This window comes from Chelonia mydas, chromosome 9 (assembly GCF_015237465.2).
Source record: "Chelonia mydas isolate rCheMyd1 chromosome 9, rCheMyd1.pri.v2, whole genome shotgun sequence".
Lineage (NCBI taxonomy): Eukaryota > Metazoa > Chordata > Testudines > Cheloniidae > Chelonia > Chelonia mydas.
The window spans coordinates 27618993-27679940 of NC_057855.1; the positions used below are offsets into that span (position 1 = coordinate 27618993).

Here is a 60948-nt window from a genome sequence, read left to right on the forward strand (position 1 = left end):
TATCTTCATAAATGATCTGGAGGATGGTGTGGATTGCACTCTCAGCAAATTTGCGGATGATACTAAACTGGGAGGAGTGGTAGATACGCTGGAGGGAAGGGATAGGATACAGAAGGACCTAGACAAATTGGAGGATTGGGCCAAAAGAAATCTGATGAGGTTCAATAAGGATAAGTGCAGGGTCCTGCACTTAGGATGGAAGAATCCAATGCACCGCTACAGACTAGGGACCGAATGGCTAGGCAGCAGTTCTGCGGAAAAGGACCTAGGGGTGACAGTGGACGAGAAGCTGGATATGAGTCAGCAGTGTGCCCTTGTTGCCAAGAAGGCCAATGGCATTTTGGGATGTATAAGTAGGGGCATAGCGAGCAGATCGAGGGACGTGATCGTTCCCCTCTATTCGACAATGGTGAGGCCTCATCTGGAGTACTGTGTCCAGTTTTGGGCCCCACACTACAAGAAGGATGTGGATAAATTGGAAAGAGTCCAGCGAAGGGCAACAAAAATGATTAGGGGTCTAGAGCACATGACTTATGAGGAGAGGCTGAGGGAGCTGGGATTGTTTAGTCTGCAGAAGAGAAGAACGAGGGGGGATTTGATAGCTGCTTTCAACTACCTGAAAGGGGGTTCCAAAGAGGATGACTCTAGACTGTTCTCAATGGTAGCAGATGACAGAACGAGGAGTAATGGTCTCAAGTTGCAATGGGGGAGGTTTAGATTGGATATTAGGAAAAACTTTTTCACTAAGAGGGTGGTGAAACACTGGAATGCGTTACCTAGGGAGGTGGTAGAATCTCCTTCCTTACAGGTTTTTAAGGTCAGGCTTGATAAAGCCCTGGCTGGGATGATTTAACTGGGACTTGGTCCTGCTTTGAGCAGGGGGTTGGACTAGATGACCTTCTGGGGTCCCTTCCAACCCTGATATTCTATGATTCTATGATTCTATGATTCTAGAGTAATATCCAGTGCAATGCTATAGAAAAACTGAAGCTTTGTTACTTATAAAAATGTAGGGTTACATATTGTACTTTGCTTTTATGAACAAGTTGGTTACATGTTGAGCCTGATTTTCATTTACACTAAGGTCCCTGCAGTGCAGAGGGGCTTCAAACTGGGCATACATGACACTTACCTTTACACTACCAGAGTGGTGTTAAGGGACCTCAGTGTAAATAAGAATCAGGCCACTTGCCTGTTTAAACAAAAGGAGGGGAAGGGCTAGGCAGATAAGGGCTAGATTGAGCAATAAGATTGGCTGTAATGTTATTAATGCAAATCGTATCATTTTGGACATAAGAACTGTACAAAAATATCCTTAGGAAGTTAAATGGGTAGAAAAAGAAGCCCCCTCTTACGTTTATTCATGCTACATTATATGTACCTCTTACGAGCGTGGGGTCAGAATATTCTATATGTCCTTTTATCTAAGAGACTGTAATGTGGTATATGGAGAAAATTGTCCAGCCTATGTCTGCAAATCTTAATCCTGGTGTGACTTGCCTTAAGGGTAATATAAAATATGGCAGTAGATTTTATAGTATATCACTTTTTTTTGGTCGATATGTTTTATGTACAGAGTGACCACAGAATGGCTCATGGTATGTTAATGTATTGATTCTCACACAAAGCTGTTGGCAACTAACATATTGTCCGCAATGACAGTGATGAATGAAACAGACTAAAATAACTATTGAATGTTGCATCAGACTGTGTGATGTTAGAAATCCTTATTTCAAGACATGGCTTTGCCCCCCTAAGAAGATTCAGAACTGGTTAGTGGAGGAAAATGAAATCGTATTTAATTGGTTTTGTTTTAGGGTGACCAAACAGCAAATGTGAAAAATTGGGACATGGGGTGGAGGGTAATAGGAGCCTATATAAGAAAAAGTCCCAAAAATCTGGACTGTCCCTGTAAAATCGGGATGTCTGGTCACCCTGTTTTGTTTGGTTTTCCTCATATAAAAGGTAGGTTGTTTTCATTAGTCTGGGTCGAGAGCACTAATTTGTCTTTGTAGGTTGCCCGACACCCCAGAATCTTATCAGGCTTAGTTTAGTGAATCAGAAATTGGTGGGATGTACAACATGGTTCATGCATGACACATTGCAAGAATGTGGTTTGAGAGCCTTGTGCTCTTGCTTGGTTGCAGAAATGAACAGCAATGTGATCTGGCTCAGTTGTGCATTATGGGCCAAAATTCAGACTTAGGAGTAAGCCAGTGGAACCCACTGATGTTAATGAAGTTGCATCTACTTACTCTAGGTCTAAATATTGTCCTAAATTTTTGCTATTTTGCATCTGTCTGTGTGTCACAACCCAAGGTCATCCTACAGTATATGAAGAAAAAGAAACTCAGCGGGATTCACTTTTATGTAAATTAAGTTCTGGTGCTCTGTAACCCATTACAGAGGTGTGAAACAAAGTGGTTTCACTTTGCATGGGTTTTTGCAAAATGTTTTCTTCAGTTTTGATCTGTGCTGTTTCACAATTCTTGATTTGTGCTTTAAGGCACAGGTTCAAATGAACTCAAAGCTTAAAGCAAAACTTGGTCTGCTTTGTCATGATTAAGGCTTTAGTCATGGGTATTTTTAGTAAAAGTTATGGATCTGACCCGTGACCTGACCATGACTACTTCTATATACTCCTGACTATATCTTGGGAGTGGCCCAGGGGTGCCGCGGGTGCTTGGGGGAGGGCGGCCCGGGACCCACGCTGGTGCCGGGGGGGGTGCGGATGGTGGCGCACGGCCTAGGACTCCCTCTGGTGCCTGGGAGGAGAGGGTGGCGAGGCTGGCAGGCTCCCTGCCTGGCTCCACGCCTCCCCAGAAATGGGGACATCCCCCTTGCTCAGCTCCTAGGCCGAGGTGTGGCAGGCAGCTCTGCCCACTGCCCCCGCCCCAAGCACTGGCTTTGCAGCTCCCGTTGGCTGGGAACCGTGGCCAATGGGAGCTGCAGAGATGGTGCCTGCAGGCAGAGGCAGCACACAGAGCTGAGCAAGGGGGGTGTTGCCGCTTCTGGGGAGCCCCACGAGGTAAGCACCGCCCAGAGCCCACCTCATCCCATCCCATGCCCCAACCCCTTGCCCCCTCCCACACTCAAACTCCTGCTGCTGCTGTGGGAGGGGAGAGCAGTGGCCCAAGACTGCCCCAGCAGCAGCCGGTGCGACTGGCGCAGGGACTGCCTGAGCGGTCCCCGGGCCAGCCACACCGGCTGCTGCAGGAGTCACAGAGCCCACGGAAAGTCAAGGAATCCATGACTTCTGTGACCTCCATGAAAACTCGCAGCCTTAGTCATAATTATTTTGTAAAAAAATTAATCATCCAAGGTTCACTACCATATTTTAAATACCTCAAATGGCAGGGTTGTTTATTTTTTGGGGTCTCAGATTGGGCCCATCGTAACCACTGTTTCTTGTTGCTATTTGTATTTTTTTCTATGTTCTTCCTAAACTGTGGAACCAATACTGCAATATTTTAGGTGTGTTTACATCCAGGTTAAGTACTGTACCATTAATACTATGTATTTCATGTGATCCTCTTACCAGAATATATGCCTCATGTGTCATAGAAGTTGGATGATGTGTAGCAAATGAGGCAGGGGATTGCAGGAGGAGAAATCCCAGTTCCCTCAGCCTCTCCTCATTGTTACGGCAGTTGAGTGCTGTCCTGGAGAATTGCATTCTATGTCTGCTTTTGCCACAGAATTCCTATGCGATGCTGGGCAGGTCACTTAAACCAAACTTTTCAGAGGTGGCCACTAATTGTGTGTTCCTCATTTTCTGGATTCCCAGTTTGAGACTCTGGGGTCTGGTTTGCAAAAGCGCTGAGAACTCATGCCTCCAGCTGAAGTCAGTGAGAGCTGTACTTGAATGTATAAAGCTAAATATTCTGAAAAATAAGGTTGTAGGTGTCTCAAATCAGGCACCCAAAATTAGTGGATAGTCTTGGCCTTAATCTCTCTGCCTCCTCAGCTACCTATCTACAAAGTGGCGATAATACCACCCCCTCACCTCATAGGGGTTTTGTGAAGATAAATTAATATTTGTGAAGCACTCAGCTACTATAGTGATAAGTTCCATAGAAAAGCCCATGAGAAAATTTAATGATTGTCTTCAGAGCAGGTTTGAATACTGTGAGGTAAATAAGGCTTGGGGCCACACATTGACCAATGTGGCTAAAACAAAATACTGAATAGCTTTTCATTCACTGAGCACTATCAATCCTGTTCACTGAACGAGGCAGGGAAAAAACAGTATGTGGTCACGTAACTAAAGAGTGCGTCACAGTGCTTATACACAAAGGGGCTAAATGAAGGTAGCCTTCATTCTGACATTTCTTCACTTTTGAGTGCTTGACTTCAACATTTTTTTAACATAACGTTGTGTGTGTTAGGTATGTATCTATCTAATAACAGCAGTAGCTTTTCATACCAACTCTGTTACTGTATACAAGTCTGCTAACAGTGCTGTGCAAATTCTTTCCTTAAGAATAATATCAAGATCAAGTGAAACTTTGCTTTATCATCGCTGTTTACCTTATTTTGTAAATGGATCTGCATGACACAGCCTGGTGTCTTGAATAATTTTTCTTTGTCCTTTTTTATTTACATAATGAAACCAACACCAGAAGTCTTCACTGGCAATTTGACGTTGTTTTTTTATCTGAGGGCGGGCACTCAGAGTGATAAATATTAGGCAGAATTGAAAAGGACTAAAATGCAGAGAAAATTGTTCTGCTTCCCAAACATGCAAGAAAAGACCCTTTTCATCAATTGAGAAGCCTAATTTTAAGGCAGTACAAGCAAATGACTTAGCCTATGATATAATCAGAGGCATGGCTAGAGTGAGACCACAAGATAAGTATTGTACTAAGTTAAATGCATTTTAACTTGACTTCAAGAAGCTTTGTAGCTAAAGCCTGATGAAGGAAATGCCTTGAACTTAAGCAGCCACAGCACCTAAAATCAGTAAAAAGGTCAAGACTATTGAGTGTTTTATGAAACGACAAGAGTATCATCCTCTAGTGCCAGTGGTGAGCTGGAGCCGGTTCGCACTGGTTCACCTGAACCGGTTGTTAAATTTAGAAGCCCTTTTAGAACCGGTTGTTCCGTGAGGGACAACCGGTTCTAAAAGGGCTTCTAAATTTAACCGGCCAAAAGTGGCGCCTTAGGCGCCAACTCCACGGGTGCTCCAGCCCTGGAGCACCCAAGGGGAAAATTTGGTAGGTGCAGAGCACCCACTGGCAGCTCCCTGCCCCACCCCCGGCCCCAGCTCACCTCCGCTCCGCCTCCTCCCCTGAACGTGCCGCCCCGCCCTGCTTCTCCGCCCCCACCCCACCCCGCTTCCCGCGAATCAGCTGTTCGCGCGGGAAGCCGGGGCAGGCTGAGGAGCAAGCAGTGGCTTCCTACTCAGGCCCAGGGAGGCAGAGGTGAGGTGGGACGGGGGGGCGCGAGGAGGGCCGCCCACGCCGCAGCAGGTAACCGGGGGGGGGGGGGGCGCAGGGGAACCGCTTCCCGCCCCAGCTCCCACCTCTGCCACCCTCGGCCTGAGTGGAAGCCACGGCCTGCTTCTCAGCCCTCCCCGGCTTCCCACCGAACAGCTGATTCGGGGGGGTGCAGAGAAGCAGGGCGGGGCTGTGCGTTCAGGGGAGGAGGCGGAGAGGAGGTGAGCTGGTGCTCTGCACCCACCAAATTTTCCCCATGGGTGCTCCAGCCCTGGAATACCCTGGGAGTCGGCACCTAAGGCGCCACTTTTGATGTGATCAGTGGGGGAGTGGCCGCTCCCCCTGCTCCCCCCTAGCTATGCTCCCCTGCCCCTAGAAGCCAGAGGGACCTGCTGGATGCTTCCTGGGAGCTGCCCCAGGTAAGCACCGCTGGGACTCCCCACCTCGCCCCCCGGCAGGTGCCTCTGGCTCTTAGGGGTGGGGTGGGCGCCCACTACGGTGGCCCACAAGACCCTCCTGCCCAGTTCGGGGGCAGTCAGGGGACAGGGGAGGGGGTTGGATGGGGCAGGAGTTCTGGAGGGCGGGGGTGGGCAACGACCCCCTCGTGGGGTGAGGAGGGAACCTGTTGTTAAGATTTTGGTAGCTCATCGCTGCCTAGTGCTACTACTGGAGGGTAGCTAAAGCTGATAGAATGCCTTGGCATGCTGGCTCCACAGCCCTGTTTGTTCCTCAGTCCCTAGGATCCGATGGAAGACCCACTGTATGAGTTGTGTAGACCATGCAGAAATTTGAGGATGGGCCTAGGGATGGGAGGGAGTGAAATGAGAGCAGTTGCATTCCACAGCCTACTGCCCTCAGGTCAGGACACCACATAACTCTGAGCGAGTGAATATCTCCAAGCAGCGTTCACTCCCTCCAAAACCCTCCACAGCTGCCGTGTGTCAGATCTCCTATCCTACTCCATCCACTGCTGTCTTCCTACTAAGTTATTCCAGATCAGTGTCCTATCTTCTTCCCGCCTTCCCAACAGCAGGAGTTAAATCCCATTCCCGCAACATCCTCCCAGCAGCCAAGAGGAGGAGGGATGGAAATCAATACTAGATTCTGCGGCAACCTGGAAATATGACAGCAATCAGTCACAGAGGCTTTTATTGAATTAAATATTGACACAGCTGATAAAGCTGTGTCAATCAATCATTTAGTTTTAAATAACCCTGATTTTCAAAGTGTTTCTTGCTGTATCTCATACTGCTGCAAAGCTTACAATTTGCTACAGAATTCAGCTGCATTGTGCCCCAGAGACCAGGGATTCTTGGATTTGTGGAACCTTTAAAAATGAATATTTATAAAGCATCTAACCAGAGTTAGAATCATAGAATTGTAGAATATCAGGGTTGGAAGGGACCTCAGGAGGTCATCTAGTCCAGCCCCCTGCTCAAAGCCGGACCAATCCCTAACTAAATCATCCCAGCCAGGGCTTTGTCAAGCCTGACCTTAAAAACCTCAAAGGAAGGAGATGCCACCACCTCCCTAGGTAACACATTCCAGTGTTTCACTACCCTCCTAGTGAAAAAGTTTTTCCTAATATCCGACCTAAATCTCCCCCGCTGCAACTTGAGACCATTACTCCTTGTTCTGTCATCTGGTACCACTGAGAACAGTCTAGAGCCATCCTCTTTGGAACCCCCTTTCAGGTTGAAAGCAGCTATCAAATCCCTTCTCATTCTTCTTTTCTGCAGACTAAACAATCCTAGTTCCCTCAGCCTATCCTCATAAGTCATGTGTTCCAGTCCCCTAATCATTTTTGTTGCCCTCCGCTGGATGCTTTCCAATTTTTCCACATTCTTCTTGTAGTGTGAGGCCCAAAACTGGACACAGTACTCCAGATGAGGCCTCACCAACGTCGAATAGTGGGGAACGATCACATCCCTCGATCTACAGGCAATGCCCCTACTTATACAGCCCAAAATGTCGTTAGCCTTCTTGGCAACAAGGACACACTGTTGACTCATATCCAGCTTCTCATCCACTGTAACCCCTAGGTCCTTTTCTGCAGAACTGCTGCCTAGCCATTCGGTCCCTAGTCTGTAGCGGTGCATGGGATTCTTCCATCCTAAGTGCAGGACTCTGCACTTGTCCTTGTTGAACCTCATCAGATTTCTTTTGGCCCAATCCTCTAATTTGTCTAGGTCCCTCTGTAACCTATCCCTACCCTCCAGTGTATCTACCTCTCCTCCCAGTTTAGTGTCATCTGAAAACTTGCTGAGGGTGTGTCACGGAGTGTGGGGGAGTCCAGGCCCTGCACCCCTCTTCCTGGGATTCACTGAGACTCTCAGCCAGCCAGTAAAACAGAAGGTTTATTGGACAGCAGGAACACAGTCCAAAACAGAGCTTGTGGGTACACCCAGGACCCCTCTGTCAAGTCCTTCTGGGGGAGCAGGGAGCTTAGACCCCAGCCCTGGGGTTCCCTGTGTTCCTCCACCCAGCCCCAAACTGAAACTAAACCCACCCAGCAGGTTCCCTGCTGCAGCCTCTGTTCACATTCCTGGGCAGAGGTGTTACCTCCCCCTCCCCCTCCTGGCTCAGGTAACAGGCTCTCAGGTCTCCCGTCCCCAGGGCACATTCCCAGGTCAACACTCCCCCCTCCCTGCTGCGTCACATCGTCACATCGTGCAATCCACACCATCCTCCAGATCATTAATGAAGATATTGAACAAAACCAGTCCCAGGACCAACCCTTGGGGCACTCCTCTTGATACCGGCTGCCAACTAGACATGGAGCCATTGATCACTACCTGTTGAGCCCGACGATCTAGCCAGCTTTCCAGTTCTGGGTGCTGTATGAATAAAATGAATACCAGAACCGCCCAGAAGGTCAAAAGATCACAAACGGACATTCCCATGCCACTTCAGCGCTCCCACTTCTGACTGTAAATACAGAAAGGGTTCTGCTTCACACCCCAACGCTCAACAATGCTTCTCATCCCAGCACACTCCAAGTACCTCTACTCCTTTCGTAGCCTGGTGTGTCATAACATCTCGTATAGTGTCCGGAAAGTTGTCAAATTCAGGCTGTGGTGTATGTGTATTTTGTATGTGTACTGATGTAGGCAGGTACTGAGTGTAGATGTGTATGCAAGGATTATGTACAGGTGTGCACAGGTATTGGGTGCAGATGTACATAAGTATTGCTCCTAAGGATATTTCCTTTACCTTTCTTAATGCTTGGGCTTTCCTTCAGCCAGAGCCTTAGCTCAGAAATGAGAAGTAAAAAGAATTAATTGTCCTTGGGTACCTTTTTCATTTGGCAATTTCCTTCTCTGTGTCTTGTTATAAGAAACAAGAATCAGTTTCAAATTGTGATTGTATTTCTGCTGCTGAATTGGCCCATTCAAGTAAGTGGGCCAAATTCTGCCCTAGGATACATATGTCCATCTCCCACTGAAATCAATAGCCCCACACACAAATCTGGTAGCAGAATTTGGTCCAATCAGTGGAAGAGTCACTAACACAGGTAAATTTAAAATAAAAACTTCTGTGTTTTGAAAAACTAAATTCAGCAGTTCTGTGAAAACTCCTTTCTGTGCGTCCCTTCCCATCGTGCTCATTGCCAGGATGGCTTGTGTAAGCAGAAGTACCCTCCTTTTCTAATCAAACCACTCCAGTCTCCTGCCTGATTGGTTCAATGGCATCTTTAATCCCGTGTTTCTGAATGACACTGCCTTCACTTCCATGAAATGGACCGGCCATGAGGGTCGAGCAGAACAAGAGAACAAGATTACATATAAGGATCTTGGTAATCAACAAGCAAGAGGGAAAAAAAAAAAACAACAGAAAATAAACATGTCTCGAATTAATGGGCCTTTAAAGATATTTCAGCACTTGTCTGGGTGTGTCACTGACTCCTAGAGCCACTGAAGTCTTATGGAAAATTTTAAAACAGGATCTATTTTGAGGCAATTCTGCTGACATGACAAGAAAGCAAAGTGAAGAAGCATTTGTTTTTGGGTTTTTGTTTGTTTTTTTCACACTGCTGTTTTCCTTAATTGCTGGTGAAAGAACACCCTAGAAAGAAGGTAGAGGTGTGGGGAAGAATTCATAAACAAGCATCCATTTAATGTAAACAGATGTTATAAAAAAAGGAGAGAGAGAGAGAAATATATGCAGTGGACCAGCTTCATTGCTACATTATAGGTGCTTTTTTCAGTTATGCAAAATAGCCATAAACCCAGTTTAACTGGCCAGTTACCAATTGCATTGTTGGAGATTCACAAGGTAGCTGGAGTGTACTCATGAATCTGGTCCTATATTTGCCGGACACTGATCTCACTTACATCAGTTTAATCAGGAGTAACTCCCAAGTTTTTCTTGCAAGTGTTTTCCAACAGGTCGTGGTCTGTTCTTATTTTCTTTACCTATTGCTAAAGAAAGATGATGAACAAGTACTAACTCAAAATTAGGGAAGATATTGAAGGACTTCTGTACACTCAGAAGCAGCATAGTTTAACTCAAATTGATTTAAAATTGACTTTGTGCAATTGCTGTTTAAACCCCTGTATGGGCACACTTTTATCAGTTTAAGACTAGTTGTATCAGTTTACCTTGTGTGCTAAACCAAGTCAGATTTAAACAGACTTAAGAGTGCCTGGACACAAAGTTGCACCAGTTTAACTAAATCATTTTAAAACCACATTTCTCTTTTAAGCAACATAACATTGTGTGTAGACAAGGCCAGAAAGCAAGAGAGAGTGAGAAAGAGAGAAGGAGAGGTATGGTCTAGTGACCTGAGCAGAGGACAAGTAACAGGTACTATTTACACTTGATGAGCCATTGTCTTCCACAGTCATGCAAATGTGCACACAGTGAGTGTGACGTGGGTGTAAAATGTTACCAGATCAGACTAGTAGCGTTTTACACTCGTTTTGTACAGGTGTAAATACCTACCCAAGATGCAAGGAGCAGAGAACCAGGCTCCTCAGTGCTAATATTATCTAACATGGACACTGACTCCCTCTGAGCTTGCATAAATCACAGAGGCTGAAATTTTCAAAAGGTGTTAGGCACCCTAATCCTTTTGAAACTCAGTGGGAATCGGCAAAAAGAATGAGGAGTACTTGTGGCACCTTAGAGACTAACAAATTTATTTGGGCATAAGCTTTCTTGGGCTAAAACCCACTTCATCAGATGCATGGAGTGGAAAATACAGTAGGAAGATATATATATATACACAGAACATGAAAAGATGGGGGTTGCCTAACCAACTCTAACGAGACAAATCAATTAAAGTGGGCTATTATCAGCAGGAGGAAAAATCACTTTTATAGTGATAATCAGGATGGCTCATTTCAAACAGTTGACCAGAAGGTATGAGTAAGAGTAGGGGGGGAAATTAGCATGGGGAAATAGTTTTTAGTTTGTGTAATGACCTATCCACTCCCAGTCTTTATTCAGGCCTAATTTGATGGTGTCCAGTTTGCAAATTAATTCCAGTCCGCAGTTTCTCGTTGGAGTCTGTTTTTGAAGTTTTTTGTTGAAGAATTGCCAATTTTAATGTCCAGGGGGGTTGAAGTGTTCTCTTACTAGTTTTCGAATGTTATGATTCTAGACGTCTGATTTGTGTCCATATATTCTTTTGCATAGACACTGTCCAATTTGGCCAATGTACATGGGAGAGGGGCATTGCTGGCACATGATGGCATATGTCACATTGGTAGATTTGCAGTTGAACGAGCCCCTGATGGTGTATAATTCCCTTTGGTCCATTTGAAAATCCCAGCCTTGACCTTTTTGCCTCAATTGCTGCCTCAGTGCAATGGGGATTCTCAGAACTCTTGCCTGTGTCAAGTTTGTAAAGATTTTTGCAGTTGGTTGTGTGTTCTGTGGTATTTTTTATTTTTGTGAAACTAATTCTTCATCACCTTTATTCACTTGAATGAAAGACTGGAGTGCAGAATCCTAGCTATTATCTTTGAATTCCACTCCCCCCCACCTAGGCCATTGTCATATTTGATCTCTCAGTAACCTGGAAAGATTCCCTACCTCTTTTACTTTTGTCTTAAAAATTTCTTTAAAACAATTTTTAAAACTAAGTACCTTTTTCAACACTGATAAACCACGAAGGAACATACTGGATGCACAAGAATATTTGTCACGTTTATCTAAATTTTATCCATTACATAGTAGGATGCTCTCATTCCTCTCTAATACCAAGTTGCACTGACAATAAACATGAGAATCATAAATTCCGTATTGTGGAAAAAGATCTAAAGATTTGCTGCTCTAGTGTACAAATTTTCCACTGAGCCTACTATTCTTATTGAAATTGTCACTGGCATCTTTTCTGGTACAAACAGGGAATATGGTAATTGCTCTGCAACTAGTAACACCTGAGCTGGTTTTATATACAATGTCTGCAGCCACTATTGCAACCAGCAGAGTAATTTAAAAATATAATAACGAATGATGACTAAGACATTAACGTATTTCTCCCTTAGGAATATTAGCCCTTTGTGTTTTGCTTCTACTTCAGAACTTTTGTTGTTAGGTGCCTGGCAAAAAGATAAAAGTTCCTTTATGCTACAAAAACTAGGAATAGATCCAGTGTTTAGGGGGGGAAAAAGAGCAGGGACTGTAGCTATTTTCTAGTATCTGTGACGTGCCCCAAAGTGAAGTGAAAGGCACATCACATGGCAGCCTCTTTCAGTGTCAGGACACAGCCCTTATTATCATTTTAATGGTCACCTCTACATAACCTTTTTAACCCTTTTTTTTTTAAAGGCAAGACATTAATTTCTTAAAACCAAAACACATTTTTTTTTTCTTATTTCAGGCTCAAACCCTTGAGAAGGACATTACTTTTGATGGTTTTTCCTGCCCTTATAATAATATTATCAAACCCACTGAAATGACAGGCATACCAGATACAGTAGAACCTCAGAGTTACAAACACCAGAATTATGAACTGACTGGTCAACCACGCACCTCACATTTGGAACCGGAAGTACGCAATCAGGCAGCAGCAGAGACCAAAAAAAAAAATTTTTAAAATGCAAATACAGTACAGTACTGTGTTCAAAATAAACTACTAAAAAAATAAAGGGAAAGTTTACAAAAACATTTGACAAGGTAAGGAAACTGTTTCTGTGCTTGTTTTGTTTAAATTAAGATGGTTAAAAGCAGCATTTTTCTTCTGCATAGTGAAGTCTCAAAGCTGTATTAAATCAAGATTCAGCTGTAAACTTTAGAAAGAACAACTATAATGTTTTATTCAGAGTTACGAACATTTCAGAGTTACGAACAACCTCCATTCCGGAGGTGTTTGTAACTCTGAGGTTTTACGGTACTGGCTTCTTGGGGACAAATATTCAGCAATGACTTAATGAAATTGCTAAGATACAATAGCAGAAATGACTGTGAAAAAGAAAATCACAGAATGAGAGTGTTAGAGCAATAGTTTTTAATTTTTTTAATATTCTGTATCACTTCTTAAAATAGAGCCTAATTCAAAACACATTTAAATCAATTGGGTAATTTGCTAAAAGTCCACCAGTCTACTCAATCCAGATGTTCCTCCAGGGCTTGGTTACATTATTTATGATTAGGACAGTATTCAGGAGACCAGATAAAATTAACTCACTTTAATATATTTTTTAAGTGTCCAAGTTTTGTTCTAAATTTAGACTGAATGTATTTCAAATGGGGTCTACATTTGAACAAACAGGTTTGTCCCTTCCCATTCTGCATTAATCATGCCATTTTAAAACAGTTTTGTAAAAAGGAGCCAGGAAATCTATTTGGTCATGAGCAACTGCAACAGAAACAGATTGATTGCATTAGTGTAACCCATTTTTCAAAAAAACAACCCTCAGAGAAATCACCTGTTAGAAGGATTCTGCACTTGCTAACATGGACTAACAAAGTTCAGATTTTAAGTTTGTGTTAGTGATTTCTGCAAGCCCCTTGGTATTCTGTTTGTCCCTAATGGGGAGGTCACATAGGGCATTATTAAAATACCGTCTGTTACTAGTGTGCCCCTGAAACACTACTGCCTGTCAAAGATGAGTCACTAGATTGCTACAAGAATGCTAATATGCTGCTATACCTACAATAATGACCATTCACAGCTCATCTGCATTTAACAGTATGGGTCACATTTTTCATATGGAAAAAAAGAAAAGGAGTACTTGTGGCACCTTAGAGACTAACCAATTTATTTGAGCATGAGCTTTCGTGAGCTACAGCTCACTTCATCGGATGCATACTGTGGAAACTGCAGAAGACATTATATACACAGAGACCATGACACAATACCTCCTCCCACCCCACTCTCCTGCTGGTAATAGCTTATCTAAAGTGATCATCAAGTTGGGCCATTTCCAGCACAAATCCAGGTTTTCTCACCCTCCGCCCCCCCCCCCCACACAAACTCACTCTCCTGCTGGTAATAGCCCATCCAAAGTGACCACTCTCTTCACAATGTATATGATAATCAAGGTGGGCCATTTCCTGCACAAATCCAGGTTCTCTCACCCCCTCACCCCCCCCCCCAAAAACCACACACACAAACTCACTCTCCTGCTGGTAATAGCCTATCCAAAGTGACCACTCTCCTTACAACGTGCATGAAAATCAAGGTGGGCCATTTCCAGCACAAATACAGGTTTTCTCACCCCCCCCCCCTTTTTTTCCAAAAAAACCCACACACACACAAACTCACTCTCCTGCTGGTAAAGCTTATCCAAAGTGACCACTCTCCCTACAATGTGCATGATAATCAAGGTGGGCCATTTCCAGCACAAATCCAGGTTTTCTCACCCCCCACCCCCATACACACACAAACTCACTCTCCTGCTGGTAATAGCTCATCCAAAGTGACCACTCTCCCTACAATGTTCATGATAATCAAGGTGGGCCATTTCCAGCACAAATCCAGGTTTTCTCACCCCCCCCCAACACAAACTCCCTCTCCTGCTGGCAATAGCTCATCCAAACTGACCACTCTCCCCACAATGTGCATGACAATCAAGGTGGGCCATTTCCAGCATAAATCCAAGTTTAACCAGAACGTCTGGGGGGGCGGGGGTAGGAAAAAACAAGGGGAAATAGGCTACCTTGCATAATGACTTAGCCACTCCCAGTCTCTAGAGTCTTTAGAGTCTTTAGAGACTGGGAGTGGCTAAGTCATTATGCAAGGTAGCCTATTTCCCCTTGTTTTTTCGTCCCGTCCCCCCCCCAGACGTTCTGGTTAAACTTGGATTTATGCTGGAAATGGCCCACCTTGATTGTCATGCACATTGTAGGGAGAGTGGTCACTTTGGATAAGCTATTACCAGCAGGAGAGTGAGTTTGTGTGTGTGGTTTTTGGAGGGGGGTGAGGGGGTGAGAGAACCTGGATTTGTGCAGGAAATGGCCCACCTTGATTATCATACACATTGTGAAGAGAGTGGTCACTTTGGATGGGCTATTACCAGCAGGAGAGTGAGTTTGTGGGGGGGGGCGGCGGAGGGTGAGAAAACCTGGATTTGTGCTGGAAATGGCCCAACTTGATGATCACTTTAGATAAGCTATTACCAGCAGGAGAGTGGGGTGGGAGGAGGTATTGTGTCATGGTTTCTGTGTATATAATGTCTTCTGCAGTTTCCACAGTATGCATCCGATGAAGTGAGCTGTAGCTCACGAAAGTTCATGCTCAAATAAATTGGTTAGTCTCTAAGGTGCCACAAGTACTCCTTTTCTTTTTGCGAATACAGACTAACACGGCTGTTACTCTGAAACCTGTCATTTTTCATATGGGACTCTGAGTTTCCTCTTGGCTTTGGTCACCCAAATTCTTGTGTGCCCCCAAATTCTGCTCTGCTTGCACAAACTATCGTTTCTGCAAATCTGAATATCTGAATTCACAAAATGTGAGCAAAAACTGGGGCACTGTAAACAAGGGCAGTAGAAGAAGCCAGCATGTGGTAGGGCTTTCACAGAAGGAAAAGACATAAAAAATACTGCATATTCGGTTGTGAAAACCTTAACTCCTTGATCACGGTATTGACTTTAAATAGCCTCTTTCCTCACTAGTTCCCTTCATGCTAAAGAACTAGAGGGCCTGACACTCTTTCCTCCTTCCCCAGTTTCAGACTTAAAATTCCCACTAATGCCCCTAGTTGTGCAATACTACTACAATTGTGATCTGAAGTGTGGAGAAAATTTTCACAGTGTCTTCCAGCCGCTGGTGGGGGGGAGGGAGAGGAAATGATACCTATGGACTCCATTAGAGTTTACATACCAGTTGGAGGACAAATTCATACAGTAGCTGAAGGACAAATCAAAAGAAAAGAACAGGTGACCCAGAGAGAGTTGCCCATTGTCATTTTTTCCAAACCTGATTTCCCTTGTGCCAGATAAATGCACTATGTGCCTCTTATTTTAAGAAAGATGACTTCAAAGTTTGAAACCAGATCTGAACTCCCCCAAAGCTTGGGGGTTTTGGATCTAGGGTTTTCATTCAGGTCCATTATAGAGAAGAGTTATCCCTAAGTTTGGATTCAGAGCTATCCCTAAATTCAGGGGTGCGTTAGCCCGCCTTTGATTTTAATAAACAAAAATTATTTTTCTTTCAAAGCAAAATTTCAAAATTTAAAGCACTTGACCAGCAATCAGGTTTACAGTCTCTCCACTTCCTCTTTTTTCAAGCATTTGGTAATATGAGTAAAGTATATGCCTCTATAAATAGGCTTGTAGCTTTGTTAGAACAGTAGTAAGGGGTCTTTAACTGGCACTCAGACAGTCATCAGTGATGGGCAGAAAGGAAGCCAGTTTCATGTCTCATCCAAATGAAATTCTCATCCAAAGGAGCATTTTGTCAGCAGAATGGGAAGCACATTCCTCCTCCTTCACATAGCCACAGCTATTAATCTGCACACTTGGCACGTGGTACAGAGGAACACACTGTGACAGCATATAGCACAAACCATTCATTCTAATGACTCACAATATTGAAATAATATTTATTAAATGTCCAGAAATAACTTTTAACAAAGTTTTCACCAGCAGCATCAGGCATAAAAATGAAGCCCTTGGCACGTGTCCAGTGTAAGTGGGAACTTCATGGGCCAAATTCAGAATGTGTCCCCTTCTGTCATTTGGTTGTCAGAGCCCCTGTCATGTCTCTCATCCCCAGAAAGTAAGGGGTGAGGAATGTGGACCATTCTTGCTTGTGCTTTCCATGTACTTTGCATAGGGGTCTCAGCAATTCTCACTGAAGAGGTGACCACTGCTGGTCTTCTTTTCAAGGGGCCTTTGTTGTTCCTATCACAAGATCAAATAGATCATCAGTTTTCAGTAACACTAAATGGGAGTTGAAAAAGAAGACGATAACCATAGCCCCAGAAGAGAGAGTTTCCTTCCCTAAATGATAGGATTAAACTGCTCCCACTGAAGTGTTCATAGAATATCAGGGTTGGAAAGGACCTCGGGAGGTCATCTAGTCCAACCCCCTGCTCAAAGCAGGACCAATCCCCAATTTTTGCCCCAGATCCCTAAATGGCCCCTTCAAGGATTGAACTCACAACCCTGGGTTTAGCAGGCCAATGCTCAAACCACTGAGCTATCCCTCCCCCTTTAATTTTTGACAGTGACGACTCCCTTTGCGGGGCGGGGCCGGGGGCCAGAAACCCACCTGCCTGGTCTTGGGCGGGTCTGTCACCCCTCGCGGTCTGGGAGCCTCCCCCGTGGCCCCCCAGCTTCTGCCTCCCCACTAAATCCCCTGACTAGCGCTGATCATAGAATCATAGACTATCAGGGTTGGAAGGGACCTCAGGAGGTCATCTAGTCTAGCCCCCGGCAGGACCAATCCCCAATTTTTGCCCCGATCCCTAAATCGCCCCCTCAAGGATTGAACTCAGAACCCTGGGTTTAGCCGGCCAGTGCTCAAACCACTGAGCTATCCCTCTCTCCCCCTTCAGTGTTACATCCTGAAGCACTGAGTCTCTGTTTTCACAAAAGAACATGCTGTGAAGGAGGTGAGGTGAGATGATGGTTGTAGGCTCATTCCAGTCAAGGCACGTGACTTCTCCGGTAAGGCAGACTGTCCTCTCAGTAGAGCAATTTCAAGTGACTCATTTCACAGTTGCCAACATATCCCAAAATGTTATTGGGATAATTCAGAGAAGAAGCCACGGTTCTGGGGCTCCCCAGGGAGGGGGATGTCATGCGTGCATATTAGGGAGTTTTAGGTGATTGTTACTGTGAATATCTCAGTTCCTTTGCAAGGTTTCATAACACTGGAAGTTCAGCTAAGCAGCCAGAGTCCATGGAGGCCACCATCTCTCCTCAAAAAACCTTCTACATCTTTACCAGAAATTAGAAGGAGGCCCACTGGCTTGCAAATCAGGCATCCTCTCATCCAGTTCTTTAGAGAGTCATAACAGAGTTGTTCACCTCTCTGGCATCTTTGAGGTTATCTCACACTCTCTTTACACTGGATGGGTAAAGACGGGTAGGGTGTGGGGCCTCTGGGCGGTGGGAAGTGGTATATCAACCCACTTTCTCAATTGGGGGACTTGCAGGCTTATGCCCTGTTAAATTTGTTAGTCTCTAAGGTGCCACAAGTACTCCTTTTCTTTTTATCTGCCTTAGGATTTATAGAGTTTCCCTTCATCCCTTAGGGTCTCTCCTGCATTTCTCCATCTCCCATTTAAAAAAAGATTGTGAGCAGTGCAAGACGGCACAGGCAGGCTCCAGCTTCCTCCGGGTCCCGGGAGTGCTCAATCCACCGCTCCGCTCCAGGCCTCCCACCCCCACCCCTTCTCCCAAGCCCCCACCACCTCTTCCTGCCCAATTCCGCCCCTCCCCCGAGCACGCCCTGTCCCCGCTCTGCCCCCTCCCCCAGCTTCTCCTGCAAGCCACGGAATAGCTGATCGCAGCGGGTGGAAGACACTGGGAGGGAGGAGGAGGAGTTGATCGGCAGGGCCGTCAGCAGATGGGAGGAGCTGGGGGAATGTGGGGGAGCTGGCTACCAGTGGGTGTTCGGCTACCAGTGGGTGCTCAGCACCCACTAATTTTTTCTGTGGGTGCTCCAGCCCAAGTGCCAGCTCGCCCTGCTGCAGGGCTATGTGTGACCCACGACTGATAGACTCACCCCTGATAGAAAAAAGTTTCCCCATCCCTGCTCTAGTGAGTGCTCAGAGACATCCTCAAAATAACCACTTATGTAAATGTCAGGTCTGATTTTATGCAGGAGTTTTCAATCTCAGTCGCTCTCTTTAGAGGGCAGGAAGAGATAGTGTTCTCTGCAGTTCTCCCATCTCTACTTATTTGCTGTGCCAGCATGACTCTCTCTCCCTTTGACCCTAGGAAGCCTGGACACTGTTCCCTCTAAAGGTCATCATTGATGCTCCATGAATTAGCAGTAGAGTTGGTGATCACTCAAGAGTAATGTGTGAGGTATTCCCCACCCTCTGGAGCAGAGGTGGGCAAACTACGGCCCGCGAGCCACATCCAGCCCACAGGACCCTCCTGCCCAGCCCCTGAGCTCCTGGCCCAGGAGGCTAGCCCCCAGCCCTTCCCCTGCTGTTCCCCCTCCCCCACAGCCTCAGCTCACTGCTCTGCTGGCACAGTGCTCTGGGCGGCGGGGCTGTGAGCTCTTGCTGGGAGGTGGGGGGACAGTCAGGAATGAGAGGAGGGGTTGGATGGGGTGGCGGGGGGCAGTCAGGAGACAGGGACGGGTGAATGGGGCAGGGGTCTTGGGGGGACCATCAGGGGACAGGGGAGGTTGGATGGGGCAGGAGTCCCGGGGGGCTGTCGGGGGCAAGAAGCAGGGGGGGTCGGATAGGGGTCGGGGGCCGGGCCACGCCTGGCTGTCTGGGGAGGCACAGCCTCCCCTAACCAGCCCTCCATACAATTTTGGAAACCAATGTGGCCCTCAGGCCAAAAAGTTTGCCCGCCCCTGCTCTGGAGACTCATGCACACAGCTTCTGACAGTGCTCCCAGCTGCCTCCAGTGCAGCACTCTTGGGAATGCTTACACAGCCACGAGTCCATAAATATCTCTGTACTCCTCCACTGCCTAGAAGACTCAGCAAGAGAAAAAGAAAAAAAATAAGTGCCCACATTTCAGAGGATTCTTGGGGAGAAAGAAAATGTGGGTTGATGGTCCAGTTGAGCTATTCACTGATACTAGATTTTAAAGTACAAAATTCCAGGTCTTTATTATCCAAAAGGTAATAGCTTTGAGAAGTCCTGAAAATGTGAAAGAGATCGAAGTGGAGGGATTGATTATGCATTTCTAATATCAAGCCAGTGTAACAAAGAAGCTGAATAGGCTGTTAAAAAAAAACAAACCTAGGAGACAGACTGCTGAAGAGACATGACTCATTGTTGATTCAGAAGCACTGTCATTAGCCTGGAGCGAAAAGAAATAAAATGAGGCTGTACAGCACGTGGCGGAAAGAATATCCTCATTTGTTTAATTTGATATTTAAAAGATATTGCCACCAGCTAGTCTAATCTGTAGCAGCCTGGAGAATGTAAAGAATTCTGCTTTGAAAATATGGTTCAGTATGTTTTTATTCCTGGGTGTGTCATGGTCACTGCTTCAACTGATGTAAAACAAAGAGTTACAACCAGTTTTCTCATTAGGTAAGTGTAGATGAGTTACACTCGAGGATACACATTGTTGACATATGTGATATCATAGCTGAGGAAGGTCAGTGCTGCTAGCAGAATAAAGAGACATCTGTCACGTTTACATCTGGAAATGTTGGACGTACTATTATTATTCTCAGGTCTGCGTACAAGACCCTTTAACAAACAGGCAAGCAGAAAATCTTTAAAATTTTTAAAGAAATTTTTCAATGAAGCAAATTCAGGAGATATTCTTTAAAAGTTGCTCTTTAAGGCCTGATTCTGCAAACACTTACACATTGGCATATTTTTTCTCGTATGAGTAGTCTATTGATTTCATGGGAATAAATGTTTGCAGCATCAGGCCTCAGTTATAACACAGCATTTAAAATAAACCAAACACCTGGGCCATTAAAAGAACAAACTCTCACGTTGACCCTTTAAATATATTAGAACCTCCCTAATCTGCAATTCACTAATTTGCATACTACTCGGTGAAGATTTAATAGCAAATGCTATGGTAAAATCTTTTGTCATTAAAACATCATTATTTTCACAGAAATATGTTATAGTAAATTAACCAGCACATTATTAATTATTATAAATAATTAAAACTAACCTGCAAGTGTCAAAATCAGTGAAGCAAGAACATTTTGTAATCCATTATCCTTCTTATCCTACTTGCTAATTAGAGTAAAATATTGACTCAGAATCTGTTTAAATACAGTATGGAATTTGTGTATATTTTATTAATTTGGATAGCACCTCAACTGCAAAAATTTAAAACACAAATTACATACAGCACTCAAACAGTCAAATTTAAAACAAAACAATGACAGTCATTCAAATAGTACACAAAATTAATGGGTCTGACATCATCCCCTGCAGATCTCAAAGGTGGAGACCCTTAAATGAGAATGTTCTGTTGCCAGTCATGGAATGTTCAGTCCTAAGAACTGAGAGTAAGAGCTTCCCAGCCACTCCTAACTGCTGCAACAAAATAAGGGGGTGAAGGGTGGTCTCTCAAGTAACCACACCCAAGACTCCTCAGTGCTTTAAGGTTTAAAAGTGTATCACAGGTGAATGGGACCTTAGGCATGAAAATGTCTGCTTTAAAGCACTTTAGATGAGATACAGTGGCCAAGTGCAGAGTAAGGAGAACTAATTTATGTTCTCGAATCTACCACTAATTTGCTGTGTGAACTTGGGCAAGTCACTTGGTCTCTCTGTGCCTCACTTACTCCATCTGTAAATTGGGGATAGTAATGGACGCCTGTTCTTTAAAAACATGTTAAGTCAAGATTTACCATCGTGACTAGCAATTTGGGGTGTCTCAATTTCTGGGTGTCCAATTTCACATACCTTAAAGGGGTCTGATTTTCAAAAAATTCTAAGCACCCACCCTCTAAAAATCAGGCCCCAAATCACTAGTGATTTTGGAATATCTTGACATTTGAGACTTACAGACGAAAAGAGATGTTCAGGTGAAACGTATTATGATTAATATCAACCAGCAACATAAATATTTAGGGGGTTTTTTAAAACATACCAAAGATGCAACCCATACTCCAGGTGTCCCTAAACCTACAACGCCAGAAGTTGGGATTGGGCATGACATGATCACTCAAAATTCCCCTGGTCTGTTCATTCCCTCAGAAACATCTGGCATTGGCCACTGTTGGAAGACAGGATATTGGGCTAGATCAGTGGCCCTCAACCTTTCCAGACTACTGAACCCCTTTCAGGGGTCCGATTTGTCTTGTGTACCCTCAAGTTTCACCTCACTTAAAAACTACTTGCTTACAAAATCAGACATAAAAATACAAAAGTGTCACAGCACATTATTATTGAAAAATTGCTTACTTTCTCATTTTTGCCATATAATTATAAAATCAATTGGAATATAAATGTTGTACTTACATTTAAGTGTGTAGTATATAGAGCAGTATAAGCAAGTCATTGTCTATGAAATTTTAGTTTGCACTGACTTCACTAGTGCTTTTTATGTAGCCTGTTGTAAAACTAGGCAAAGATCTAGATGAGTTGATGTACCCCCTGGAAGATCTCTGTGTACCCCCAGAGGTACATGTACCCCTGGTTGAGAACCACTGGGCTGTATGGACCATTGGTCTGACCTAGTATGGCTGTTCTTATGGTTTTTTATGCAGCCATTGTAAAGTCTGTTTGCTGTATTACTTCAATCAATAGTGTCAAATTGTTTTTGCAAGGTTGTTTTTTTTTTTTTAATATCTTCAGGTTCATTGGAAAAGCAGATTTTCTTTGTTTAGATAGATGTAATAAAGCATGATAAAAACTGCTGCTTCGTTATCTGCTAGGCTAATTCTGTATTCTGCTGCCTCACTTCTCTTATCTTTCTGGTCAGTCTTGTTGTAAGTGCCACTTCGTGCTTTTTACCTGCAATTCTTTTTTTCTTTTTCCTTTTTTTCTCCTTTGTAGGATTTTTATTTCCAGGAGGAAAAGCTCCAGCTACACTATAATGTTTTGTGATCCATCCCTCCCCTGTGGGAGGAGAGCACGTCCCACTGCCAAGTTAGGGTCAAATGCTGCGCTCCTTATTTCTAGTGAAGCTACAAGGTAGTGAATTTCATTGCCTAGAATCAGTGGTTCTCAAACTTTTCGGCATCACGCCCCCTTTTTAATATTTGAGAAATCCTTACGCCCCCCCCACCTCTCCTTTACCATCATCCAACACCCCCCCCCCCATCCTTGTTCCCTGACTGCCCCTTCCTGGAACCCCCTGCCTCTAACCGCCCCTCACCCCCGGGATCCCACTCCCTATCCAACCCGCCCTGCTCCTTGTCCCCTGATCGCCCCCTCCTGGGATCCCACCCCCTATCCAACCCCCCCGCTACCTGTCTCCTGACTGCCCCGACCCCTATCCACACCCCCACCCCCTGACAGGCCCCCCAGGACTCCCATGCCTATCCAACCCCCCTTGCTCCCTGTCTCCTGACTGCCCCCTCAGGACCTCCTGCCCCTTATCCAACCCCTCTCCCCGCCCCCTTACTCAGAGCAGCAGGACTGGCTTATTGGAAAGCCTGGGAAGTGGGCAGGTGCAAGCCATGCTGTCCGCGCAGCGGCGTAACTGCAGAGGAGGGTGAACAGGAGGGGAGGGGCCGGGGGCTAGCCTCCCTGGCTGGGAGCTCAAGGGCCGGCAGCCTCGTACCCCCCTTGGAATTTCTTCACGACCCCCCAGGGGGGTGCACCCCCCCCTCCCCCCAGTTTGGGAACCAATGGCCTAGATCATCCCCTCTGTCACCCTGCCTCTGTGGGTCACAACTGAGAATACCAAATTCAGGACCAACCGCTGAGGAATAGGGCAGATACACCCCAAAGCTGGTGGTTATTCTCCCTTAAGACAGAGGTTCTCAATCTTTTTCTTTCTGAGGCCCCCGAACATGCTATAAAAACTCCGTGGCCCACCTGTGCCACAGTAACTGGTTTTTTGCAAAAGCCAGGGTCTGCATTAGGGGATAGCAAGCAGGGCAATGCACAGGGGCCCCCAAGAAGCTACATTGTTCAGGCTTCAGCTTCAGCCTTGGGTAGCGGGGCTCAAGGACCTGGGCTTCAACCCCATGCAGTGAGGCTTTGGCTTTCTGCTCTGGGCCCCGGTGAGTCTAATGCTGGCAGTGCTTGGAGGCCCCACTGAAACCTGCTTGAGGCCCTCTAGGGGGCCATAGACTCCTGGTTGAGAATCACTGCCTTAAGATATACCAAACCAGCAACAAAAGTAAACTTCTGTTTCATCACACTGGCTAACAAGAAGTCAGGAAAGCAAAAAGAACAGGAGTACTTGTGGCACTTTAGAGACTAACAAATTTGTTAGAGCATAAGCTTTGTATCACCACCAAAAACACCAGACTTAAAGATGAGTGGTTCTTTAAAAACAGTCTCATTAAACAAAATATTCTTCTGATCCCAAAGGACCAGCCACACACCCAGGTCAATATATAACTCAGATCTTACCCAATAATCATGCTGTTGCCAATCCTTTAGTATCTAAAATCTAAAGGTTTATTTAAAGAAAGAAAGAAAGAAAGAAAGAAAGAAAGAAAGAGAAAGAAAGAAAGAAAGGTGAGAGCTGAAATTGGTTAAAGGAAACAAATACACACAATAAATGCAAAGTTCTTGAATCAGGCTTGTAGCAGTGATTGAATAAACTGTTGACTTGTTAAGTCTCTGGTTGCTTCCAAATCATTGGAAGGTCCTCAGTCCGTTGGTTAGGATGCTCCCATTAGTATAAGTTCATAGTCCAGAGGTTTGAGTAGGAAAGAGGCAAAATGGAGATGTTTCCATGGCCTTTTAGAGCTTCTGCCGTGTGGAGGGAAATCCATTGTTTGAAACAAAACCCTCAGTCAAATGTCCATGAATGACTTTGCTTACTCATAGCAGGAAGTCCATTAAGAGTAGGTAGGCGTCTTCCATTGTAAGTTAAGTGTCCTTTAATGGGCCATTCTACTTGAATAGGTTTCAGAGTAGCAGCCGTGTTAGTCTGTATTCGCAAAAAGAAAAGGAGGACTTGTGGCACCTTAGAGACTAACAAATTTATTTGAGCATAAGCTTTCGTTCCTTCACAATGTGCTGACTAAACACCTTGTTGGTGCTACCCAGAAGCAAACACCTTAGAAATACAGGTACATAGTTAATATTCCTAACTTCAGCTAAAAAAATGATACATGCATACAAATAGCATAATCATATCCTTTCCATAGATATCTTACATGCCACATCTTGTGCAAGATTTATTGCCATTATATAACAGTGGTAGCAACAATGATCTATATCGTCATAGTTTAATCAGATAATGCCACATCCTCCCACTGAAAAACCAACAGAGGCGGATTCCTGGGGCAGGAAGTCTCTGAGAGAATTCCCTTGAAGAGATTCCCCCACATTGTCTGGTTATGGAGTTGGCTTTGACTCCCCACCTTCTCCAGAAAGGCCTGTGGACTTTATTCCCAAATATGGTAGATCCCCACAGTTCTGTGTGAGGCCAGAGCCATCGGCACAGAGCCCTCTACACTAGCTCTGGCTCCTGGTGGGCCCTCAAGCTCACCTGGGTTCTTGGCAGCATAGCAGCCACACTAGTATGGCCCCTCCCTGGCCATGTTGGTGCCTATGAGTCCAAGGGGGAGCTATGTGGAGAAGAGAAAAGGATTAAACATTTCTATGGACAATTGAACAGTTACATTAGATTGAACAGAAATTACATGAGATGCAAACCCTCTCGTTTCATAGCATAAGCCAGCCACCAGCTGATGGGGGTTAGGGCATGAGCAGTGATAGAGAATGGCCTATGGGCAGGCTATGCCATAACTGTCTGATGCAGGATTTCTGGCACATTCCTCTGAAGCATTAGATGCTAGCCATTGTCAGAGACAGGATATTGGACTAGAAAGGCCACTGCTCTGATCTGGTACAGCAATGCCGATGCTTCCCTAATAGTGCCTTTAGTTGGAAGGGAAGATGACTTGCATTCTCCCTCCCCCACAGCCTGCCCACAACCCCTCTCACAGCACAGACCCCAGACTGCGTGAAGAGATTTCTGTTATCTGGCTAAGGACAAGGATGATGCGGGGAGGGGAGAGGCAGGGCTAAGCCCTTCTGGAAGTGAGGAGATCTGTACATGACTGGTCCCCTCCATGACTAAGTCACAGTCTGGGTCCACAGATGGGGGCCCTTCAGTGAGAAAGCCTGGCCAGGGAGTGTTCAACTTCAGGAACTGACTGTAGAAGCATCCCACACCATCTGTGCCATCATGGGGTGAGAAGTCAGTGGAGCTGCAGAGGAGATAAGCCAGGTCAGCTTTTGGCACTCAACTGCTTATAATACTATTTGTTATTTCTTCAAAGGACAGGATTTATTGCTGAGTTAATTGCAGCTGGCTTGCTAAGATTCCTTCCCACCAAGCAACTGTACCCATCAGGAATTGTTAATCACATTAACTCCCTTGGAATGGTTTGCCCAGGGAACAGATTAAAAAAAGGAAGTGAGACCTACCTGCTATTTTAAAAATGTATTGTCATCAATTTAAAATGACTAAAGAAACAGTGGAATCCTTGGGGCCTTAAATCTCCAATCACTGCTGAACTGAACGTGATCATTCAGCCCCAGTCCAACCCACCATGGTGTCTTCTAAGTGAGGCCTTCAAAAAACCATAGCTACAGCTGAATTAGGTCAGATTTATCTAAACAGAGAAACAAAGACTTTTCAAAAAGGAGATAGATTCATAGATTCCAAGGCCAGAAGGGACCTTTGTGATAAGATATTTTAAATTGCAAAGAGGGCGGCTAAATTCTAATGGTATGTCCTTTATCTATATCTAAGTGTTGCCAGCTGTGTACAGATGTTAGAGCCAGATTCTTTCCTGTTTGTCTAATGGTTAAAGCAGAAGACCGGGAGTAAGACATCGGAGGATTACAGTTGAAATAAGTCTACTGAGAAGAGGGTGAGGCTTGTTGTCTCAGATCCAAGGGCATGGCCATGTAGGGGAGACCCATTTCTTCTTCCCACACCCCTAAAATGTAGTGCCGGCTGTGTTTTGGTTGGGTCTCTTCAGATGTTTGACTCCAAAATTCCAGCTGTGATCATTAAACCACGGTCTTTCCTAGGACCAGGAATAGAAAACAGTCCTCGGAGTTAACCTCTAGTTCACTCTCCCCTGAGTCCCCTCCCAAAACCCACCTGGACTAGACTGCACAGGCCATACTCTGCTCTAGTTGCTAGAGAACACACTCTCTCAGAGCCAGGAATAGAACCCACAAGTCCTCAGTCCCAGTTCCCTTCGCTAATCACTTGTCTCTAGTTACTGTGTCACAACCTTAACAAGCAGCTGATGTGGTAAATCATTTATGCCCTGATTCATGTGTCAGTGCAGCAACAGAGGAGAGGCAGATTGCACCTCCCCAAGTCAGGTCTGTAGGGGCCATGCAGGTTAGGATTACCTAATTTATATCCCTGCTCTCGTGGTCTCTGCAGGAGTACAGAATTGCTGAGATATGGGTGTATCTTGGCCACACCCAATCCCACCTACACACTGAATTATCCCTCGGCCTCTCTGCCATGCTGCCTGCCCCATGGGCTCCTGAGGCACAAACATTCCCTGTGCTGAGGGCTATTCCCCAGTATGGGGGAGTTATGCCTGTCTTACACCTAGGCTAGCACAAGGAAACATACAGGGGTGAAAGTAACTCTGAAGAACTTACCGGAACGGGGGCCGGGGCCAGCTCCGGCTCCCAGAAGGGGCGGGGCCTCAGGTGGAAGGGGCAGGCCTGGAGGGGTCAGTGGTGATTTAAAGGGCCCGGGGCTCTGGCCGCTGCTGTAGTAGCAGCAGCGGTGGCCAGAGCCCTGGGCCCTTTTAAATCGCCGGCCCCAGAGCAGCTGCTCTCTTTGCTCCCACTGTCCCCCGTCAGTGACCACTGACGGGGGGCACAGCAATGTTAAAGCGCTGCCATGGCAAAGGAGCCTCCTTAAAGCACTGCCACGGCAGCGCTTTAACATCCCTGCCCCTTTTGCCTCCCCTGCCAGAAAGGTCCCTACTGGCAGGGCCCCCGATGGGGAAGGGGCAGCGAAGTTAAAGCTGCCCCTTTAAAGCAGCGCTTTAAGGACAGTCCTTTGCCAGGGCAGCACGTTAACATCGCTGCCCCTTCCCCTTTCTGTTGGTGGCCCTGCTGGTACGGACCCTACCGGCAGGGCCGCCGATGGGGGAGGCAAAAGGAGCAGCGATGTTAAAGCGCTGCCATGGCAGCGCTTTAATGTGGGCTGCGTACAGGCCGTTACCGGTTTCTTACTGGTATGCCGTACCGGCCTATACCAGCTCACTTTTGCCCCTGGAAACATAGGGCAATAATGCATTGAGCCCTTTCAGCCTGGCAGTTATGCTAAAGCCCTGCCTACAGTAGATTCTGGTTAGCTGTTAGCTATACTGAATGAAAGACCGGTTTGACTCAACACAGCTTTAAGGCATTTTTCTGAAAGCATGGTAGACCACTGTAGGAAACCTAACCTTACAGTTTTTCATACTGAGCAGGCTCCATGTCCTAAACCTGTGCTATACAGAACTCATTTTCAAAAGTGGGATAGACTAATACAGGTTTCTTCTAGTGTAGATGGGACTTCAGATGCTTGGCTGTATGATAATGTAAAGGACCTGCCTTACTCAGGCAGATCTCCCACTGTCGATGGCCCTGGTTATCCTCACACCACTTTTATTCTGATATAGTTCCCCTGGTATCTGTGTAATGATTCCTGACTTACAGTGAATGGAGTGAGAAGAAAATATGGAGTGAGAAGAAAGGCCTCGTGGGAGTTTTGCCTTATAAGAAAGGAATAAGTAGTTCTCAGCTGGGCCCTAAAAGGGGAAACAGAAAAGTCATAAAGAACTACTTGCACTTGTCTCACAAGAAGCAGCTTTGCTTCCTGAGCAAACAGCAGCTCTAAATAAGCCGCCTTGAGTAATTAACTGAATGTTCTTTGGACCACGCTTCCAAAAGGAGCTTAGACACATTAAACCAAAAAAAGAAAGATCTACTGTCTGTAACTTGCACTTTACTAAGGAACAAAAAGCTTGGACTGAATCCATTTTAGGGCAAACTTTACAAGGGCTTACACTAAGTTATTCAATGGAAAGAGAGTTGAGCAGAGCCTTGGAGTGTCTGCTGGAGATTGATTACAAAAAGCAAGGAATTAAAAAAAAAACAGGAAAAATAATCAAATACTCTCTCTTTGGCTTTGGCAGGAGGACAGGAAATAAGGCAATAAAAGGGCTGTTTCTGAAGGTCCAGCAGCAGCACTGTGCTATCCTACAGGAAACCTCTGGAGCTACAGATCCCTGGGCCTGGTGGGCTGCTGGGGGTGAGTGCGATAGCAGCTATGGAAAGGGCTGGAATTGAAGGGGAGAAGAGGAGAATTTCTTATGAATAGACAGGAGGACAAAGGGAGTTTGTTCTTTTAAGGGCTTGATCCTGTGGTGCTGAGTGTTGGAGTTGAGATAGCTCAGCACCCCACAAGATTCGCTCAGCGCCTTGCAAGATTGGGCCATACACACACATACCTCTGATTATTGGGGTAATACTTTTTTTTCCTAGGGAAAGGTAAAAGCTACCCTATGAAGCAGGAATTATTATTAATAATAAACAATATATAGCACATTTCCTTCCAAAGGAAACCACAGTCATTGCTTTACAGTCTGAACAGGGGTAATCAAACAAGCCACTGAACTGCAGCCACCTCTGGGGTGGAAACATAGCAACCATTCAGCACTTACAGCACTACAAAATAGTCAGACCCTCTGTCCCTGTACTGACAACTACACCGGTGCAGGAATGAATCTGTCCCTAGGCATGTGGGGGATTGAAAGGAGAGACGGTAAGGGTCAAATCCTATAAATGCACAGTGTAGGCAGAAAACTTGCTTCCACTGAATTCAATAGGAAAACTCCCATTGATTTCACCAGGAACAGTATTTTGGCCCTTTAACTTGTCATATGGTCTTTATAAAAAGCCCCAGACAAAACCCTAGCCCTCCTGTTGCCTTTGCCCTGGATCTGATATTTCATTTATGCAGAGGTGAAGCCAAAGGGAGAGTCAGATGGCAGCATGTAGGATAGGGACGCTGCAGGCTGCAAGTGCTGTCAGTGGCCACAAATAAAAAAGGCAGCCTCACGCCTACAGAGAACAGAGGAGTACTGTTACACGGCACTGCCAGTACTCCGGACATGTGCTGAACACTACTTGGTTGGTTAGTTCCTAACCACTTCAAAAAGCTGTTGCATTCTCCTGATAGCCATAGGAAGCTTTGATGGTGTGACACTTTGGCTGAGTATAAAAGGTCAGACTGAGATTTATCCAGGACATATTCCATATTCCTGACAGCTTGTTTCATGCCAGTTTTTTTGAAAGCAAGTTCAGTCAGAATGACCTGGTGATACAGACATTTTCACTAACAGGTTGTGAGAAACAGGAAGGTCCAGGGGCTTGAGCAGACCCTGGGGGAGACATGAGTTCAATTCCTGCTACAAATACCCTGGGTGACCCCGGGCTAATTGCTCCATTGTTCTGTGCCTCAGTTCCCCTTCTGTCCAATGGGACAATGGTTTCCCTGTCTCACAGGGGTGGTGTGAGGATAAATACATTAGAAATTGTGAAGTACTTGGATGATGCAGTGATGGGAGCTGTATAAGTACTTAAGACAGATACAATTTAAGGCCCTGATCCTGCATATACTTATGTACCTGCTTAACTTTACACACTGTGGGCTTGATCCTGCTCCTATTGAAGTCAGGAGCAGAACTCACTTTGATGTCGATAGGGCCCTAGTCCAGCAGTTCTCAAACTTCATTGCACCGCGACCCCCTTCTGACAACAAATTACTACATGACCCTGAGGGTGGGAGAGGAGGAGCCCCACTTCCCTGGGTGTGGGGGAGAGGGGCCCAGAGCCTGAGGCCCGCCGCTCCAGATAGGGGTGAAGCTTGTGCTTCTGCTTCAGCCCTGGGTCCCAGCATATCTAGTGCTGGCCCTGGCGACCCCATTAAAATGGGGTTGCAGCCCACTTTGGGGTCCTGACCCACAGTTTGAGAACGGCTGCCCTTGTCTCACTAAAACACCATTGGGTGTGACTCCAGATTTATACTGGTGTAAGTAAGATTAAAATACAGCTCCTACTTCATTATTATTAATATTTCAAATAATAATAGCAGCAATCTTTCTGTTTAATCAGGAGATAGCAGATCTTGTTTTAAAATCATGGATGTATTAATAACTATTATAAGCAACAAGGGCATGATCCTGTGAGTTTTTGAATGTGTTCAATCCCGTATTACTTACAATGAAAATCATTAAAAAGAGAGGTGAGTAAAGGACAATATCATAAGGTCTTTCTGCAATTTTTGCTGTGGAACCCAATCTTTTATTAAAATAAAAATAAATTTCTTGCAGTCTTTCCTGTGGAGAAGAAATTGTAGCATGTAAATGGATGAGTTGATGCTCTGGTAAACCTGGCATGCAGAAAACTGTCTATTACAGAAAAGAGCAGTACTGAGAACTCCCTCAATGTGCTGTTAAAGGTGACCTGCAAAGGAAACAAAGTTTCAGAGTAGCAGCCGTGTTAGTCTGTATTCGCAAAAAGAAAAGGAGTACTTGTAGCACCTTAGAGACTAACAAATTTATTTGAGCATAAGCTTTCGTGAGCTAAAGCTCACCTGTAGCTCACGAAAGCTTATGATCAAATAAATTTGTTAGTCTCAAAGGAAACAAAGTAATTAGACTTGTGTCCTTATTTACTTCTTTGTGGTGCATAAAGATGGACTGAAGGGGCCATATACTTTCTTTTCAAAATTAAAAAGCCTTTTTCCCCGCTTACTTTTACATTAGAAATTGAAGTCTTGTTTAGGTTGGAAGACTCTATAATGGCTGGAGAACTAGTGAAATGGTGAAAGATTCAACTAAAGTGGGACAGCTCATGTGTGAGACCCTAAAAAGCCCTCCCCTAAATCTCAGATCAGACTTGACATTCCAGATATTTCTGAGAAAAATAAAAACAGACTTATTTTATTTAAAAAAAATCTTGTATGTCTTCTGTAACTGGGCGGTCTTCCCCTTTAAGGGCCAGAGACCTGGGGCCAGCTATCTTTAGTCAATTATCAGACCCAGCTGGGAAGGGATCAAGTGATTATAAAAGCCAGCAAGTGGCTGGCTCAAGGAGGAGTTGTAGGAGAGAGATGGGTTTCTGTAGTAGGCAGGGGATTGAAGAGCGAGGAAGTGTACATCCTCTTTTTAGCACTGAGAGAAACTAGGGAAAAAGCCTCTGGACAGAATTGCTTTGTTTTGCCTAAAGTTTTATGTTCAAAAAATAGAACTGTGCCTTGGAGGAGGGGCAGTTTTTTAAAATTTGCGCCAAGGCTGAGCCCCGGCACCTCTAGGTTTGGTTGCCCAGAGTCCCAGTACCTCTGGGCTTGCTGCATCAGTTATGAGTGTAAAAAAATTAATTGAGCACTGGCACCTCTTTCATATTAAGCACTGAGGAGGGGGGTTTGAAAAGAATCTGGGTGCTGTTATACATTTTTTTTTTTTTTTTTTTTTTTTTTAAAGCCACACAGCCATTTGTAAAAATAGCTTGCTGGTCACCGGTAACTCCATACTCTAGGTGGGCCTATGAGTAAGCTGGTATTATTAATAATACTGCGAAAGTGGTGTGTTTCATGCATCTGTGACTGTCATTTTATGGTGGGGGGGAGGGGTTGCTTTGAAATGGCTCACTTAAGAAGCATTTTCATAAACCTTACTGCCGTTTGATTTAACTGCTTTGAGCACAGCTTCTCTTCTGCTAGATGTTGATACAACTACTAATGTTTGCCAGTGCAAAAAAGGTATTTCGCTGGAAGATTACCACTTACCACTTGTTCTCAGGCAAAGCCCAGTGAAAAGAAATGGGTGGCACACCGGACTCTAAAGGTCAAGACTCAAGGCCACTTGAAGAAAAACATTTTTACTTATATTAATTCAAAATGGAGCATAAAAATTTGATAACACTTCATCGGAATAAGTTCCCTTTTCTTAAACTACTTAAACCACACCAGGGGTTTTTTTATGCATGTGTTTGTTTTTAAAGCCTAGAATCACTGTAATGATAGAACAAAAAGTTTTTCTTCCTTGCCATTTAATTGTAACTTAGCTGGAAAGAGAACTGAAACACTAATATTCAAGGGAGCAAACTCAGTTTTCAGTTATGAGCTTCTTGCTGTGGCCTTTTGTTGTGGTTACTTTAGGCCCAATTCTACTCTGTCACACTGATGTGAATTTGGGGTACCTCTGCTGAAGTTAATGGAGTTACCTCAGTGTTAAACTGGTGCAAGATTAGAATTAGGCCCTAATTGTATGAGTAATACAGTAATAATAATGAGTAATTGATCTTAATACATTTTTTCTGTTTCCATATTTCATCCATAACAGGGTCTTTATGCCAGACTGACAAAAAGCACCAATGAAAGGATTTAAGGGAAACATCTCCAGAAGTGTGGCTACCTAAGAAGTTCTATGTACCTCAGCTCTTTGAAGTGGCGGGTCAAGAAATGTCCAGTAAAAATGGTAAATAAAATATTACAAGGCTCAGTTCTTAAGCCAGCACTCAGGAAAAACGTGGCAGTCAAAGATAACTCAATGTTTTCTGTCACTTCTATCTTCGGATATAATAATTCATTATGTTTAAGAATCCCAGTAAGAGAGTTAGAGCTTTCCCTATGAGAAAGGGTGCTAACATATACGCCTGTCCAGTTACTCTATTCAGGTTAATGGATTATTTTGGATTTATACCAACATAACAGCAGAGTTTAACACAGTCACTTCTGCTACATTCCCCACTTGCTTGATCTCATTCTCCTGATGATAAAGACTAGTGTGAATTATTCTGAATTAGATGAAACTCTGTAGTTTATTTTAACTTCTCTGGGTGGCCAGTTTAAATGTGTAAGATTATGTTTGAGTGATTTGTGCATGGTGACATGTTTTATATTTATGGAAGGATGGTAACATCCTTTAAAGCGAATCTTGACAGTTACACAGAAGTGCTCCCCGAAGTATTATGTGGAGAAAGATGGATTAACTGCTCTTCTAATCACTGATTTCATTTCAAACTTGTATAAGGAGGCATTTGGGCTCTTCAATTTAAGAGTTCTGTGGGGCAAACGGGAAACACTGTGGCCCCATTTTATCAAGGGCAGTGGAGCTGCACCTGCTTCCACTATGGGTGAATTTGACCCTATGGTTCTCCTGCAGTTAGCTGAACTCCTTATCTCCATAAACACATCTGCACTACAGTTACAGCCTCAAAAGGAGAACCTCAGTACAATATTGTTCCAGTGTGTAGTGCACCCCAGAACTTAACTATACACCTGAACCAGGTTAGATTTGGTTGTCTAAACTTTTAACATGATGCAAGAATACCAATACACAGTTAAATCAGATGTACACTGCAAAATGGATCTCTGACGTAAGTGGGTCAACAGTACTGTAGGTGAGTCCTTAGCCATCGTTGTTAACATTATAGAGCCCAGTTCAAAGTCTCTTGAAGTCAACAGGAGTCCTTCCATTGACTTCAATGGGCTTTGACTCACCCACAGAGTGTATTGTGAAGCAGCGGGGCTGGCTGGCTAGGGAGCTGGACTGGGTTTTAGGAGACATGGGTGCTGTTCTACTACTTGCTTTTTGATCTTTGGCAAGTCTTTTAATCTCTCTGTCTTGGTTTCCCCAATTATGAAATGGCTTTTGATTTACTCATCTTTGTAAAGTGCTTTGAGATCGACAAAGGATAACTGCCAAATATTATTAGATCAAAGAAATGTAGGACTGGAAGGGACCTCAATACATCATCTTATCCAGTCCCCTGCACTGAGGCAGGACGAAATACTATCTAAAGGGGACACTTTATTTTGAATACAAACACATCTTGAGTGTATTACCAATATATTTTTATCTCGAAATATCTTGCATGCTTTAACGTAGTTGAGATTACATTTAGATGGGACTGAGGGTAATTTGACACGAGGAAAAATACTGAGTCCTAGCATCTGGTGCAGAGGTTAGAAAACTTATTTTAATCAAGTCATTGTATAAACACATGTAATTTTCCAACACAATACTGATCCTGTGCCCATGAAGCCAATGGGAATTTTGCCATGCTTCAAGGGGAGAATTTATCCTTCACACAAAGATCCCAGGAAAAAGCACCTCTTGCACTCTACGTACAGTAGCTTCTGTTTTGTTTTGTTGGTCGTTCCAAGATCACAAAACAAAATTAGATGGCTCCCAAATATGTGTTGTGGACATGTCTATAGCCAAAATGTTTACAAAGCTAAGGACAGGTCAAATATATTCTGCAGTGTGCCTGTCCTTAGTTCCTCTTTTCAGAATGATCCCCTCTCCTGACAGAGAGTTAGATGACCCTTAGCAGCAGTGGTATAACAGAGCACCTAAGATGTCACACCCCCTGGCTTAAAGTGGTTTCCATTATATGCAGGGTTTTCAGTTTGGTTCACGGCTCTCAGCTCCCTCATTATAAAAATTGTTCCAGGACCCCTGGATGTGGGGTTGTGCAGCAGGACTTCTCTTTGTTAAATACTGAGCTCTTCTGTTATGCCTTCTTCACTGGGCTAGATTATGGCACTAGCCACAGCGCGCAGAATGTGGCAACGAGGCTCAGGAGGTACAATACAGTCTTCAGCTACTCAGCACGCAGGGGGAGTGTGTAAGCTGCACTGTCCTTTCAGATGGTGCCTCTTGCTCCCCAAATCACATGCAGACATGATCATCTCTACTGTCCAGGATGAAGCAGATGCAAGTTGTACTCGTAGGAACAATTTGTGCTCATTGGCTGCACTGAGGGAGCTGTCTCTCTGGTTCCCCCAGGCCAGGGACTGCATTTGTCCCTGGCTCACCAGCAGGGTGTGCGAAGCAAGGAGGGAACAATGCTCCTTATGTTCTCCCCCATGACTAGTGCCCCCCAACCTATAGGCACTTGCACTAAATCCAGGGACAGGCTAGCTCACAGTCCCTTCTGTCAGACATTCCATGTGTGTCATGGTCATTGAAGCTTTACAATATTCAGGTATCCTAGTGGACAAGAATCTTAATATGAGCTCCCACTACGATGCTGAGGCAGACAGTACTACTGAGATCCTTGGATGTATAAACAAGGGAGTAGTGAGTAGGAATAGGGAGTGATTTTTCTCCCTATGGATACAGCACTGGCGAAACTGATACTGAAATGCTTCATCCACTTCTGATGTCCACATTTTAGAAGGGATGTTAAAGAATTAACAAGGGTGTAGAAAAGAGCCACAAAAATTATTTGAGGGCTGGAGAAAATGCCTTATAGTGAGAGAATTAAAGAGTTCCAATGGCTTAGCTTATTAATAAAAAAAATAAAATAAAAATAAAAGCGGTGACTTGATTACAATGTATAAGGACCTTCACGGACAGAAAATAGCAGGTAGAAAGGGCCCTCTTGTCCAGTGGAGAAAGGCAGAACAAGAATCAGTGTCTGGAAGCTGAAGCCAGACAAATTCAAATTAGACACAAATTCCTAATTGTAAGGGTGAGTAACCATTGGAACAAAACTGCCAAGGGAAGAGGTAGAGTCTCCATCTCTTGGTGTCTTCACATCAAGACTGGAGGCCTTTCTGGAAGATCTGCTATAGAAAAACACACATTATTGGACTTAATACAGGGATAGCTGGGTAAAGTTTAATTGCTCTTGATATACAGGTCAGTCTAGGTGATCTAATCAACAAGGAGTCCGGTGGCACCTTAAAGACTAACAGATTTATTTGGGCATAAGCTTTCGTGGGTAAAAAACCACTTCAGATGCAATTAGGTGACCTAATGTTCCCTTCCGGCCTTAAACTCTGAGTATGCTACACAGCAAAAAACAAACTATGGCTGAGAGTCTCGGAGCCTGAGTCAACTAAATATTTTTAGGTCTGTACTGTGAGACTGAATCAGGTGACCTAGGCTCCGAGGGGTTTGCTGCTGTGGGGTTTTGTGTGTGTGTTTTTGCAGTGTAGCTGTACCCTCTGAATCTATAAATCCTAATAGGGTAGGTAAATATTATCCTCGTGTCACAGATTGGAAAACTAAGGCACAGAGGGTTAGATTCAGATCTGACATAACCAGGGGCAACTCCAGTAGAATCTCACACACTTATATCAATACTCTGAATTGGGCCCTGAGCGGTTACAAGCCTAACCCAACTTTTACTTCAGTCAAAAGGTGTCTTTCCATTGTCTTCAATGGTGCTAGATTGGGCCCTAAGTGGACTTGCCTTGATCCTTCAATGTATGCTGTGAAAGCAGACTGGACTTGCATGGCACCCCACTGAAGTCAAGAGGGCCTAACTGTAATCTGTTGCCGGGTTAGCGTCAGTGCTAGGATTAGAATCCAGTTTACATTCTGTCACCACAAATCCATGCTCCCTCCCTATATTATTTTTTAAAATAGCTTTACTGTTGCATGTAAAATACATTAGCACAAGACAGTAATTCTTATGTAAGCACAGGACCAAATTCTATCCCCATTGAAGTCAGTGGGAACAGAAAGGGACCCTATTGTCACTATATTCTAAATTTCTGATTATGGTCTCGAGAGTTTTAAATATTCTGATAAACATATCAAACAACAAAATAATAAACAACCATGGTATTAGGTATCCTTTGATCCTTCTCTTTCCCTTATCAAAGAAATATTTAAACTTTTCAAAACTTTATTTTATGCACTAGAAAATAAAACCTGTATGTTTAGGATTTTTTAAGAGTTTTATTTGTGTATAGTAACTTGAATACATAAGTATTTCCAGTAACACTCTGTAGAATTGGATACAGCAACTTACAACAGCCAGCCAGACCTAATGCTATAGGAAAATGACCTGAAGTGAAAGAATATAAAACTCAAACAGAAATGCTAAAAGGGTTGCTTTTAATTGTATTGTTTTAGACTAACATTGGAGGGTGGGAGATGGTAGAGTAAAAACAAGCCTTTTTTTCCCTTTGAGGTTGCTAAACTACTCCAGCTTTGCCCTTTTAAAGAGCAGGAAATGGAAGTGGGCAGTAGGGGAGAATTTCCCTGTGTAAAAATTTTGGGGAATGGTTGGTCTTGCATTATATTCTAAAGAATTAAGGGTCTGATCCTATTTTAAACACTGATTATAAATGAACGAACAATGGCAGCTGGAACCACTACTCAGTAACAGTATCAAATAGATCAGAATAAAATGAAGACCATTAACCATGTGTAAATAGCTTATAAAAGTGAATCCGTATCTGCAATTGTTAAATTAGCTCTTCCCTTTGGCAGGACTCATGCCCTCCCACCCAAAATTGTCCTTAGCCCTTCTCCCACCCAATCTAATTGCCTCACTTTAGCACCTCTACTGCGCGCTCAAATTCAGAAAAAATTTCTACTCCATACAAATATCTCCCATCTCCATTACCTTGATGAGAGTGGCCCAAGGTAGTTTAGTTAGGGGCATGCAATGAAATTAAGCAAAAGCAAAGGACGAATATCAGAAAAAAATTCATACCTAAGATCTAGTAGATTAGAGTAGTTTCTCAGGTGAAATGGTGGAAACCACATACTTTGGGCAAAACAATGGAGAATACAGAACTATATTTCAATATCCGGTGTTGGTCCCTGAGTCCCTGTACTAAATGACCTAATACTTTTTTGTGCGTTAAACTTTTTTGTGATTGAAACTCCTGATCCCATTTATCTTCTCCTACCAGTAAGGGTACTGATTAGTGATGGGCATACCTCAAAGGCCTCAACTGCTCATTTGAATGTTAAAATTAACTTGAATCCTAACCTCCACATTTAGAAAGAGTAAATTTTCAACTTTCTGTGGTCAGTGGGAATTATGTGGCTCTCTTTGAAAATGTCAGGTAAGTATCTTCTGGTCCATTTGCTAGATGAGAGGAAGTGTAGTCCAGCCACGTTAATTGGTATATGAGACCATAAGAGAACCTAAAAGAGAAAAGTAAAAGAAAAGTTAGTTCACCCATTTACTGTACCATCATTTACTGTACCATCATTTAAGTCTGAGTTGTTTGTTATGTGGTATTTATGTAAGAATGTAAATTTTAAAGGGCAGATTATCAGATGGTGTAAAAGAGAGTAGCCCCATTAATTTCAATGGAGTGATGCCCACGTACCTCAGAAGAGGATTTGTTCCAAGTGCTCAAGAGATGCTCAATGCATTGCATTTGTGCTTAATAACTTCATAATATCTTTATAAATAGAAAAATATATAAATAAACAAAAATATACCCTTACTATATACCTTGTAGGTGGGGCATCTCCAAGTAGCCATAATGTCCTTACTGCCTCCCCCAAATCAAGCTGAGGATTTGAATCATGGCCCATTTCCATTTGCTTATTGCTTCTCACCACTCGAATGTGCGAGGGTGACATTTTAATTTGTTTGGAAGGGGAGACAAGATGCTTCTTTTGAAGCCAGTGCTAATGTCACTCATGGATAGCAGATAGGCAATATTCTCAAAATGGCCATGAAACTTTGGCCAAGGTTCCAAAGAAACCATGCTAGCATCTTTCTAGAATACAGTTCTGAAACAATCCTTCCTAGAAAGTTGCTTACACTGGTTCCTGAGATGGTACTGCCAACTCCTAACCATGCTATAAAACTGGTGTACAAATGATGCTTTCTGCAGTATTGTTTATGCATTTTCTATACAATAACATGGTTTCTGGAAAAGTTTCACAACACAGTAAAATCCTGCCTGTATGAGACAAAGAAACCATGATAGTACCTTTCTAGCAAGACCTGCATTTATGCGGTTTTCTAAAGAGATGCCTCATCCCGCAAGATGCTGAGTGGTCTCACCACCTGGTAAATTCAGTAGGGGCTGAGGATGCTCTGCACAGCAGAGATCTAACGTGATCTTTGTTGTTATGATCTGCTTTGCACTGACTGCAGGATAATATGCCTTGTGGCTTCTCCCAAGTATAGATTTCCTGACTTACTATATTTAACTATTTAATAAAATGGTACAGAAGCACTATATGGAAGCAAATTAAACATTTCAATATCTCAGCGAGTGGACAGTGGTTTTGGCTAGACTACCTTCTATGTGCCTCAAGGAAACATAAGCAACAAAACACATCTTGTGACAAAAGGGTATGTCTACACTGCAGTGTAAGCCCAGGGTTTGAGCCCAGGCTCAATCCTAACCCCCCTTCCATCTACATGCAAATTGTCCTAACTCAGGGCTTGGTTCCCAGCACCCCACAGGGGTGGAAGATCTAAGCCTTAGTCGAGGTGGGACCCCAGGTCCAAGCCCTCTTGCTTTGAAATGTAGACACAGCCCCACTGGACTCATGCTCTGGGAGTACAGCAAAAGTATCCCACAATTCTATGGGTCAACTTTTTGTCCTCTGGACAGTCAAGATTTCCCACATTGCCCCATGAACAAAGGGCTAGAGCCAGCCGCGTAGCCAGGTGGAGGGAACAGGGGGAGCTATCCAAAAAAAAAAAAAAGGCGCCACCCGCTGCGGCGCTTTTACTCACCCAGCTGTGCTCTGGCAGCCGGCCCTCACTCACTCCGGGCGTCTTCGGCGGCACTGCAGGTCCCGCTGCCGAAGACCCGGAGCGAGTGAAGGTCCCACCGCAGACCCGGAGTGCCGCCGGGTGAGTAGAAATGCCGCAGCAGGTGGCGCCTTCTTTTCGGATCACTCCCCCCGTTCCCTCAATAGGGAAAAATGTAAAAGGCGCCCAAGAAATTGACAAGGCGCCACTTGTGCTCAGTGAGGGAGCGGCCGCTGCCCTGGTCCCCCCCCCTAGCTACGCCACTGGCTAGAGAGGTCACAGTTTGGGAGGGTGCTAGGAAGTCTGGGATATGGGTGGTTGGACTCAGAAGCATATAATACAGTGTAGTACCTAGAGTCCCAGGTTGGGACCTAGGGTTCGACAATTCCTAACCTAGAGTTCATGCCCCTGATGTACAGCCTGTCAAAGGATGCTGGCAAAGTGAAGAGTACAAAAACTATAAGCAGCTATAAAATTATGGCTTTTATCTATTGATCCATTTTTCTAAGGCTAATGTACTCAAAGAAAATTAAATGACTGAGAGGCTAAGGCCAACGTTTTCAATGTTAATTTTAGGTGTCACACATGAGACATCTTAAGCCTCATTTTGAACACCTACAATTCCTACTGAAGTCAGTAAGAGCTAGACGTACTCTTAAAAATCAGGCTCTAGGTGTCTCCAGTTGAGCATCCAAAAATTTAAAATTAGTAGATACTTTTGGAACTTTGGGCTTGAGTGATTTGCCTAAAGTCACCATAGAAGACCAAAGCAAACAAAAGGGCGACACCCACAGAGTCTTTACCCCAACAAAACTTCCTTTGCCACAAGTTAGCATAGCAACTCCACACAGTGGTTTACCATACAGTCTTATCCCAAATCAAAATGAGAGGAATGTCTGTAAATAAACAAAGTATTTTAAGACCAAAGTATGTGAACATGTAATTAAAGCCTGTGTGATAGCTTGCGTATAATAAAGGTTGCACAGGCAACATTATTTCTTTAATTTCCTAACTTTTGAGTGTTGACTTTGCAATTTTAAACACTCAACAATTTTTTGTTGTTGTTTGTTTTTAATGCAGTAGTCTATAGAATACCAACGTGGCAACGATAAGGATTTCCCCCCCTGCAATTTGTGCTAGCTAAACCATCCCATCAATGCTCTAAGGCAGTGGTTCCAAACTTGTTCCCCTGCTTGTGCAGGGAAAGCCCCTGGCGGGTTGGGCCAGTTTGTTTACCTGCTGCATCCGCGGGTTCGCAGGGGAAAAATGCCAGAATTCTGCTAGAAATATCCTGGTTTTATCACAATTCTAGCTAGTGTGGTTCTGATCCCAATGCTGGCAGGACCTCTGTTTGGTCCTCAATTCCTCTCATACACCTCTAGTGATGTCAGCTGAGGTTGCAAGGGAAGAAATGAGAACAGGATCTGGCTCAAATCAAAGAACTCAGCACGATGAACGAATACACACGTGCACGTGTGCACACACACCCCTCTTCACATCCTTTGGTTAAAAATCCAAAGGTTTGGATACAATTATCTGTGCACTTCGTTATTTTCCCTTCTCTTTTAATGGAAAGTATTTCAAGCTGCTAATTACAAAAAAATTAAAATGACTATTTTAGTTTTGAAAGGGCTCTTGCCATTTTAAGTGTTTTATAATACATGCCTGCTGCCAAGCAAAAGGTATTGTGTTGACTACTACTGAAAATATTTCAATGGTAGACTTAATCATAGTTTTCAAAAATATAATTAAAAACATTATCTGGAAATGATCTTTGCACACTTCATAACACATTCCACATTTTTCTATACAAAGCCTTTGTTCTTTGAGATTTATTAAATAAAAAAAATTGGCAAAGAAGATAGCTTGGATCAGTTAATCTTAGTTAAAGCTCAAGCTGTTACTTACGTATAATAAGTTAATCATTTATACAATGGTTAACTCAGTTCGGGCATGGCTACGCTTGCAGATGTAGAGCGCTTTGAGTTAAACCAGCCTTCATAGAGCGCAGTAGGGAGGGCGCTGCAGTCTGTCCAACCTGACAGCTTCAAGCGCACTGGCATGGTCACATCTGCGGCACTTCCAGCGGCATTGGGAGCGGTGCATTATGGGCAGCTATCCCAGCATGCAAGTGGCTGCAACATGCTTTTCAAAGGGGGGGGGAATGGGGTGAAGTGTGACAGGGAGTGTGTTGTGTGTATGTGGGGGGGGAGAGCATGTCAGCATGCTGTCTTGTAAGTTCAGACAGCAGCAGACCCCCCTCACCTCCCTCTCTCACACACTGCATTCCAAACTAATGGCTTGCTTTGTCTCAGAGCAGATAAGCAGCTGGCTGTCAGAAATGGAGCTTTCAAAGGGCATTTCTGCATTCCTACAGCTGATTCCAAACAATGACAAGAGTGGCCACTTGACTTAAGGGGATTATGGGATGTTTCTGGAGGCTGATCAGAGCGCAGTAAAGCAACACCTCGTTCACACTGGCGGCGCTCCAGCGAGGGCACAGCAAACGTTATTCCACTCGCCGAGGTGGAGTACCAGCAGTGCTGTAGCTGCAGAGTCAGAGCGCTCTACGTGCCTTCCCAGTGTGGACGGGTAGTGAGCTAGTGCGCCTGGGCCTCCTTTATTGTGCTGTAACTCACAAGTGTAGCCACGCCCTTAGTTATTAAAAATGAAATACCTCAAAAATGTGGAAATACCTCAAAAAGTACTATATATAGGTTTATTTATACCAAACAGTTTCCTAAAATAATAGATTTCATAAAAGTTTGTACATTACTATTTTAAGTGGAAAAATGTTTTCCCAGACAGCACTTAATGGATGTCATTATTCTTTGACACCACTGTAAATCAGGAGTGACTACCAAGGCCCATGGAGTTAAAAATCTTGCACCAGCTTGGAGAATGGGGTCCTATATGTTAATGATTCACACAACTAAATAACTTTTCCTTTAAAAATGTCTTACTTAATTGGAAGGTCACAGAAACACAAAAGAAGAGCAAAATTCCATGTTTGGGAGACAGGGAGATGTTATGGACAGAAGAAATAACATGAGTGTGAAATGTGGTATTTCCTCAAATAAAACGGGATGAGGAGGGAATAGCTTTATAATTGACTAACATCTCAGAAAATCCCATGCCAATGTTTGATTTTGAGATACACCCCCGCATTTGCCTACATGGTGCCTCCAGGCTATAGAATGTCAGTACAACACTTCAATTGTCTTTCAGATCAAATGCTCGGGCAGTGCACACTCCAACCCACTCAACCAGTCTACACCTAGAAAATAGAATGTCAATTGTTTTTAAAGGATTAGGCCCTTGCTGTTTGCAACATTGCTCTATCCTGATTTCTATACAGTACAATTATCACTAAGATGGATATACTAGAATATATTTTAAAAGGAAAACTTAGCTTAATGTTACAATGTAAGCCAATGTGCACAAAGCTAGGAGTTGCTTTCCTTATACTTCTAGTAACATTTGACTCAGATTATAAACAGTCAATAGAGTTTACCACTATTTTGCTTGATGGATGGCTATGGAAACTAGTGTACACAGAAACATCCAACTAGTGTTTTTGCTTCCCTCCCCCTCGAAGTTCTTCCAGTCCTAATCACTAAAAGTGTACCTGTTAGTGGCTTTACCACAGGAGACATGTTAGACATCACAGCCACCACAGCTCGAGTCTTCCGTTGCAGTAATGATAAAATTTGTATAACAGAAAACAGTTAAGATTCTAGTGGAAAAATAATATGTATATGTCAGATATTCTCAAATAGACAAAAAAATGTGGACCCCATGCTCTACTCTGCGACTGAGTTCCTCTGGATTCTTTCAGCTCTGCACTGTTGAAACCCCATTTACAAGGACTTTCAAGGACAGCTGCAATAATGGGAATCCTAATAGCTGAGTTCAACAGGTGCACCCCTGTTCAAATTGTGCAGGAGCTGATGGAGTTAGGAAACACTGTGAAGGTAAATGATATCTGTACAGATACCCCTTACTGCCTGAATTCCCCCCAAAATCAAAGGGGGCCTTGGGAAATTGGTGTGAAGAAGTGGAATCAGAACCTTCTTTCACAGGAGAGGCAAACTATGCCCTAATGAAAGAATGAGTAGGAAACTCCATTAGTTGAACCTAATGGTGTTTGCTTTGTTCCTTTTTTTTTTTTTTAAAGCAGTGCTGCAACAACAATGTAGAAAGCTGAAATTTAGCACAGAGATGGCCCTCATCAAGGAGAAATGCCTTTGAGCATTTCAATGACATTTGGTTTTGATATAAAGGAGTCAGGAGCTTTTGGTGTGTGTTTTAGCATTATTCAGAGCGAAGATAGGCTGCTGCAGATCCCTCCCTCATTCTCTGCACATCCAAACATGCACTGGAAAATACATGCTCTAGAAAGCGTATATTAGTTCAAATCACAAAAGTGCAAATGGACAGATGCACACTTTATAAAGTGTGCAATGAAGGAGAAAGGATCCATAGGATCATTTAGATCTAAATAAAATCTGGTCACTCAGTGCACCTCAAATTTCTGGATGAAGAATTTAGGAGGAGGGATGGGAGTGTGAAGAGAGCCATAACTAAATGATTATTCTTATCATACAATAGTGCCCTGACAAGAGACCCCCAACCAGGACCATACCAGGTGGTACAAACAGAAGTAAACATGGTCCCTGCTTTGAGGGGTATACAACCTCAGGCCAGATCTACACTCCAGACCTATATCAGTCTAACTACGTTGCTCGGGGGTGTAAAAATCCAGACCGCTGAGCAATGTAATTATACCGACCTAACCTCCCGTGTAGACAATGCTACCGCCTTTCAGGGAGGTGGATTAACTACACTGATGGGAGAAGCTCTCCCGTTGGCATAGTATTGTCCTCATTAAAGCGGCTACAGCACTTCTTCTTTACGTGAAGACAAAGGCTAAGACTGTAAAAATCTCAGATTCTGCTAACCCTTGTTCATGTTGATTAATAATGTACTCTGTGATTAATGGGACAATCTGTGGGGGAAGGTACTACTAAAATAAGTATCCGAGTACCTGAATCTGGGTCTAAGAAGAAATGTCTGTGAACAATAGGTACCAAGGTAGAATTACTTGATTAATCAATTATACTGTGTTGAAATACTTATCCATACATTTTTCTGTATGCTATTTTTTCATTATGGATAATAGTTTTGTGAGGTTTAAATACGATAGAGAAAGGTCTTCTGTTTCCTGAGTTTCAGTGGGACAGTACAAATAAAAATAACTAGAAAATATTATAAAAGAAATGGACACTTGTCATTATGCCATTTTTTCCTCTTTTCTTCCATTCATCTTTTCCCTGTTGCTCTGTTTGTGTTTTCTTACTGTTTCCTTTCATCCTCACCATTGTTGCTGCTACACTTCAATTCAGTAGTAGTAGAATTTAAAACGGACGCCTTTTCTAACGAGCATTCATTGTCTAATTTAATTTTTCTTTGTCCTTCTTTGGTGATTGTATGCAGATGATTCTAGACAGAACTGTTTTTCACTAATTGGTTCATCCCTCTTCTTAAGAGACCCTGCATTTGGCAGTGGTGGTAGAAATCATTCTTCCAGACTAAGTAGCCTTTTCAGTGTACCAAAATTTTGTTTGATATTAACTGCTGTACCAATCATGCTTTGCAGAGTGGGGCAGGCCATTCCACTACTAGTCAGAGCTAGAACTTGATATTTTGGGACTAGAGAGTAATTTACTACTAAATGCCAAAAACTGACAGACTAAACATAGAAAAGAAAAGTGTGCAATATTTTCTGCTTCATTCTGAGAATACCATATGCTTGCAGCTGTATGGAGCAGAATTAAAGTTATGGTTGTTATTTGAGTTCAAGTTAGTGCTTTTGTTTGGGAATTAAATTTCCTGGATTTCTAAAATGCAAACTTAAATCCATCGTAACAAAGACTTTTGCTTGGCAATTTTATAAAAAGAGATAAATATTGATACGGTTCTATAATCCAAAAATCCTATAACAATTTAACAAGTATTAAGAAGTGGCAGGACTAACAGCAGAATATTTTACTATCAGCAAAGGAAATGACCAAGACAGTCAGATTTATAGATATTTTGGCTAAGATATTTATATAGAAAATAAAATGCAATAAAGTTCTAACAAAACTAAGTTCACTGGCAGGCTATCCAGCAGACGGTAAAAGAAATGAGCAGCAGCAAACAGTCTAATAATGATTACATAAAGTAAATGTCAGAAAGAAAAACATAAAGCCCTGCCAACTTAATAATAGGAACATGACATGACTCAGAAGACCAAAGCTGGACATAGACTATGACAAGCGTATGATCTGCCAGAAAGATGCTGCTGATATTTTGATCAGCATTAAACCTGGAAGAGTGACACAGTCGCCTGATGACAGAGCACGGCACTCAGAATGTGATACTGTTTCCATTTACATATACCAAAGGGGCACAAAAACTGCAAAACATAATGGACCATTAGAAAGCTCCATTTAAAATGCCAGTGGACTTTCATAGAAAATGGAAATGAAGCCTTAGACAAGTCAAAAACAGTTCTCTTTAAGTTCTCACTGATGTCAATGGGAGGCTTACACAAATAACAGAACTGTTAGTTATCAGTTAAGTCATGCTGAGCAACACTCCATGGAAAAATATGCTTCCATGGAAGACCCCTGGTCTGTCTGCCCTTCTGCATCTTCTTCTGTGTTCCATCCTCCTTCTCTATCTGTGTGTGTGTGTATCCTCGCTTCTTTCTCTGCATTTCCTTACCTGCAGCAGCTCACTTTTTACCCCAGAGATTCACTCTCACTGACTTCCCCATTCCATCCACTAAAATAATCTGTGATGAAATAGTGATGAGATGTAAAGTCTCCCACAGATGGCTGATCAGAGTGGGGAAGTTCATACCTCAAAGTCATTGTTTCAGGCTCTCTATAGTCTCAGGAAGACATCTCTGCAGCGACTTACCATTCCTTTGTATTTGGAAGGTTAAATTCATAACCAAGAGGGCTAGAAATTTAGGGTTTGGTGGTGGCGGTGGGAAGGGAGGTTAAACAAAAGCTTAGGGTTTATCTACATGGTGGGGTAATCTATACTATGGGGTGTGATTTCTAAAGTGCACCAATATGTTGTACGTTAATTGGTCCGTAGTGCACATTGCTACACTGTATAGACAAGCCCTTAGAATCTGGTGGCGTTTTTCTTGCTCCTGGGGTTTTATTCACCACAACTGAAACTGTTAATTCATAGAAGCGCTAAATCAGTTTCACCCTCTCTACTTCCGAAAGCACTTGTGGTAAAGCACACAGATTGTCACAGGAAACACGATGTGGTTTACAAAGGAAGTATCAAAAGTAACACATGAAATGACTAAGTTTAATTGCCAACTGGAAGAGAATAATGCATCAAACAAGATTTGTTGGTTTAAATGTGTTAAAATGAATAGCAATAGTCAAGGCACTAGAAATCCACAAGTGTGGGATTTCCCGCTTTCTGTAGTTTCAGGGTATCCCCATAGACTTCTTGTATCTGTGGTTTCTACAGAGTTTACGCTTTCCTTTGCGAAATATAGGGGCACCATCAATTTGAAAATCATATTTCTATGTGAAAATTCTGTACCTACTACAATTACCTTAGATTACAAAAACTGAAAGAAACTGGGGGAAGGGGAAGCATTAGTTTTGTTTCCTATTAATTTACTTTGTATATTTGACTGCACTTTGTGTATAGTCAGTGTCATTGTTTTGTTGATGTTCAGTTGCGCTCCCTCCTCATACACTGATATGTGATGATACCACACTTGACTGTGATGACAACTGTTACAGGGCTTTGGACAGCTCAGGTTCACGCTCTTCCCTGGACCTCCGTCACCCTGGTATCTGAGCATCACTGTGGAATGTGGTGCTTTGAAAATATGAAGTGCTACATAAACAATAAGTAGTAGCCAAATTCTGCACTCGTTTACATCCCTATGTAACCCCACTGAAATAGTATTTGGTCCATCAATGAAGAAATACATGAAATTACAAACAGCTAGTTTCAGTGACAAGATTGTTAAAATTCCAGTGACAATTAGAATATTACCATTCTCATGGTGGTCCAGTTCTTATGGACATTAGGGGATGAGACAGACTGAGCTGTCAGTCACCAGGAGCCCCTTTGGACCTCAGCCACCGTGCGTCATTGAGCCAATATGTCATGCCTCTGAGAGGAAGGGCAGTGAAGACAAAGTGCTTTTAGTGAGAGTCTCCTTCATGGACACACCAGCAGGGATTATTCTTCTCGAATACCTCAAAAAATATAATGCCCTTTGAGAAAATACCATATGTAGCCTTTTAGAGCAAAAATGTCAGTGTGGCTGAATTTCCCCATCTCTGGCCAAAGAGGCACCAAGATGGCTGCCAAAGTAGCAGTGGCTCCCTTGAGCCCAACCTGTCTCCTAGCTGGCAATGACAGCTGAACCACAAGAGGATGTTAGGTGCCACTGCTCTGGTTCAGACCACTGTGGAGATAAATTCAACTGATAGAGTTCTTGGTCTTCCTGTTCAAGAGAAGACCCTCTTAAACATATCTGGCCCTAATAAAGTGAGGGAGTTCCAGGTAGGAGGTTCATTCTGTAGTTCTTTACTAACACCCTTGGAATCTGAGGTTTCTCTTCATACTACAGCCACCCCAGTGTGTGCACCAGGCAGCCCTCTATCCATGTGAAGCCCACCTCTAACCACTCAAAGGATGATGATGACGTGTATCCCATTGAGAAGGTAAGTCGAAGCTTAGCCAATCTGGCCCTTTCCTGAAGGGTAAGAAAATGCCCACTTCTGTGTTTAAATTGCTAAAAGGAAGCAATCTGGAATCTCATCTGCTTCTAGTCACCTGGGCTGCAGAAAACCACACCTTGGTCCAGCTCCAGAAAATGAGCCCAACAGCCCTAACATCAAGCACGAAAGACTTCAGTCTGGACAGGATGGGGCTCTGTTCCTGAATGCTTCCAACTCTCAAAACTGAAGGATTCTATCAAACAGAAAAGACACAGACCTTTCCCCTTCCTCCTTCCCCCAGGATGGACTCAGGAATAAAAATCCAAACACCAACAAATAGCATAAATAAATTTAAAAAATCCAAAAGGAAATTTAGATCCCATCATTCATCAGAAAATGCAGGAACATGCAGGCATTTTTGGCTCCACAGCTGGTTTGAAAATACACAAGGCAAACAGTGGGGAAAGATTGTTTAGAAATAAAATGGTTGTGATTTGAAATATAAGAAGCAAAATAAGCTCTCTCCATAAATGTCTAAAATGGAATTTAATCCATATGTTTACAACAAATCCAAAGCTCCTTTTATTCCGCACAGCAACAAAAATTTCAGCTTCCATGGGATTTGCTATTGTTCAGGTTATCTATCACAGAGCACATCAAGGTTTTGATCATTTTGGACAAGAGGGATTCAGTTATTACATTTCTGACCTTGATAAAGGTGAGTCAAAGAAGGAATCTGAAAGAGGCTACAGCCAGCATAATCCCTGTGTTTTTGAATCACAGCTTCATAGTAAATTACATAAAAAGCAACCTCATACTCACTTAATCCCCATTACACCTAGAAGTCCTAACAAATACCAAGGAAGCAAAGTCATCCTATTTTAAGGGAAGCTCACCAAAATTAGAAATCTAAACCAGATGAAACAGTTGTTCAGTCCATCTCAACATTCCTGAAGTTTTTCAGGAACACAGTGAAGAAACTGCTTCTCCAACAGAAACTCAGAAGGAACCTGAACTTGCCCTTTATAACATCACAAAGGGAAAATATTAAAACAGATGTTAGTGTAACAAAATGGGGATCCCACCATTTTGATATATGGTCACGGTCAACACATAAATCTTATTATATCAACAGGAGATTAATCTGCCTTTGCTTGAGTTAACTCCACTAATCAGTGGCAAATATGTTGGCAAAGTTGGTTACTCCTGTTTGATGGGGCTCAGATGTCCTTTAGGATTCAGCTCAGCCATGATGTGTGTCTCAGGCACCCTCCTGCATTCTGCTGTCTGTTTGGTGGGGCTGTGGATTGCTGACTATGTGCTTCTGTCTGCTTTGCTGCTTAGCTGTTGCTGTGTTTCTGTCTCTGCCTGCTGCCCTCTGTTTCCATCACCTCATCTAGGAAAATTTCAGAACTGAGCATCATCTCCATAGAAGAGCAATGCTGCATGTTTCACAAGGATAAAGTTGTCCTCAGCCTTCCACACTTTTCTACCAAAAGTACCAATAATATTCCACAGATCCTAGGAAGTCATCCTACCAACCTTTTGCCCATAATTTAGCAACCTGGAAAAAAAAGCATGGCATGTGTAGAATAACAAGAAAGAGTTAAGGTAATACATAGAGAGAACACAGGCATACCAAAATCACAGTTCATGTTTGTAATTGCCACTCCTAGAGGAAAGAGAAAAAACTTCCAAGGACACTATTAAAAGATGAATATGAGACAGACTATATTGTGGAAGTAAATCAGAGAGGAGGACAATAACCCACCGCATTCCACAGTCATATCATATGTTGAGAAGGCTACTGCACTGGTCAAAGAAATATGCAAAGCTTCCACCAGGTCCTCTAGTATATTATTCTCATGCATGAGACTTTTTAGTTTTGAACTTTCTTCCATTTTGGATGCACCCTTTAGAAAGAAAGTGTTTTAATCGATGACAATGCAGTAATAAGTGTAAAAAAACCACCACCCAGCAACAAACAAAATTCACTTCAAATTCCAACAAACTGTCCAATCTCTTGTAGTTCTGTTTTTTTTTTTACTATTCTAAACTTTGTCTTATACTCCTTGCTGTTTATAGTCCATAAGTAGTTTCTTCTTTTCCCCCTTTGCTTCCCCCCATTCCTTCCCAAGTGTTACACCTTCCCTCCACTTCCATGCTCTTCCCCATTTCTCCACAAGATGTGAGTTCCTTAGGAAATCAACAGGAGGTACAGGAGCTAGCAGATGTGGGTGTGGGTGTGGGGGGGGTTATAAAGGGCAGCACTGCAGGGATGCATCTTTTCTCCCCAAAAAGTCAGACATGGAACCATTAAACTTACTTTTATGTCTCCCGCTCTCCCTTATCAAAGTAAGATCTCACAAAAAAGTATTAGAGATGTCTTCTTTCTTGTCCTGTGACTTGACCTCAAACAGATTAATTTAGTAAACTACACTTTTAGCTGCCCTTTTTTTGAGGGTGGGGGTCCTGTTTCCTCTTACCTATTTTTCAGTAAAAATGCAGCTTCACTAGTGCTACCAATGCTGCAAACTCTAGGGCAGACAGAGCATGGGCACCAGATGGGGGCACACCTGGATGGGGTGTACACTAGTTTACACCACTGGTACCACTATGCAGATGCATCTTTGGTGAACATCAGACAGGATTTTTTTTTTTTTTAAATTGAGACAAGTTAAAATAGCTACAATTCAGGAACCTCTTGCCTAATTCACTTCAAATTTGATAGAAAAATTGTACCTCTGCTCCAGATCTAACCTATAGATTGTAAAGGGAATACTACTTTATTTGGGGATGTCCCTTTATTTTGGGGGTGATAGCAAAAATTGAGCTTATAATACAAACTCAGTTGAAACCTTAACTCTGGAGTGGGTACACAACTCTATAATATGCATGTTTCCAAATAAAATGTTTCCTCAACGTTTCTTATGGCATAAAATATACTCTTTGAAATCTCACCTAGACTAAGAGTTGAGTTTTCCAAAAGACTAAGATAAGAAACAAGCAACCTCAGATAAATATAACAAAATAAAAAGGTAATAATTTAGCTTTCATCATCCTTACACGTAATCCACTCACACATCCTTTGGTTTTGTGATAACAGGCAAAAGTTGAGATAGGTGAACTTCAAACCCCACATTTTATGTTAAAACCAGTGTACTCCGTAATAGGCAGAGATCATCACTGCAACTGTCTTGAGCTTGCAATTACTTCATTCACAGTTTAACTAATAATGATCTACTTTCCCTCAATGACTAAATATAGAGGTTAAATTATGCGCTGCTACACTGCTGTAAATCCACTGGGTTATTCATACGCACGAGGTTAACAGCTGAAACAAGAATCTGGTCCATAATCCCAAGAAGCATGTTTGGGATTCCAGGCAGGTTTGTTGTCCAGTCTGAGAGGTCTGCCCGGTAACAAAGATAACGCAAGACACACCGATCCCTGCTGCCCCCCGGGCAAGGCTCAGCTCTGCCACAGAGACCGACCTCAGAGCAACCCCCCACGTACCGCAATCCGTGCCACAAAAAGGCTCTTCTCTCCTCCTTTGCCACCCGTTCGCAACCCGGGTGCCAGGCTCGCCATCTACCACCCCGCGCAGGGGGAAAGTGGAAACCACTGCCCGGGGAGGGGGGCGGTCCGAGCCATCACCCGCAGTGACTCTCCTCCACGCCCCTGCAGGCTGGGCGGGCTGCTCAGGGGTCGCGTGAGCCGTGCCAGGCAGACCCCCCTGCCGAGCGCGCGGCCGGGATGGGCGCCCCCACTCCCGTGCTTTGCAGGCAGCTGCCACGAGTCGCCACCACCGCATCCCCCAGCGCAGCCGCCGCCACCGCCGGCGTCAATCTCTGCGGCTCACCGCATCGGCCTTCTCGCCCACCCGCGCCAACATATCCCTCCGCCGGAGCCGTCGCGCGGCGGAAGGATCCGCGCAGCAGGTGCGCGTTCTCCCCCTACCCCTCCCCAGTCCGCCGCTCTTGCTGCGGCGGCTCGGAGCATCGCGGCTGAGGGGAGGGGGAGCAGCAGCAGCGCGGCGGAGGCGGCCCCACCCCCTCTCCTCTCCCCGTGGCCGGGCGCGCGCTGCTCGCTGCAGGGCTCGGCTGCCGCTTCGCGCGCGCCTGTGAGACCGCCGCCGCTCTCCGCTCCTCCGCCCGACTGCGCCAGGCGAAGACGATGGCCGGCTGGCAGAGCTACGTGGACAACCTGATGTGCGATGGCTGCTGCCAGGAGGCCGCCATTGTCGGCTACTGCGACGCCAAGTACGTCTGGGCCGCCACGGCCGGGGGCATCTTCCAGAACATCACGGTAAGGGCCGCGGCCCCCGCGCCGGCTGCGAGCCTCCCGCCCGGTCCGGCTCTAGCCCCTGCCCGGGGGCCGCGGAGCGAGAGCCGCTGGGGGAGGCGAGGGGAGGGGATGATGCAGCAAAGAGCCGTCGCCGCGTGCTCCTGGCGCCCGCGGGCTGCAGCCCAGCGCCGCCAGTGGGGGTCCCGCCCCCGCCAGCTGTACCCGCAGCTCCCCCTCCCCTCGGGGGGGCCGCGTGGGGCGCAGCTCGGGCGGCGTGAGGAGCCGGGCGCTCCCCAGGGCGCTGCTGGGTTTTGTCTGCCGCTTTCCCGGCCAGCGGGGACCGTTATGTGAGCGCTGGGCGAGGGCAGCGGGGCGGGCCCGGCTCTCGACGGCTGCCTGCGGCTCATCACCCCCGCCTGCTGCCCGGGCCCCCGGCGCCGTGCTGCGGGCACCTGCCCGCCGCGCGGGCTGAGCCGGAGCCGGCAATGCGGCGGAGGAAGGAGGAGGAGAGAAAGGCCGGGCACAGGAGAGACTTGGCGTAGGGTTCCCTGCGCCCAGGCCGCGTTGCTGTGGACAGACTTACGTACCCGGCGTAGGAGGCTTTCCTGAATCCTCGCCGCTGGCTACATGTTTTTCATCTCCAAGATGGCGCACTGCCATTGATTCGCCCCCCCCCCCACCTCTGTCCTTTCCTCCCCGTCTGTCCTCCTCAGAGGTATTAATCATCCCCGTTCCTGCAGCACAGCCCCCTTCCCACCCACCGCTCAGATCTCCCAGGTAAAGGGCTCGGAAACCCTTTACGGATCAGGGAAGACTAACTTAGACTGGGAGCCCTTTTAGGCCATACCGATATTTGTAGGTGGTGGTGAAATTGCATGTTTTGATTATAACCTTGTGTCATGATGTGCATCAGTCTGCAGCAAAACGTGCCTTTCCCCTGCAAATCCATCCTCTAGGTCTCTGTCTTTTGCACGGGAATTTGGGGTTAGTGCTTTCTCTAGGGAGAGGAGGGCTTGGCTAAGTGGTGACGTCCTGTTGGATTTATCCCCCCGTGGCTCCTGTGCTTGCCAGTTCTCCTTTCTCTCCTTAGGCCCCTCTTTGCTGGTAGCCTTGGTATGCAAAGGCTGCTCTCCTGCATAAAAGCTTTCTTCCCCCACCTCCACAGTTAAGTGATCTCATTGCATGGCCACAGCAGTATCCCCTCCTCATCATACCCCTTCGTAGGATGTGATGTCAGTGGGGAGTAGCCATACAGGCCACGCTCGCTGGGGAAACCAGCCCTGCAACCAGCCTTGCCTTACCTGAAGATAGTTAAATAAGTGGTGCCCTGAGGATTTCCAGCTGCTGACTGAGTCCCCTCCCCTAGGTGTCTTTGTACCTTGTTAAGATGTGGCCTTGCAGAGTCCTGGTGTGTGATTGGAAATGGCCAGGGCCTGCTATGACTGTGCAGTTCTCGAAGGCAACGCCTTCCATCTCCTTACTTGCTTTCTTGCTGTTAGGAAGCATATTGCTCCTGTCTTGCCTTCACCCCACCCCCACTACCTCCATCCTGAAAGCAGTGCTGCAGGGAGACTCCCCTATGGAAGGGGGCACAGACTTTGTGGGCAAACAGCATGGGGGGCTAATGTAGCCTGACACCTTTCTAAATGCAACCTATCCTGGGCTCCTGTAGGGACTAGATAACACGATTTCCCTCTGCACAGAGGGGTCTCTTTAGCATTGTGATCCCCTCCCCCACTTTTTAGGGTACTGTGAGACCTATGCGTTTACTGGAGCAATGGCTTTATGTATCTGAGTTTACTGTCTGAGTCATTGAAACTTAGGCATGATATTATGTAACATTCCTTGCCTAGAAAAGGGCACAGCTGAACATTGTTGTACATCATCAATTTGGCTACAGTTTGTATTCGAAACATAGTTGTTATTTGGCCTTTCAGAGACCTGTGGCAGCTGACCTGGAAGGAGTTTAATATCCCACCAATTGTTGTTAAGGAGGCAAATGGCACTGGGGAACACCTGCATCATAGTTATCTAGACGCGGTCTTGAAGGCCTTTTTGGTACCTCATTATCAATTAACAAAAGTCTGATTCATTCACTTACTAAAATAAATGGCCATGTGGTTAGCAAAATGCCTGATGACATCACATTCCCTTCTTCAAAAAGAAGACTTACTGGAATCTAACTTCTAGGCCTTATCAGTCTTGCAGACTTAATCTATAACTGTACAGTTAATATCTGAAATATCTCAAAGTAGCACTTGTGTTCATTTAAAATGGTACTAAATTAATTAAAATATATCTCTGAATAACAAAACACTCAATTCCAAAGTGTCTTGTCTTAGGAAAACTTGAGTGTCCCTTTCAAATCTTTTTGCTGGTGACAAGTCTCTTTTCAGTGGAAATTAACCTGTAAGCTACTTCACTTAAAGTACATGAAATCCAATGTCTTCTGTGAAAGGTAGTTGTGAGAGCTTGCTGTGTAACACTGAATTTCTTTTTTGACAGCCCATAGAAATAGATATGATTGTAGGAAAAGACCGAGAGGGTTTCTTCACCAACGGTCTGACTCTTGGTGCAAAGAAGTGCTCTGTGATCAGAGATAGCCTGTATGTTGATAGTGACTACACAATGGACATCAGGACAAAGAGTTATGGTGGCGAGCCAACATACAATGTTGCTGTAGGCAGAGCTGGTCGAGGTAAGCTGTAACCTTTTTTTTTTTTTTCTTCAAAAAATTTAAATTTATCAAAACAAGAATGCAACCTTCAAAACTGAGCTCTAATCATTAAATTAGTTACTTTAATCTGCATAAAAATATTTTTTTTAAATTTCCACAATGCAATCTTGGTGTAATTGTGGTCTGTCTATTTTCTAGGACTAGATCCGTATCTAGCAGTCCTAGATGAATGACCACAGTTGGGCACTTAACTGTCTTTATCAAATGGTTTCTTGTGCCTACAGATTTTAACAAGCTAGTGTAGCCTGTGTATCAGTTGGATTAAATGTAGTCTGTCACTCACTTGCATTAGGTATATTGCAGTTAAAATGTTTGGAGTCCAAAGCATAGTGTCATCATGATGGTCGATGTTATTACATCCTATTGAAATATTTTGTTCAGCATAAATTTGCTCTAAGGTGACTTCTATTAAAATTTCTTCCACAAAGACTTGAATTTCTTGTATGGAACTACCTAGTTTGAATCATAAGTTTTACACTAACTCTTAACAATTCTCTGTTGAGAACCTTGGAAGTCTGATTCGGGGGCAATGAATGAACTCTGTCCAATTGGGTAGCTGCAGGCTATTTATATAAAGCTTGTCTAACTACTTGTGCATTTCATCTAAGCTTCTGTAAAATAGACCGTACTTGGAAGGAGCTAGACTCCATTCCAAAAGAAACTTCTCTCAAAACACTGGGTACAAGCAACATGAGGACATCCAAGACATTATCTAGGCATTCTGTTGTTAGCTGTTGTAGACTGAGTATGTTAGGGACCAAGGTCAATGTATAAACAAAATATAGCTACAGAGACACTGCTGTATTATGTATTTTTACGTAGGCTGTGGAGATGTTATATGTATTTTAACAATACGGTCAAATGGAATAGGTAAAGATTTCTGTGCTGCTTGGGCCATGACTGTAACTAATTTTCTTCCTTTCCTTATAAGGAAAATAGTATCACTATCTAGATAATTGCTTGCTATAGTTATTTTGAAGTTTACATTATTTAAGATACGTCCCCTTATGATCTGGTCTTTGTGATGTTCTGCTGTATACCCACACGTAGGCACAGTGTATCTATATTGCAGTGATTCCTGTCTCACCATTCCTAATTCAAAGCACAATTAAGATGAGCCAGTGTTCTTGTGAAGCAAAATTCGTAACATGTAGTTATGCTTGGCATAATTTGATTTTTATTTTTTATAATTTCAGTGTTTACTTTGAAGCGTTTTTTTCAATTATTGATTTAAATGTTCAGTTGTGTAAAATTATGGGAGGGTCACACAATAGGGGGAGATAGAATTATTTAATAGTAGATTCAAAAAATTAGTATTATAAATGTTAACACAAATTGTCAACATCACATCAAAATATACAAAGTAAATATCCTCATATCAAACTCTTAATTCATTCTCAAATAATATTTCTTACTTTGTCCATCTGTAAATTTCATTTATTGATGGAAATAGTATTTCACTGGCTTTTGTGGATGGTGAAATAGATATTTACCAACATTTACTTAAAAAAAATCTAATCCTTCCAAGTTTACATGTACTCTGTTCTAGTGACATCTGGTGGCAGTTAGCATATAAAGCCTCATGGCATGTAATGTTCTATTGACTATAGTTCTGTAGGAAACTCTTTTTGTTATTTTTGTAGTCAATTTACTGTGGGGGGAGGGGGAAGGGGAAACTAGATTTAAAATTAGCTCAGAATTACTTTACTCCATACAAAAAACTAATTGCAGTATAACGGACGGAGGGATTCAACATTTCACCCAGAACTGCATTGTTGCTTTACTTTACAGTAGTGTCATAAACACAGACTTCTACTTAAAAGTTACTTAAAGGTTACCAATAAACTTCCAAACAAAACACACGTGGTAAAGTTGCAATGTACCCGTTACCACTCTGAACTTAATCTCTAGTCTAAAAATACTAGAATCTGCTATGTCTACTGACATTGCTACCTTTCTCCTTTTTAACATCTTCACATTGTCTACCCTATAAGATGTACCCAGGGTTTCCTGGTCAGAGAGGTCAGATGATAACATGCACCATGATACATTTTATCTTTTAAATGGCAGTTACATATATGTTCAGGTTTTTTGCAAAGTCTTATGGCTAGCACACAACTTCTCCATCTCTGAAGTCAGAGGATTCTCTCCCCCAACCCTGTCTACATCTATACTTTAGAAAGCTCTTGTAAAGCCAACTTAATATCCAAATATTAAAACTTGAATTGGTGTACTTATTGCAATATCCGATTAAAACTTGCATTATTTCCTTGTCTAACACACTCCTTTAAAACCTCTTTTTTTTTCTTTTCTCTTTCAGTCTTGGTCTTTGTAATGGGCAAAGAAGGGGTCCATGGAGGCGGATTGAATAAGAAGGCATACTCAATGGCAAAATATTTGAGAGACTCTGGGTTCTAGTTGCTAGGCAGACTGTTAAGTATTAGGGGGAAATTGCTATTAAACTTTCCTGGCAGTGAGCTTTAAACCTTACATTCTGGAAACTTTATTAGCAATGCAGGATGATGGGGTATGAACCTGTGTCTCCTTTGTATCCCTTTGTTGGTGGGGAAAGGTGTTCTTTTCTTTAATTCTGTTCATTTCTGTTTTGTTTCATTGTGTACTCCAGCATTGGTTATAGTTATGGGAAAGGAAGGTGTCCATGGAGGGACACTGAACAAGAAAGCATATGAACTGGCTTCATACCTGAGGAAGTCTGACATCTAAGCAACCTCTCCCCATCCATCTAGCAACTGTCTTCATCACCAACCAGTTATGTTCACAGTGCTACCAGACTGTAGATGGTAGTTGTTTTATGTTTTTTTTTTTTTATTTATCCGTTTTTTTCTAATATCATGATTCCAGTTACCCTCGTGTTCATTTGTATGTTAACCACTGTATGTAACCAAGTCCCATATCTGGCACCATTTTCGCAGCATAAAAATGATATGCATGATACCTTGAAAAATGTTTTAGGAGGGGGAGAATGCCAAGTCTAGGCTTTGCTTTGTCTTAGCGATTAATACGGTATTGACAACTAAAACAATTTAAACACTAAACACAAGGTGCCGATTGTACAATCTAATTTGATCAATGTCTCTTCAGCACTTTGAGCAATTACACAGCTCATTTAGTCTTCCTTTTGTAGAGCATGGTTGGGGGGGGAGGGGGGAGTGCATGCATATCTTTACTTCTCTCCCTGTCCACTCTTTCATCCACATTTTGTTTGCTTCCACCTATTTTTATACAGTGCCTGGTTTGTTTAACCAATTTGCGCTCAAAAGCTATTGTTTCATTAGTTTTGTTGTTGCACTTAACTGTAAACTTACAAAACTCTTCATAGTGTCTGAAGTACACGCTGCTTAATGGGTGCAACTGCAAAACTATCAAAAAGTGTAAATGCATTTTCTTCACGATCTTACAACCGCTGTCCTGAATGAATACCTAGGGACATTCCATCATTGCAATAGTTCAGGCACTTTTTTTTTTTTTTTTTTTTTGCCAGCTCCAGTTCTGTAGTTGAATTATAAAAAGCTGCCATTATGGACATTAGATATCCCAACATAACCATCTGGAGTGTGTCCGATTTCAGTTTTTCATAGGACCAATTTTTAATTTGCAGCTTGGGGTTTTATATGAAACTACAGGGTCATTGTGGAAAACTGCCACCTTCAGCTATATACTGGTAGCCTATACTCCAATCTTTCTGTCAGATCTAACTGATAATGTAAAGAAACATGCTGCTCTAATACCAATGTTTGTGTGAGGGGTGGTAGTTCATAAGCTTAAAATTGTTAAAATGATACCATTTCAAATTTGAAATAGTCATCTGGCCTGCCACACCCTTGCTGGAGAAATTCTGGAGTAAACTGCCTCGTGCACTAGTCATCTAAAATGTGTAACCAAACTGTCCATTCAAGCACGGTACTAACTTGTATGTCCATTTAAAGAGAACTGCAGAACTCTGTATACAAAAGAATAAATGGGAGATGGTATTGGTTGGAATAACTGACTTGGCTGTCTTGTGATGAATTTTTTAATATGTATTCTGTGCCATACTATTGTTTTAAAAAAAAAAAATGAACTGTTGCTATTGTGAGATGGATTTTAACTGACTATAAGGATTTCTTTTGAATGGCACTACTTTAGGGACATTCTAGTATTTGCTTCTATTATTTGGGCCTTGTGGATAATGTACAGATTTAAACAAATTCTTGTTGCTGATTTGTCCATTTCTTTCCCTGCACTTTTACATCTGGGATACAGTCTAACTCATCTGATTTAATATGCATTTCAAAAAATGCCATAACTATTAAACACCTTGTTTACAGACGAAATAAATTTATTCCAACCAAATAAAATCAGACTCTTGTAACTTTTTTATGCACCAGACTTTTCTGAAGCAATATACTTCATTGTGTAGCTTACTACACTAACTTCGTATTTGTGTGTGTCTCAAAATGTAATTCAGCTCTGCAGGGATTGTAAACTTGTGGAACAGCATTACTGTACTGATGTACTAGTCCTTTTGCTGTACAAATGACTGTTTAGAACACTAAACTGACTTAACCGCTTATCGAGCTTAAGTCATAGCAGGAGCTCTAATAGTCTTCATGTACAAGACTTAAAAGAAGCAAACGGCAGAAGGGGATACTTTTACTAAGGGAAACTAGTGTTATTGACTTCTCGAATCCAGCAAATCCCATGGCAGTTTCTCTTTACTGTTAGGGATGCTGTTTAAACATTCTCTACCCAAGCCTCCTCAATGGTATGTGAATGCAATGAACACTTTTTGTAACCTACCCTCCTTTAAAACAGGCTGGATGTGACCAGTGCTGTACTAGTGTTTCCATTAGTATAAGAGCTAACCCTCTTTGTACAAATCCACACTGCTCTTGGAGAAAACATATCAAACGGTTTAGCATCCAGCTAGTTAACCAGCTTCAAACTCTGCAAGTCTTTCAGCTGGTCTTGACTGATGACCATGCACAAATTCTGCCAGCCAGTCC

At 43.6% G+C, this 60948-nt stretch overlaps 1 protein-coding gene and 1 long non-coding RNA gene across 5 annotated transcripts; one reads left to right on the forward strand and one right to left on the reverse strand.

Moving 5' to 3' along the window:
• Window positions 1-32659: 32659 nt before the first annotated feature.
• On the reverse strand, window positions 32660-52663 carry LOC122461585. 3 transcript variants are annotated; one of them, XR_006283561.1, is made up of 3 exons: window positions 51985-52663; window positions 50690-50831; window positions 32660-38580 (listed from the first exon to the last, which is right to left on the reverse strand). It is a non-coding gene; the product is annotated as an uncharacterized LOC122461585 (long non-coding RNA). The 3 variants fall into 3 exon arrangements; XR_006283559.1 differs by lacking the exon at window positions 50690-50831 and having other exon boundaries at window positions 52435-52663; XR_006283560.1 differs by lacking the exon at window positions 50690-50831.
• A 426-nt stretch (window positions 52664-53089) lies between these two features.
• PFN2 (profilin 2) lies at window positions 53090-60300 on the forward strand. Of its 2 annotated transcripts, none has more exons than XM_037909301.2 (3): window positions 53090-53226; window positions 55711-55903; window positions 58263-60300. In XM_037909301.2, the coding sequence occupies exons 1-3, from the start codon at window positions 53095-53097 to the stop codon at window positions 58358-58360; spliced, it is 423 nt and encodes a 140-aa protein (XP_037765229.1). In that variant the 5' UTR covers window positions 53090-53094; the 3' UTR covers window positions 58361-60300. The 2 variants fall into 2 exon arrangements, with proteins under 2 accessions (XP_037765229.1, XP_043377709.1); XM_043521774.1 differs by having other exon boundaries at window positions 58569-60300.
• The last annotated feature ends 648 nt before the right edge of the window (window positions 60301-60948 follow it).

Coding starts and splice junctions, on each gene's coding strand:
- PFN2 (XM_037909301.2), top strand. CDS start 53,095: ATGGCCGGCTGGCAGAGCTACGTGGACAACCTGATGTGCGATGGCTGC. Junction 53,227..55,710: donor GCATCTTCCAGAACATCACG/GTAAGGGCCGCG, acceptor CTTTTTTGACAG/CCCATAGAAATAGATATGAT. Junction 55,904..58,262: donor TGTAGGCAGAGCTGGTCGAG/GTAAGCTGTAAC, acceptor TTTCTCTTTCAG/TCTTGGTCTTTGTAATGGGC.